The sequence below is a fragment of the Dermacentor andersoni genome, chromosome 2, assembly GCF_023375885.2.
Source record: "Dermacentor andersoni chromosome 2, qqDerAnde1_hic_scaffold, whole genome shotgun sequence".
Lineage (NCBI taxonomy): Eukaryota > Metazoa > Arthropoda > Arachnida > Ixodida > Ixodidae > Dermacentor > Dermacentor andersoni.
The window spans coordinates 195,829,415-195,901,503 of record NC_092815.1 but is presented as its reverse complement, the minus strand read 5'-3'; the positions used below and the strand labels follow the sequence as shown (position 1 = coordinate 195,901,503).

General features: G+C 46.1%; 2 long non-coding RNA genes across 2 annotated transcripts; both read left to right on the top strand.

Annotated features, from left to right (window-relative positions):
• The first annotated feature begins 25,273 nt into the window (after positions 1 to 25,273).
• LOC129387378 (uncharacterized) lies at positions 25,274 to 26,744 on the top strand. Its single transcript, XR_008614627.1, has 2 exons — positions 25,274 to 25,326; positions 25,916 to 26,744. It is a non-coding gene; the product is annotated as an uncharacterized lncRNA (long non-coding RNA).
• A 4,029-nt stretch (positions 26,745 to 30,773) lies between these two features.
• LOC129387379 (uncharacterized) lies at positions 30,774 to 35,511 on the top strand. The gene is made up of 4 exons (XR_008614628.2): positions 30,774 to 31,046; positions 31,896 to 31,994; positions 32,967 to 33,094; positions 35,156 to 35,511. It is a non-coding gene; the product is annotated as an uncharacterized lncRNA (long non-coding RNA).
• Positions 35,512 to 72,089: the final 36,578 nt, after the last annotated feature.

The following is a 72,089-nucleotide window of genomic DNA, read 5'->3' as shown; positions in this document are numbered from 1 at the left end:
TTGGGTGTCACACTAGATGAACATCTTCATTGGAAGCCTAACATAACAGCGCTGTGTAAAAAGCTTAGCAGAGCTTGTCTCATTCTGTACAAATGCCGTTATTACTTCGACACTGCCTCTCTGAGGGCAATTTACTCAACCATCTCACACAGCCATCTATCCTGCTGTATCGCATCTTGTGGCCACACATATGTTTCATTTGTAGACCCTATTACACTTCTTCAGAAAAGCGCATTGCGTGTTATAACGTTTGGTGACTTCAATGCTAAATTAATGCCACTGTTCGAAAGCTCAAGTATTTTGCCTTTCTATTTACTGTGAAATTTTCAGGCAACAATATGTACTCATAATAGCGTAACCACTAGCTGCGCTTCGAGTTCATCGAGTTTTTCATACTCCTGAGGCAATACATGCAGCCTATTTAAGGAAAAATTTCCCTTGCGAACAATTTATAATTTATATGGGCGGAAGAGGTTAAATAACATTGGAGCCCTGCTACAGAACAACTTACTATCACGAGTAAAATAAGTCAAGTTTTGTAAACATTTATTGAAATACCCCTGTCATTTACATAATTACATATTTAGGACATTCATTTCCTTGGGGAATTTGTCTGTTTTTGTCGTTTGTAGTGTAGAGAGAACAAATTAGTTTATGCAACTTTCACGTAGCTTTTAGTAGAAGCAACCAGCTCTTTCTTTATAAATGCATATTTATGCGCATATGATTTATTTACACTTTGCCGTACTGCCTTTGTGATAGTGAACGCCACCTAGCATGGATGTCAACTTGCCTCGAGCTAATGATCCCGATATTTTCTACAATATTACCTCTGTAATCCTACATTTTTGAATAAACTCGAACTTACTGAAGTGGCTTAAGTTGGCAGGGCTGTACGTTTTTGCTGGCGTTGAGGCAGGGGGAGCAGCCAGCGTGTTGCCTGTGTGTATGTTAAATTGAGTTTACAATGAACCTCGGAGATTGGTTGTGTGTCTCGCAAATTTTTTTTAACGAATGTGACCTTACTGCAGCGTTCTCACCAACAGTTTGCTGCGATTTAGTGACAATGAGTACTTACGAAATATAAGAGCATCCTAACAGCGTGCATACAGTTCTGCGGTGGTATGAGCTCTGCTTTTTTTACTTTGACAAGAGTTCAAACAGTTATCTCTAGATACATTGCTCGACAACCTCACTTTTGTACGAGGTTTATGTGTAAGAAAATGGTTTTGCTTAGTAATGACAAGACACCGTACCCTGTGAATCGCACTTGTAGAGTGTTTGTGCGAGTGGCTGCGAACTGCGCAAGCGTCCGAAGCGGTGTAAGAAGCTAGCTTAAAATTTGGTCTGGTCGATATCGCGAAGCCCACATAGTTTCATGCAACAATTACTAAAGAGAACTCCGGGGATGCGATCGTTCAGATACCATTGGAATGATGGAAAGTACATGGAATTGCCTGATCTTCGTACTTGTGTATGCAGACCTTCTTGTGGCCTTGTTTATTACGCTTTATCTGTCTCAATTGTCCTTAATTTCAAAGCGAATTAAGCGGCATGTACTTTTACATCTGCAGAATACTATTCCGAACACGTAGAATCGCTACTAAGGGCAGCGGCTTCAATTCATAAGGGCGTTCTATGGCCCAGGTCGATGCATGCGTCCGTAGCATAATGGTTTCAATATCGAACTTCTGTGCTGGAGATCCAGTGTAATTATTTATAGCACTTTAGGTTAATGAAAGTGACGAATTTACAATGACGCGGAGCCGTTTGAAGCCAGAAGGACGAAGCTTAGGCAAATCCATGCCCTTCATCAAAACTGAGAGCTGGGCAAGTTGATGTGGTTCCATCGCAAGAAGGAACTGCACGAAAAAAGGCCTGGAAAGACGCGCTCGCTCGCAATTCAAAGTTTATTGCCAATGAAACAGAAAATGTATATGTTTCTTTGAAAAGAAACACTTAGTTGCGAGTCAGCGTCCGTGTTTATCGCTTCTTTGCTCGTCGATGCCTTCTTAGCGCAGTTTTTTGTTAAGGGATAAATACATGTACTTCCCATAAGTCTCATGCTGACTGAAGAGCCCCGACAGCCGCTCCCGTAGAGACCAGGGCCAGAGTTTTCTCTAGTAATTATTGTATGAAACTATATGGCGTAGACTATACAAGCATACGGCATGACTATGCGAGGGGGTATTGCGGCGTTAGCCAGTTCTCTATCTCGTATGTAGTTTTTTTCGCGAAAACAAAAATTGAAAAACAATTTTTTTCGGTAGCGTTTGTCCTGTGCTCTGTGACACACTCACTCGTTTTACAAAACCGCGGTCCTCGCAAATCGCCGTCGAATTCTGTTTATACAGTCCCCTTTGGATATTACTGCTTGACAGGAACAAAGGCAATGCCGAAGCACAAAAGGTCTCATGCTGGCTTAGGAACCGCAGTGATCTTCGCGTTGAGCAACGCCATCGACCTCATACAGGAGGCTAACGTATACACAGGCAAGTGATTGTAGGTGAGGTGGAATTGAAATGCGTGAGAACTATGCCGGCGGCTGACGCAAGTGTTTTATAACGATTGGTGCTTAGATGTTTCGCGATGGAATCGGGCTGGCCGTAAACAAGCAATTCTATGCTCTAGTTTCTCCGCCAAGCAATCAGATAGTGAGAATGTTTTCCAATTGCGGCTGGTAATCCACTCATGCTGGTTTTCTTCGTCGAGTGAAAACCGATACAACCAAAATTGTCACAACCCATGCACGCACCGCGGCTGATTATGCCCGTCACATGCTTGCGCAGCCAAGAGAAATTTCCCCACACTGTAGTTAGTGCTGCACCAAAAACCTGCACAGTGGTTCTTGGACAACCTCTTATGAAATGACATTTATTTAGTTAATATTCTTTTTTCAATGCTTCAAAGGCCTCAGTAAATACGTTTTATATGACGGGTGGCGTATTACAAATTTGCTAAATATTGTACAAATCCTCCATCGTTCACTGGAAGTCGGTGGTATTCAAGTGGAGCACAGTGTCAGTGGGAAGTCCTTCCCATTCTTGTGATGTCTGGACAAAAAACTGAAGCAAGGGGCAAAGCGGTTCAAGCAGATGGCGGGTATAGCGTTTCTCCTGATTGGTACGATGTGAATGACGATGGATAGAATTGAACATGCTCTCAGGAATGCGTGTGTTTGTGCTCTCAGGAATGCGCGCGTTTCTGACCTGTTCAACGAATGTGGTCGATCCGTGGCTACTGCGCGTGCGTGACCAACGTAACGTTTTTGTGTTTTTTGCCACATATTCATTACTAGATTGCCGCAACTGCTGCTGCCAGTGTTTTGACCTATCTCAGTTACACCTTGTATCTCTTACGATGCCAACTGTTGCTGAACTAGGTAAGAAAATTCCGCTGCTTGAGGCCTGGTCTGAAGCAAACTCGAAGAAGAAGCTGAAAACTGGTTGAGAAAACGAAACAGAGAATTTCATCAACTAAGCCTGAAATTCGTGCAATGAAGGCCGAAATCAGCAGCCTGATTTCAGGTGTCGAAATGCTGAATTGTCTTGTCGAGAAAGTGAAGTGAGAGAATGAGCGCCTAAGAACTGTTAATGAAACTCTGCAATCACAGAATGAAACCTTAAAAGCAAAAGTGTCGGAACTTGAGAAGTACTCTCGCCTAAACAACCTTGAATTGAAGAACATCCCGTGTACACATGGAGAGGACTGCACGGCAATTATAAAAGCTGTAGGGGCAAAAATTGATTGTACCATCACGGATAGTGACACTGACGTCGTTCATCGAGTTCCAGGGAAGGTTGAGAAGGCTGATGAAAATGTCATTGCCCGCTTCTGCTCACGAGCTAAGAAGCAAGATTTCGTCGCTAAGCGACGAAAAGCTAGACTGAACATTAATGACCTCGGCTTTGGTGGATCGCAAAGTCGCGCAGTTTATGTAAACGACTGTTTATGTAAAAAGGCTGTTCGCTAAAGCGTTGAACTTAAAGAGGGAACATGGATGGACGTATCCGTGGACGGATAATTGCCATATCAAGACAAGAATGTGGGCTGACAGCCGAGCATTCCGCATCTCAAAGGACACAGACCTTTTCCTGTTTATTCAGGCAACCTAGTTGATCTCTGGCAATCAACCATTGCAAGCTAAACTTCATAAGACTTTAACATGGACTAGTCGAGAAAACGTCTTCAACGTTTTTTTTTTTGAAGGCCCAGGTTTGTGGGCTATCCACTTTAATGCATGCTGTCTCAGAAAACATTGTGATGACATTCATGCTTACTTAGCATACCTTCGCCACCAATTTTCCCTCATCTGTGTCTCTGAGACGTGGCTATCACCTGACGATAAAAATGTATGCTGCTTACCACATTACTCACCAGAATACTGTCACCGACAATCAAACAGTCAAGGTGGTGCTGGAATTTTTGTATTATCTCCTATACCATGCAAACGTCGAAATGACCTCTCCGTCCTAGCTGACAACACTGAAACTGTTTGGATTGAAATTGATGACCAACATACACAATCTGATGCTGAAAAAACCATCTTAGCTCGCATATGTCGCTCGCCATCCTCGTTAGTCTCAGAGTTCTTCTCTGCACTATACGAAAGGCGAGACAAGATATCTTGCGAAAAAAAAAACTTTGTTATTATGGGAGATGTAAACATTGAGATTCTGGATGCATCCAATCATAACACGGTTGAATACTCGAATTGCTTTGCAGGCTTTGGTTATGAAGAGTTGCTTAGATTGCGGACAAGATGTATCACAGATGGCTCAAGCCCGCTTATTGACAATGTTTTATCTAACTACATATCATGTGATGAGTGTGGCGTAATACGACTCGACAGTACAGACCACTATTCTATCTTCTGCCGCTTGTCTCATGCCTCACCACGCGCTGGACGTTCTTTCCAAAAGTCCTTGTTTAACAAAGTTCAGTTCATAGATTACATCTCTTCTTTTGACTGGTCGACGAGAAAATCTGAATCAAACGCTGAGCTAGCTTTTGTACGCTTTTCATCTGTAATACAGCAATGTGTCTATGAGGCAACCACTTTTATTAGATGTAACAAGAAGTATCCAGCACCCCATAACCCGTGGCTCACCGATAATTTGCTAGTTTGCATGCGCAAGAAAGAGAATAGGCACAAAAAAAACTAAATGTTGCCCATTTAACTTCAACTTGCAGAAGCGATACGCTTGCTACAAAAATGTCCTAAACAAATTGTTGAAAGATGCCAAAAAGAAGTATTATGAAATTAAAATTAACGAAGCTGAAGGTATCAGTAAACAGTGAAAGCTCATAAATTCTTTTTTGAACAGAAACGTAAAAGACTCACCAATAAGTGAGATTTCAAGCTCTAGTTTACGTATCAAAATCCATCAGGCATCGCAAATCAATTTAATAATTTCTCTACCAATAATAATAAGCCCCTTCCTACCAGTCCTATAACAACACCCCTGAGACAACCACAATCTTCTTTTTTTTTATGTTCCACCATTCAGGTTGAAATATACATTGTCATGCAACAACTAAAGCTAACAAGTGCAGGTTTGGATGAAATACAAGCAGTGCACCTAAAATATGTTGCTGACATCGTTGGTGACCTGTTTTCTTATGTAAATAGCCTTCTATTTTTATGCGGTGTATTTTCATCTAAACTTAAGAAAGCCAAAATAGTCCCTGTATTTAAAGAAAAGGTGAAAGGGGGTTGATTTCTAAGTATCGTCATATTGCTATATTATCCTTGTTCAGCAAAATTATAGAGAAACGTTTTGAAAATCGTCTAAATACCTAACAAAATTTGACATTCCTTGCACCAGGTGGTTTGGCTTTCGTGCAGGTTACTCTACTAATCTTGCGCTTCTTTCGTTCACTGATCGAATTAAGCACCACATTGACGAAGGTAAATATGCCGGAGCAGTATTTATTGACCTCACTCACCAAAGCGTTCGATTCAATTCTTCACAATGTTTTAATTACTAAATTAAACGCAATCGGTGTAGTCAGACCAGCGCTGGCTTTTGTTCACGATTATTGAACAGACAACAGGCTGTTAGCATTTCTAATCACTTTTCCTAATTCAAATTATTTCATAGGGTAGTTGCTCAGGGGTCTATAATAGGCCCATTACTCTTCACTATCTACACAAATGACCTAACTGCCCATCTTTCGCATTGTGAACCTTATCTCTATGCGGACGACACTACGATTCTAACTGCTGACACCTATATTAATAGCCTAACTTCTAAGCTTTATACCGATTTGGGAAATATTATTCGCTGATGTCGTCGTACCTCTTCAGAAATTAACCCTAGTAAGACAGCCTTCATGCTATTTCACTTCACTCAAAAGAAAGTAATAAATATTTCGACCATAGCTATCGATAGTTATCCCATCAAACCTTCTAGTCATTGTCGTTTTTTGGGGGTTCTCCTCGATTCTAACTTAAAGTACATTACCCATATTTCACATCTAAAGCAAGAAGTTGGATATGGTATCCGGATTCTTATAAAATCACGTCCATACTTTAGTCTACCAACCTTGCTTTCGCTTTATCATGCATTCATTCAGTCACTTCACCTGCGGCATTGCGACTTGGGGAAACACATATAGCTCTCATCCTGTTCATTTACAATACGTCCAGAATCAGGCCATCCGCAATATTACTTTCCAGTCACCCCAATGTAATATCTCTGCTCTTTAGCAGAAGTATCGTATTCTCACAATTCATAAACTATTTCGAATAACCATGGCAATCCTTGTCTATAACTCCCTTCACTCAAACATTCCCCAAATAATGTTTAACACTGAACAACTTGCTAATCATAATAAAACTCGATTTGCATCAGCTAAAAGTTCTTATTACCTAAAATCAGAACTAATTTTGGTACATTCACTTCTGCGTTCACAGCGATCTCTTTCTGGAACTGTATTCCAATGGAGATAAAGCTGTCTGCTAGTAACGGCAGCTTTAAAAAGCATTTATTCTCAATTTACTTAGCTTGTGAATGCTGTGATGTAATTTACCATGTTCTCTTTCCTTCATTATGTGTAAATCATTACATCTCTAACATTTCACCATATCTCAGTCCACTTGTTTCCTTGTGTCAGTTCTTGTTAAAACTCTGCCTCTTGGCTACATTTCACTTCCCCTGGTTTGTTTTGTTTTTAATTCAGTACAAGATGTAGTTCTGTACAGCGTTATGCCAAGTTATCAGTTTACTCGTTTTCTTACATTAATACATGTTAACAATTCTACCTCTTTGCTGTATTTGCATTAACCTGAATTGTTTTGTTACTTTTTATTTGCTCAAACCTCAATTTTGCACACTATATTATAATGTTTCAGTTCTTTTGCTGTCGTGTGTAATTATTTGTAGAGCACTTTAAAACTTTGCTGCATTCGCTCTAACCTAACTTTTTTGGTTCTTTCTAATTTGAACAGGAGGTCCCCTGAGCTTTGAGCCATGAGCTTTGGGAACTTCTGTATATCTTGTTACTGTCATTTTATTTTCGTGAGTGAATAAATAAAATCATTCTTCTTCGGGATGCATGGAAAAAATTTCATTGGTTAAGGGAGTGGTAAATGGGATAAAGCAAGGCGGTTTGGTGGGTTATTATTCCAGCACACCAGTGATTCTGGCTACCTGCTCCGCTTAGTCCAAGAGGCCCCTTTGGGCCCCCAGCGCCTGCCGGGCGAGGACAATTTCCCACGACTCCCCACAGTTGGTAAGTAGCACAGGCGAGCTTGCTTCCTGTGGCCTTTTCGGACAGTCCCACGTCACATGCAGTAATAGCGGCCATGCAACTCACCATGGATAAGCGTCTGCATGTAGTGTGGGATTTATGTGATGTGCTCTTCATAAGTGGGAATAAGTGTGTGTTTGCATTCCTTTGTACGCGCGGGCTTGTACCCCAAGTTGCCGATGCCGGGGGGGGGGGGGGGGAGCAAGGTGCCAGTTTGTGCGGCGTTAGTGTGCGAAGATGTCTCGGGCCATAAGTAAAGTATCTTGGCAAGGACTGTGGTTCTCTGCTCGGTTTCGGAGTGCTCTAGCGAGGAGGTGTGCCACCTCATTGCCTGGGATGCCATCAAGGTCATCGCAACACGATGGCTCACGGATGCATCAGTCGTGTTACGGTACGACTTGGGATTGCTTTTTGGGTTCCTGCCATTATCACTGAATAAGTCAGAAATCTGCAGCTGTTATAAAGCGTGCATATTAACGTTATAAGACCGTCCTATTTGGGCAAACTTTGTTTACATAATGCCTCAGGTTGCACTTTGCTCGCATTAAACACAGTTTAGGTGCCTTGACGGGAGGTTTAAGGTCGGCCATGTATGTCTAAAAATATTTTCACTGTTGCTGCGAGTAGCTTTACGTATGGGAAGCGGATAAACGCATCTTCCTGAAAGATAGGTTGGACACGCCAATGCACGGCAAGATAGGAGCTTTCAGTCGATTAAAGATACGTGCCACATGACAATGCAATGATTTGTTTAATATTCAGTTTCGAATACGTTAGTTCTTGTTCACTTTGACTAATATCCTGTGCAAGAATATTGAACACAATATCTACTCCAACCTAATTGCTTGTCTGGAACTGAATAACATTTATCCCAATTGTCAGCATGGTTATAGAAAACATTTCTCGTGCGAAACTGAACTCCTCCTCTTTACTAATGACAAGTTTTCGGCACCTGACCATGTCTCTGCTATTGACTTCACTTTCGTTTACTTCCAGAAAGCTTTGATACCATTTCACGCTTTCTTCTTTTAAATCTAAGCTTGTGAGACGTTGACGCTAATTTCTGGCAATGGAATAAATGATTTTTATCTAACACCGCCCCATATGTAGCTACCAACAGGCATGACTTCTAGCGTACCACGAGGCTCCGTCCTCGAACGCTTGTTATTCCTGATGTGCGATAATGACCTTACCGCCCGCGCTTGCTCAAAATTCTGATCACTCGCCGGTGATTGTGCGGGCGCACAAATATCGCCTTCTGCTTCTTCGAATGATTTTGGTGAATATTTTAGCCACATGTCTGGAAATCTGCCTGGAAACATCTCTAGGCCGAGTAGGCCACGGCCTACTCGGCCTAGTTGGGGGAAATGCCCGAAGTTGAGCTGATGGAAGGAGTCGAGATCCACCCCGACGAAGCGAATCGCACCGGCTGGACCAGGGCAGCGAATAGAAACAAGAAGGCTAGCACGGAGACTCACAATGGCGCGGAAGGTGGCCGCCAGCCGTCCGCCCCACAGAGAGCGATGAAGCAGCTCGTAAACCTCCCAAGGCTACCGAAAATACCTCTGGAGCATATACGCATCATCGTAAGAACCGTCAGACCAAGAGGAGACCTCGACGTTAAGAAAGTCAGTACGATTTGACTAGCCCAAGCTTTGGCCATGCCAATGGCGTTAGCTCCGGATGAAGTGGGTGAAGACATTATCTGCCTCAACGTTGCTCAGAAAATTCTCGTCGTTTCTACGGCGACGCCAGTACTTACGCCACCGTTCATCAGATTAACGAACGGAACCCGAAAGCGCTCGAGATGAGACGCATCAAGACTGCTACGACGGTGGTGGTGCTCTTCGAAAGTATGACAGTGCCCAATGACGTCATCTGTGGCGCGGGTATGCTGCCCTGCACGCTATACAGAAGAAAAGTGGAAGTGTGTTACAACTGTGGAGATTTGAGACATCGAGCCCATGTGTGCCTGAACCCGAGAAGGAAGAAATGCAGGGGATGCGGTCTAGCTTCCACTGCGAAGATCACCAATGCACGCCAAAGTGTGCCATCTGCAGGGGTCCTCACCTCACCGCAAGTGCAAGCAGCGATTCCAGCTGCCCTACACAGTACGACAAAGACTACACCGGCGAAGCCACGCCAAGGAGACACAGGCGGCCCAGCAAGTTCGTTCCCGTGACTTCAGCGTGGCAAGTGCGCCTGGATATGCGCGTTGCATGAGTCCAGCGGCTCGTCAACGCAGCCTCTCTAGAGGGCGTCTCCGGCCTCGCTTAAGGGGCCGCTCCCACTCAAGAGGACCTGCCCCCTCCAAGGGGCACTCCACATCGCGGGCGCGCACCCAGGAAGGACCCTCATGGGTGGACCGAGTCAAGCCGAAGACGGACAACGCGCCAAAAAAGGTAACGCAGGTAACATTGGAAGAGCGCAGAGGAGACCCAAGAGTAACGCAGCTCTTGCAAGAAAACACTAGCCTCAGGACAGAAATCCAAAGATGAAGGCCCATTTCGAAGCCTTTCGGAAAGCAAACCTTCAGCAAAGGCAAGAGTCCTCTTCGGGAGACGGAGAAGCGCAGGCCCGTACGGCTAAACGTAGAACCACGTCCTCGCAGGAGGCTGATGAACAGACTACCCCGATAGAGGCACCAAGGAAATGCTCGCTGGACAGTTTACAAAAACTCGTTGATGAATGCATCAAAGGCAATCGAACCCTGCTCTCTAGAGTCCAAGTTCAAGAAAACGTGCCTACTAAGCGCTCTGAGCCAGTCAGTATGGAAGTCGCTCCAGCGGCAGCTAGAGAGGCTACAGGTAGTGTCCTAGAGGCCCTCTCAACCCAAAATATGAACAATGGTGGGCCACCCTAAATAATCTATCATATGGTAGTGGAACTGCACCAGTTTTCAGAGGCGAAAGGCCCTACTGTAGCGGTTTATTGCGATCGAGGTGAACAGACGACACCTTACCTTAATGCACGACACCAGGGGTGAAACTCGGGATCTTCACGAGCTCTGGCGACACACCAAGATGAAAGCACAAATGGTACGGAGACACAGTTTATCTTTCGACAAGCCCCCACTTTCATTGGTGTATCTAGATTCACTCTGGGTAGCTATCACTCCTTGGGCGTTGCCTTCTGGGTGGTCGACAAACTGGGGCTCACGTGATCATACCGTCGGTGCATGGTCGTGCCTTCTTTCACTTGCTTGTCGTTCCGCCGAGTGCATTACATGCACAAGCAAGTTATAAAACAAATGCATTTAGTGCAATATCATTAGTTCGTTTAGCGTGGTTTAGAAGCATTTTAAAGATTACAAGATGTACACTGAATGTGTATTAGACAAATTTGTAATTTAGTACGCTTCGCATTATACCACGAGGCAACGCTGTGGTGGCGTCATCACATCCATTCACCGGGCGAGCATGGCGGCTAAACATCGAAGAGGCCCAGTGTAAACAAACACGCACAACGAGCTTGCAATGCGCGACGTAGTGATCAGGCTCGACGATGACCACTATTTTTCGGATAGTTCTGTTCCTCCGTGAGCAATCTTTCCGTGCACCCCGTAAGACCGCCAATAGCTTCGGCGATATTACAGACCGCAACTCGCACCTACTGTTCACGGCGCAATGCTGAAAAAACAACTTGTCCGGTGCTGCTTCTGCGAGTGCACCGAGTTCCTCCAATCTGCGTGACTGCGAGCGTCACGAATATTACACAGCGTGTGCAAAAGGAAGACAGCCTATATAGCTATGATGCGACTAGGAGGTGGTGCCGACGATGGATCTCGCTACCAACACAGTGAAGGAGACATCGACAAACTATAGATAAGTATATTTGTACTGCTTCATATTTAGCATAAAAATAGTGCACGTATTAAGTCACTTTCGTAGTAACGAACTGAATGTCCAGCAGTATAAAAAAGGCATTGAGAACCAATGAGTGTTCATGCTTTTACGTGCGCGCGGGCCCGCGAAAATATGGAAAAGATGCAGGTAACCTTAACTAACTTGGAGATATAACATAAATTCACGAGTGACATTAAGCCCGAAGAATCTATGGAAGCGTATCTTTATCCCTGTGAAATATCAATAGCAGGTACTGATATAAAGCAGGGAATCTATACAAAAATATCAAGGGGTGAACAGCACATGGAAGGCATTACCGAATCGTGATCGCCACGTTACCGATATCATTGAAAAAAGTTTAGAATCATTGTATCGTACCGCTTATGCAATGTGGGACATAAACCTGGAGGTTAACAAAGAAACTTGAGAAGTCGAGGACTGTGCAGAAAGCGAAGTAACAAAAATTGTTGGAAATAGCATTAAGGCAGGAAGACAGTGGCTAGTAAACCGTGGCAACTGATATGCTAGTTGAGATTAAGAAAAAGAAATGTAATCAGCAGGCAGGCCATGCGCGTCTTCAATCCCTTGCTGGCAATTGATAACAGGTGATTACATAAGCGTGACAGAGGGGATGTCAAGGAGAGAGAACTGCAGCCGAGGATAGAAAATTGCGTAATGGGACAAAAATAGATGTTTGTAGGCATAGGATGCAATCAGCTCGTATAAGGCGGGATTGTAGGGTGAGGCATAACTTTGCCAGTGAACAAAAATAGCTTTGTGGTGCTGATAGTAGACTTGTGAAGGTGCGGGGACACCTCAGCTGCTGGCACACTAATCAACATGACAATTCGCTCTGAAAAAGACAACCCCAGTTATGAAAAATAAAGCAACGTTTTCCCAACACATTGTTTTATTATGCATACTACACTAAAGGCTTCCGCAGTTAAAGGCACTTAGGACCAATAGTGCAACGAGCATTTTTGTTTGTAAATAATGGTTTATATGCAGTTGATTCATTTCAATAATCCACTTTTTTTGCAGCAAGACATTCTGCTGCTGGAGGCACTCAACTGCCTTGTGTTAGCAAGCGAGTGCAGGCACGTGCTATTGAGAGTGTGACAGACGACCAGAGGGCTACTCTGCAACAGCAGTATCGGTGCCCTCACTGCTCTCCAGTCGAGCCGCCAGAAGACACCTTATAAAGGAGCTTTCAGTTTATTATTTTGTTTATTATTCAGGAACATGAATAAAATTATTGCAGTAAAGATTGTGCTGTGCATATTAGGACACTTGTATCATCCACTTGGTGTCTCTTCAATATACGGAAAAACGTAAGACAACCTGTGGCACTCTTGGACCATGTAAACGAAAAAATACACTAATGCAGCATACACGTCATTGCGCTGTTTGTTCTTTCTATGTGCAAGAATATAGTGCGTGTTGATTAGCCACAAGAGGAACGGTGTGTTTAATTCACAATGAAAAGACAGAAAACAGCAGGAGCTTAATAATTCTAGCACCTATAGACTGTGCATATGACTGCAACACTCCACGATTCAAGCGTGCCATTACATGCATGTCCGCTACCACATATTCTTTAACAATGTCATATATTTGCATGTACTAATTTTCACACAGCTTAAGCGCTTGCATAGCTCCCTTCTGATGTATCCATTTCATAGGCCAAATAATTGTACACTTAGTCCTTCTGTATTGCATGAAAAGCGGCATCCTCTAGTCGGATACAACTTCATAAGACAGGTGAGGCCCCGCCCAGATGACCAAAGCGCAGCTGCCGATTGCCTCCTTATCTAAAGAAATAGTCCCTCTCCAAAGAGCGGGTATTAGTGCGTGCGGCGGTACAACGTCAGTCTAGAGTGCGTGCCCATTGGTGCAGGCATGTGTTCACCTGCATTTAAAGTGCAGATTCCGCAGCCTCCTAAAGATATATCTGGCTATAGAATCACGTAATACCTTGCACCAGTTGCATAGACTTTAGCAACTTGATAGCACACAATGATCAGGAACAGAAATCTATAAAGGCATCCAAGCAACGCTGGCTGGCCACACTTCCATTATGAGGGGCTGTAAACAGTTCTCGCCAAATATTCCCATGACATCCTTGAAAAAGAGGTGGTGTTTGGCACTTTAGAATCAAAAACAGATTACAGTGAATGTTGTGTACCACGTCAAAACAAACTGAGCTTGGTTATCTGCATAGCATGTAATGGAAGCTTGTGTTTCACATAGGCAAGAAACTGCTCTGTCCAGTACAATTTTGAGGCCGGTATGGCACCTATTATGTCAACAGTATCAATATACAAAATACACTTTTCACAGGCCATTGATTTCCCCATTATTTTTGTATGACGGTTCTTTCAATCAATGCTTGTATTACATGAGCAGGTGGATTTGAAACCAAAGCTTTGTTTTCAAACCTTCAGACTTCCATAATTGTGTGGCAAGGCAATGGCATGTTGTCGAATAGCTCAAACTTCCTGGGTCCTGCACCAAAGAAGCACAATGCTCTAGTTGAATTTGGATTGCACAAAAATTAGACGGCACACAAAGAAGGGTAACACACACAGCAGAGAGTTCTGCTGTGTGTATTTCGCTTCTTTGTGTGCCGTCGAATTGTTGTGCAATTCAACTTCAAGCTTCTATACCAATACACCCAGTCTTCAACCTCACCAATGCTCTAGTTATTAGGCCACAGCGGCGCACATCTTTGAAATGTCCCAACACAAATTTGCTCTCCAAAAAATCACAATTGGTAAATTTTGAAGCACAGGTGTATGCACGTGCCATATTATTTACCTAAACTCACAGGAATCAGAGGGACAAGCATTAACCAATCTTACTGCTGCCTTTACCATCACCATGATGACACCAATGGAAAGAGAGTGCCACGTTTCAGTAAAGGGAGTGGCGGAGGGAAAAGTGTGACAGCGAGGCTTACAATAAAAATAGCGGTTACAAGACATGTTTGTTGCCAAATATGCTGCATGTCGCTCATCCTACTTTGGCATTGCGGCAAGCTTTTACTCGTTTGGGCATATCGCGTTTTGCGTAATCATTGCTCTAAAGCTGTACAGAAGGTCTATTTGCTCTGCAATTTTTATTTTTATGATGGCGGGTTAAAGACCCACTTTTCATTGGGTTCTGCACCACATTTCTCCCTATATGTAGTTTTGCCTTGGTGGTTCATGACAACTTCACGCACACCGAGTTCTGCAGAGCATTGGATCTCCATTGTTGTACTGCTTAAGAATTACAGCCTCATTATGAGACAAAAATATATGATTTATCCATCCAGAATAACGCTGCCCCCTCCCCAAAGAAGATACACTGAACCTCTGGCGCATGCATCAACAGTGAACAGAGCAAACAATCTGAAGTATTTTCTTCATGCAAACCAGCACACTAAGATTCTCAATGCATTTTCATTTCGCCACAAATGCATATGCACAACCGGCTTAGCGCAACATCCACACCTCGTTCTGCAACGAATTGTGCAATGCCTCGCTGTTTCATAGTGCGGCCGACAGATGACGCATGACCAAAATTCAGCATCATGCATACTAAGTAACTTCACCAGTGAAGAACCCCAAGTTCTTTATGAGATTAGCATTCATAGGTTACTTCACACAATTTGTGATTTCCATTCATCTATTTATACTTAATTAACCTCTTTCCAAAGAAAGTGAGTCATTTGGAAGGCACCCTGACCGATAAGTAGAACAATCGGCAAAAAGACAGCAACCAGCGAAAAAGGCAGGATCATAGGCTGCTGTATGTGAGATGTCGGTAACACAAAATTTAAGTCGGCTACACAAAAGGGACAAATTTGGCACTATGGCGTGTCTAGACATTGCTTCAATGCTAATCACAGTTACGCTGACATTGAAGGCCCCTAAATTCCTACGTACTTTCCGTCGACACACCCGACTACGTTCGGAGTGTTCCTACTAAGTAGGAAGCATTCTTTTATATATGCCCGCTCAGCCGCACTCTTCGGGAAAGCTAGCCACCGCTTACGCAATGCCGCATTGATAAGCGCGTCAGACACATCTCTGACACAGCGGCTAACAGTAGTTTGATGACATCCAATGTAACGCTCGGCGGCGCCGACGCTTCCCTGAAAACTCCCAGTCCCGTAGAAACGGAGGGCGCAGACGTCTTGCTCTACGACGGTGAGCGAATGAAGTCCGCCACGCTGTCTCCGCAGACTAGAGTCTTCACTTAGCTCGTCACACAGTCAGCGCACTGATGTCTTCGACAGGCGAAAATGACGCTGAAACTCCACGTCGGTCATGTAGGTGAACGGGTCCAGACGGTCATACTGACGCTTGCTGCCGCAGGATGCAATGACACAGGCTGCTGCTGCCGCCGCCATGTTCCCGAGTTGAACTCGGAGGGGTGTACGAGTTCAAGTAGGAGGGTGTTTGCGATGTACGAGTTTAGTACGAGTTCACCTGTCAATCAAAACCAGAGGTCACGCCCCGCGCGAGGCATGTAACTCTTGTGCGCGCACCCACCACAGTTGGGCCACGCCCAACTTATCTTTCGGCAACAGCGACGCGGTGTCGAGCTGAGAGGCATCAACAATCTTGACCGCCGACATAAAACACGCACAACGCAATGTCATCGGTAATGTACTGAGCACCACTATCAAAAACAAAGTGTTGACTGTCGCTGGCTTATGCACACATCTTCTCGTGCTGAGATGACCCCACAACATGGTTTCATTGCCTGTATTGTGGCGACATACCGCACAGTAAATAATTATCGGCACGTCCCTGTAGCTGCTTGCAAGGCGTCGATGCGCCGAGGGTGACGACGATGCTGAGGAGTGCGTATCGCAGCTGTCGTTTGAGATGGCTGCTCTGTCATCGGTGATGTATCAGAGCCACAGCGTCGTAAACACTATCAGCGTCCGAGAAACGCTCGCTCTTCTAGACCCAGTGCAATGGCATTTCGCCATCACAAGCACTGCGCACTCAAGAGTTCCAACACCTTTCTCCATTCAAAGTCTCATTTCATAACTACACACAAGAGTCCTCACCTGCCAAAATGCGATTGCTGCAGTGTCGTTACGATATCCATCTGCGATCGCTGCTGGCTCCAGCAGAGGTAATCCGCAAGCACCTTGGACTGCACAACACACTCAAATACTGCGTACATGCGCTCAGATGCACCTGCACTGCGCAAACGATGGCAAGCGATGAATTGTGTAGCTGGGAAGCACGCAATTCTTCGCAATGTATCGCAGAGGCTTCGCGCACAAAGATAAACTGGTGCATTTTCACTGAACTGCGTCACTACGGACCTTAAGATAACTTACCGCCATATTGCAGCGACAGCCGTTGCTCCCGTACCTATTACTAATGTGTCATTTTTAGTTGATAAAGCAAGGGCCTTAATAGCCTAGTGAAGCGCCTGCGATGAACAGCCGTACCGCGGCGCTGTGTTTTTATTCGCCTAATAGGGAATGAGTGATCATGACCCTCCATGGGTCATGAGTGACTTTTTTGAGAATAGCGCTGCAGCGCCCCTAGGCGACTTCTCCCCGTGTGAACTCCCTTGTGCGTGCGACCATCTTCAATGTATCTGCTTCTAAGCTTTTGCCTCACTGTCGCCACTCGCGGCAAGAAGTGCAAAATTTAATAATTTGCTTGATCTCCGTTTGTCATCAGAACTTTCTAGCATTCAAAACGAAAAAGAGATATTTAAATAGCTAGAAATGTTCGTTATTTTATTTGTTTTATTTTAAAGTATTCGTTTGAGTGAAAGTGTAGTTGCAAGAATGCGCCTACACAATTCGATGGAGCATAGAAAGATAATACCCGAAAGAGGAGGCACGCCCTTGACGCGCCCAGGACAGGCGTGGCAAGCGGCTCACGGCAAGTGCGCAGACAGACAGGGGGACAGTCACGGTATTGCTAAGACGCGATAATCCATTGATAACAATACGTGGCCTGGCGCGTTTCGTTGTGCAGTCTTCTGCGCTTGAAACGTGGAAGCAGCGTGCCACGCAGGGTGCGCTCATGTTGTCATACGCTGCTTTTTGTCTACATATTTTTTTGCCCGCAGCTTTTGCGCGTTCCGCGCTTTCTCCGTTCACTGACTGCCTTCGAGCAAACTCGGGTAAAACTCGGGTGAACGAGAAACTCGGCGCATCCTGCATAGCACCCCAGAACTAAAATTTCGTCATTTCCGGGGTTTCCGAGCTATCTCGGCCACCGAAGAGGGCAAACTCAGCCTGGCGTTGCTGCTTGCGAAGAAATGCTCCTTTCAGGAGCACAAATTGCAATTGGCCAACACGAAGGCGGAGGTAATGCCTATCGTAATCACTAGCAGCAGCTCGCTTCAAAAGAGCGTTTTCATTGTAGATGTTTGCGGTTCGCCGGGAGACCGTCACCAAGCATACTTGTCGATTATAGCCAAGGCGGCGGCCAAAGCAAAAAATGTTCCCCTTGTTGTAGCTGGAGACTTTAACGTGGCGCATCAGGCGTGGGGTTATGGGAGACACTCCCCTGTGCTGTGGGGGGTGCGACGGGGCCATAGAGAGTGCCCTTCAGGAGGCCTTGGATTCTGCCAAGAGATACTTAAATGGGAGAGGACCCTGCCTGTCACCGTGAAAGTCACAACTACTGCTTTATAGAGCAGATCGCAGGGGCAAGAGACCCTGTACCCCTCTCGATCAGATTCCCGTTAACCTATATGCGGAATCTGGTCAGATGATTCCCAGAGTTTTATCAGCCACAATTCTATGTGTTATTATAAATGTAAAGGGAAGCAGCAATCAAACTGGGGTCCGCGTCAAGGCAAAGTCGTAGAACATGCTCGCATTAATCACAATAGTCTCGAACCGCAGAGGCGACCTCAGTGAGAGCGATCTCCTTAGGCTGTATCATGCGTTCCTTATGAGCCACATAAACTACGTAGTATCAGCGCTCTACTGGTCCAGCTCGGATGAGGCCAAAATTGATGCGCTGACGAGGGGCAGGATGAAACGCACACTGGAAATTCCCACTAGCACTAGCACCGAGCAGCTCCTACACTTAGGGGTTCACAATACCCTGAATTAGGTAATCGAAGCACAAATAACGGCCCAAACTGTCTGCCTCTCGTCTTCAAAGGCAGGCGGAAGCACATTAATGTCCGCAGGCCTGGCCTCCTTGACCATCGACGCGAATCACATCATGCTCTCTCAAACCCTGAGGGCGACCATTCAGTTTGGCCCTTTCCCACGGAATGTACAGCCCCAATATAATGCGGCTAGGCGCAAGGCACGAGCCCGCTCAATCATTGACATTACGTACAAAAGCCTGCAATTAACTGCCTATGTAGATGTTGCCCAGTATGGGCGCAAAGAGTCATTTACAGCTGTTGTAATTGATCCTCACGTGAAAATCCTTACTGTAGCTTCAGTAAGATACACCACGGAAGCGGTGGCTGAACAGGCTTCCATCGCATTAGCTATGAATGACCCCTCATGGCCTTACATCTACTCTGCTTCGAGATCAGCCACGCGAGCCTTTCTGTCTGGCCTAATTTCGAAAGAGGCGGCGGCTATAATCAAGCAAAGACCGACTGATGCATCTCACACTATCTCATGGTTCCCGGCGCACATGGGAGCAAATGTACATCCCAGCAAACGCAACCCGAATGAGCTAGTTAGGGACCAAGCGCGAGGCCTAACATGCTGCAATGGTCCCGGTACGCTCAACAGCCAGGATTGTGAGCATAACTCTGACCAATTACTCTCTTTTCATGAAATAATCAAACACTATCAGCTTGGGCGCAGGCAATTTTCCCGCTCCCACAACCAAAGCTAAGCAGACCTCAATGTTCTACATTGAGAACGTTACAAACGGGATCTTTCCCTTCGAGAGGAAAGTTCAGCCGCTTTGCGCCGGATATTGACCCAGACTGCTCTGAGTGCAATGAAGAGTATTGCTCGTTAGCACACATGCTATGGCAATATTCTGCGTTACAAAACGCCTCTTTTTATAAACAAGAGGACTGGGAAGATGCCCTTAAAAGCAGTGATCCCTAGGACCAATTAAGGGATGTCCAAAGGGCCCGCGAACGGGCGGAGGACCATGGTTTTGCGGCCCCAACGTAGGAGCGGCTCGCACCTACGACTTAGTAGTTCCTTGGGACTTAATAAAGTTTCTTGAATGCCTGACTTACTGCGGAATAACTAAGTCGCCTGATTGTACTCATACTCAGTCTGATCGTGACAGTATAACTTTTGGTGTCTCTGATCGATGAAACTGAATGTTAACAAATTCAAAATAATGACGATCTGCGAGAACGGAACTGAACTGACAGTACTATCTATTTTTATTCTATAAAAAATGCCTATGATCCTCTGTCAAATAATTTATTAAGTAAATTGGTGTTGACATCGATAACAATTTGACATGGAATAACAATACTAACCGCATTCTGGGATTTTCCGTCGACCTTATTTAGCGTCTGTTTGCTTAAAACTTCTTGTTTATAAAGCAATATAAAGGTAAGAACTCCAATACTCTTCCTAATTCGGGGACCCTGACTCGCCTGCACTTGTATCCGCACTGGAAGGCATCCAGAACCATTCAGCTCGGTACATTGTTGCCAAATATTTGCGTGCCGCCAGTAATACTGAAAAAAAAAATTATCTTCTCCTCCCTATTCTTTCCGGCAGACGAGAACTAGCCTGCTCATATCTTTTGAGAAGATCTTCCCCAACCCAAAGCTGAATTGCACCTCGTACTCTCCACCTTGCTACGTTTCATCTCATGTCGGCCATCACCTAAAAGTTGAAGTGCCAGTCTGCGAAACCAACATGTGCTTCTATTTGCTCGTGCCGAACACGCCATATGAATGGAATCAGCTTCCCGCCTCGTTAACTAGCAACCTGCACAATACTTTATTCGAAAGTGCCATTTTGGGCATGTTTTGCTTCCACTTCTCTGTGTAAATCCATTATGGATTGGAGAGTATCTGAAATAAATAAATAAATAAATAAATAAATTCTTGGCACATTGTTTTTGGCAAATGGTCCCTTCAATTGGCGTAAACAGCCGCTCCCAGGAATTGCGGAAACAGCATTTACCATATCTAAGCGCAAACGGAATTTTAGTCCCGTTAGTGCTCAAGCAGCCTTCGTAACATATAGCCAGCTGTCGGAAGAAGTTTAAGGAACCTCTATAACTTATTTTTTAATCTCCGTGGCGAAATAGACGAGGCGCCCACTGACTAAACCTGTTGCAATATTTCACATATCTATGGACTGTACTACAACGGCAGCCCCATTTAATTTACGCCTATGATAAATTGATGTCTTCCTATGTTAATACGAGTGCAGAGTGACAACGTTCGCCACTTATTTTTACGCAATGGTGAGCGCTTGCTATCCGTTCTTGTGGCCGCTGAGAGCAATGGGCGCATTTCTGGAGCACGCCATTCTGGCACAATAGGCGGCGCATAGCGCAGTGTTGCCGTCACACGACCTCTGACTGTCGCGTCGATGACGATGAGGAGAAGAATAGATGACGAGTACGTAAACCCACATCTCCCTTTTCTCAGTCGAAGTGTTACTCTTCATTCTGGAGCGCATCTCGGCATTGTGGGCCTTGGGCGTTCTCGCTTTCCACGCGGAAGAATGTAAATTGAAGAAACACAAAAAGAAAACGGAGTAACGAAATGACAAGAAGTTCCGGAGGGCGAAGGTAACGGTAGGGAGGCCTGCGAGGCGACGGAAGCAAGAATGAAAAATCAAAGCTCTCACCCCGTCGGAAAGCGGGGAAAAGAATGGCAACGGGGCGAAAAGAAAGTAAAGCGCACCGCTCTCTTCTGGAAGTGGGACGACGTCGACAAACGGACGCGGCGCGCCTGAAGAAGCCTGCAGCGTATAAAAGCGTCGGCCAGAGGCGCACACACGCACACACACATCGTACCGCATTGCGCGACGTTGAGGCACGCCGGAAGAGAGTAACCGCCAACGACCACGCTGCAGAAATGTCCGCCGCAACACAGTCCAGCCACGCCGCCGCCGCCGCCGCGTTTTTTGCCAAGGTGAGCCGAGTTCCTGCGTGCATGCGAAAGCGGGTGCCTTACGATCCCGTGAAACGAACATGTGGCGCGTAGTTCTCCTTCGGTGCGACGACGAGTGAGCGACACTGTTAATGAGACGAAACCTCTAAAAGCGATGTAACGAGACTTGTCAAGCTGCATGCGGCAGCGGTCTCATTACGTGCGCCTACAGGGCGTGTTGAACGATGACAGTCGGCGATAATATGGCACCGCGAGCACTACAAACGATAATGCCTGACTAGTAGGAGGATGATTAAGCCGGCAGGGCCACGTTTGTATGCGTGCTCTGAATGAGCATGCAGTCTGAAAAAAATGTTCCGGAATAGCTACTCCTTATGAAGTACATGGTGCTTACGGATCAACCGCTGTAGGTGTTTCTCACCTCTTTAGGCAGGTTAAAGTAGTGGCAGTGAACATTCCATCTTTGAGCATGCGCTGGCTGCTCGCTGGGTATCTTGCCGACGGACCTGGAAAATTTACGCTGATTGATCACGCAGTTAACTTATTATGCCATTGCTGGGATGGCATGACAGTTTATTGTTAATGTTATCTTAAGTTACGTACGATAATTTAGCTAATTTAGTAAAGTCTGCAATCAAATTTCATGCATGCGTGGTATTACAGGCAAATAAATCAACTCCAACGGCGTGCCAAGAGTCTATGTAAAACACGAGGTAATCAGATCCGAGACTCGCTACTTAGCTCTCCCAAGGCAGGACTAAAAAAAGCACATGACCCTAACTACTTCTTGTACAACAGCCCTTTAAAAACATACATGAATGAAAACCAGTCCAAGTTTTGGCACACAAATCGCACCACTCATCCGGGGCATCGTCTTTGATCGCAAACGGCCAGCTATGCTGGGAGCACTCAGTCGTCTCCCAAGATCTTAAGAACTGCTTCGGGGCCGTATTTCATGCTGATGATGGCACTGATCCCGATCGCTGCAGTTTTATCTCCCTTCGCGTTCTTCCTTGTGTACAGGTGGCGCTTGCTGCTGTTCAAAACATTCTCCTCAACATTGACGCGACTAAGAACGCCAAAACCATACGGTGTTCCCGCATGTTTCTAAAGCGACACGTATTATGATGATCTCGCTGCCTGCTTAATCTATCGAAAATACTTGAGTTATCAAAAATTCCTCTCATGTGGAAGGTAGCAAATGTTGTTCCAATGTACAAGAGTGGCAACGGGCTTCTGAACACGAAATTTAAACTGATTACCTCATTATGGATTGTTGCAGCCTCTTGAAACACGCTATATCTAGGCACGTCATCCAGTACCTAAGTGACAACAAAATATTATCGCGGCAGCAGCATGGCTTAGGGCAGGTTATCGAACGAATATTCAATTAATTGGATTATCGCATGACGTCACTTCTACTCTGAATTTTCATGGCAATATTTGCCAATTATACAAAAGCATTTGATACGGTCTGCCACAGCTGGCTCGTTTTTCAACTCAAGGTAACAATTAGGAACAATTCTCTGGTCTCTTGGATCCCGGACAGACTACCCACATCTACGGCCTCCGTATGTTGCACTGAAATCATTTAAACCAAGCTTAGTTCCGGTGACTTCGGGCAAGCAGACCTCAAGAATCTCTTTCATACCTGCCCTTATTTGTTATCTACATTAGTGATGCTGTAAATGTAAATAATGACACTGGGCTAAAACTACAACTATACGCTAACGATTGCGTCCTTATTCGAACATCGATGGTTATCTGAATTGTATTTCTAGGCTCTACAAATTGGAGTAAAGCTAGGCAAATGCCAATGAATTTCCAAACGACAATCGTTATGAATTCGCATAACGAAACGAGTCCCTTTATATTTAAGTATGCCTATGATAAACATAGCCTCAATAATACGTGTTACGGATTTCAAATAACTAGGAGTGGCTTTCACTTCCAGCTTAAAGGGGCAAAGGCATGTTTACTCGGTATACTTTCAAGCGCTTCGTAAGGTTACCTACCTAAAACGCACTCCAAACCACACGACTTAGGAAAGGAAATAAACTACCTAGAAAACATTAGTAAGGAAAACTCTAAAGCATCTTTACTGGTTAGTTCAGCTCACCATTCCTGCGACGTAAAAAAACCCGAGAAAAATCTAGAAGAAAGCAATTGCATTCATCTTCAGCAATATAATCGCCACTCACCGCCACTGCACGCTTGTATTTTTTATATCCATTGGATGTTCGGCGCTGATCAAAAGAAGTTGTCCTGCCGAAAACGGTTGTTCACGTGTCCTCTTTCGTATAGGCGGCAAGTTCATTCATTGATACTTCAGCTTGCATAACACGTTAAACAGACCCACTAAAAATTTTGGCATTAGTGTCATATGGTGATTGTTTCAAGTAATCATTTTTTCCGAAACCGTAGAAGCGTGGAAGAAACTAGTTCGTTCGGTTAGATATAAGCCATCCAAAGCTCCCATACAAGAGGCTGTACAACAAACAGGCTAGTTTTCTACTTCATAAGTTACTGCTCGTGCTCGTACACGACCCTGAATTGCTCTTTTAGCTATTATTATTTGTATTCTACATTATATGCCTTCAAAAAGTCACATGTACGTGCTGTGTGAAGTTGCTTTTTATTTTCTTGTTTTTATATTTGTGTTTACTCGTGCTACGTCTCTTTTCCGAGATAACAGTATCTGTAAATATAAAGTAAAAATAAGCACCTAAATACTGGTTACTTCTGTGGAGTACGCGCTTCCCATGAAGAGAACAACTTACCTGCATCGGCTAAAATATATTAGCACGCACTTTGCAGAGTTCTCTGATGAGAATACGCCGATTGAGTGTTATTCCTCAAGAGTTAGTAAAAAATACCCATCTAGTTCATAACTCAATCCCACATCATATGATTTGTGTTCTAGCATATGTTTTTTTTAACCAGGGAACACTTCCCATATGGAAACTACAGGAGCAGAAATAGTTTATTCTTCTTGTGAGCAGAGCTACATCAAGATTTCCAATAAATAAGCAAAAAAGACCAATGTTTTGCTCGAATTTACGCTCACTTTCAGTTAAAGGCAGAAAAGTTGAAGCAATGGTTTTATGCAGCAGGATTAAATAACTGGGCTTGTGATTTCAGGGCCGCGTAATGCAGCCTACTAAATCTATTCGATCAGCTGAATGCTTGGACTACCAGCTTCCAATATTATGATATCGACGGATGTTAGATTATAGCAAACTTCCTTTTTTTATTTACTAATACTGTTGAGAAGCTTACATGTTCAAAGGTCCCAAAACAAGACACACACACTCTTTCCGCTTTTTTTTTCTCTTATGTCTACCAATACATTCCCTAGAGAAGTTCGCATAATTCTGAAACACTGAAAAATGAATTGACAATGAAATCTGTTGTTCAAGTAACAATATGATGAATCCTTTATATCCTAATGCATCCTGATACGGCGTCAATGATACACCTTAAGTAATGAAGAAAATCGCAGTGGGATTATCAGGCCTCTCATTATATACCCTTTATTAAATTCTATATGACCGCCGTTTTTTGAGCCCAGGTACCACATGTTTGGAATTTGACATGCGCGTAACTGGTTTTTCCTTTCTTGCAGCTGCTACTGTTCTGTCTCATCGTCTGTGCCTGCGCTCAAGATCCGGTTGACGTAAGTACCACTCCAGGCTGGGTCACACGTTGTATAGCCATTGCTCCGGACCCATGCTGCCTCTTCACGCTTTAGTTTAGCAGGAAGCAACAACCTAACAAGCTTCTCCATATGATACTTACATTCTTCATCAGCGATTTGTTAGTAACATACTGTGATACTTTGATAAATGAAATATTCTAAGAGGTATTTTGCAGATTCAGTGAGCGCCCCGGAAATATGTGAGGGCGCATTTTACGATCGGCTTCTACCTTCAATAAGGTAGCATTTAAAAAAAAAAACATGCATATTGCTTTTTCCACTGTATAAAAACACATACAAATCACAATGTCATACACGTCTCAAGCCAATTGTATTAGAGCTGAACGGATTCTAGTGAGATTTCTTTGCGTCATGCTTAACCAATTTCTCAGCGGATGCTTGTTGCCGATTAATTCAGCTTTCTTCCTTTTAGTTATTGCATATGTAATATTTCACTGATTATTTGCTTCCAGTTTGACGCGGGTCAGCTATGTCGCGTTCATTTCTCTTGTATTGCAATAAACAGCTTTTTCATTTACTGTTACACGTGTGTGCGGCCAAATTGCAGCCTCCACAGCCGTACACTTTTGGCTTCGAGAATGTGGACGAGTACGGCACGCAGCTCTACCACAAAGAGTCGGGTGATGCCAGCAACGCCAAGAAAGGCTCGTACGGCTACAAGGACGCCGGAGGCCTGTTCAGACGCGTCGAATACGTGGCTGACCTGAACGGCTACCGCGCCACCGTGGACACCAACGAACCGGGAACTGCACCCGGCCAAACGGGCGACGCCGTCTTCAACGCCAACCCGATTGTCGTCCCCTTCGCGAAGTCGGCGTCCGCACCTGTGCCAGCATTTGCGCCAAAGCCAGTCGGAGCCGGCGGAATCCAGTTACCGTGGTCGATCTGAGAACGCTGTGAACTTTGCTTAGAGAAATATCGTATAGCAACAAATTTCTTGCCAAAAGAGAGCGATTACCTTTGGCTAGCGTAGTCCCGCCGGTGAATGTGTTAGGGCGAACGGCTCAAGTGTTTATGAGAATGAATTGTCGGGTTGAAGGCATTTTAGTTGCAAGTCACATGCTTATGCGGCGCGCTTGCTCTTCGCTTATGTCTAAGCTGCTTTGTCCAAGTGCATTTGTCAAGTTCAAATCCTTTCTAGTTCAGTATGCTCCACTGCAGACGCTGCATTAGCCTTTTGTTTGTTTGTATTTTTTTAGATAAATCTGCTCTCTGTATTCCAGAGGAAAGCTCTGCGTTGACTTGCTTGCAAATCTGGTGTTTGGATCTCGCGGCTCTTGCGGTGCCATTTGCTTTGTTAAGACCGTGTGTGTTATGTTGCTGTGCAGTTGTCCTTGTGAATGTTATCATTATGCAAATAAACAGCATAAAATATACAGTTTTGAAGCTTTGTTAGAGAGGGTCATGCGTTGTGGTTATCGGAAATAACGTCGAAACATCGGTGGGCCTCATGTTCACCTTCCGCAGACAGGTGAACTTTGGCACTTTCTGCCCAAGAGGATTTATTACACTAACTTCAAGGTAAACCTTCCTGCTGTAATTGAGTTTATACGGGGTGTCTAAATTGCGCTGTACACATTATCTTATACTACGTTGTGGGCATAGGAAACTTACGATTCCTTTTCTGAACAATTCAGACGCGACGGGGACATGCTGTGACTAAATTAGCACAAACTTCAAATAATAACAAGCTATAAATCAGAGTTAACAATTTTTTTACGCAACCGAGCTGAGCGACAACTACACTTTCATACTGATGAGCTTGGAACATCTATGGATTGAGGCCTGGCAGCACTACAACGACACAAAACAACTCCACTTTAAACGGTAAAGGCGCTATCATCTTTTGCACGTCGTCCCGTTGCGTACTGGAGCAGTTGCGCATTCTGCTTTTCACAAATGGCGCGTTCTGCTTTTCTGGGCCCTGTACTTAGCCTGGAGCAATGCGCTGATCACATATTTTAAGATATCGTGTATCGACAGCTGTGATTAGGTTTTTATTCCACACATTTCTATATCTTGTTTTAGCTTTGTTCTGACAATGTATCCACCATTGAATAGGAGCGCGTATATTCGATCCCGAAGGTAATGCACTCTGTAAACTTGACTGAACTTGAAAAGGGCGCAGTAACACAGAGCGTCTCAAAGATTAAGCAAGTTTTCCGCTCAGGACGCGGGAAACTGGCGCGCTTTCATACCAGGCAAGTAAATTGTTATTATTTAGGTTGTCGCGTGCGCCATCGGTCTCCAAGCGCTAAGGTCGCACACTGAATAGGTCTCGTGAGGTTTTTATTCGCTCGTTCCCCGCGAATCTGAGCTAACAGGCCGAAGCATGAGGTGTTGCACTGCGCGACGCTGGTTCAAATCCTTCCCTCAGGCGTGCAATATATTACTGCAATTGCACCAACCGAGGTATCTCACCCTAAGGCATGTAATATTACTGATGCACCAAACCAGGCAAGACAGTGACCTGCTTAGCTAGTTGTCTACCGCAGTATGCGTAGGTACATGCAAGTAACTTCACATTAAAAAAATGAAACAGCCGCACACGCAGACACGCACGACGGTGGAGGACGTAGAGGCTGCCCAGACAGACGAGGGTGTCACAAAACCTCGAGAGTCATCCTAGAAATGCTTCTTAATAAAAGGACGAGCGTAGTGACATCCATGGTGGCAGCACAAGGACTATACTTACAATGCACGTGTTACTGAATACGCAATACATCACGAGGTGCAGTGGTGGCGTAAAGGTATAGCATCCGCCTCGCGTGCAAGGGGACTGTGGTTTCAATACCGGTGCCGCGCAATTTTCCACTGGATGAAAAAAAAAACGCGTGTTTATAAAATTGCACAAACAGGCCTGGAGTGCGGCGTGATCCCGGTGACCAGAACCGGTAACGCACTTCCTCAACTGAGCAGGATTGGCCACCCTGGTGCAGTACTTGGCCACAATTTCCTATATGAATACAACAATGAAACCCCGGCCCTCAGTCCCCATCAGCTGCGAAGCAACTAACCACGGCGGCGGTCAGACCTGTGACGCAGCAGTGGTGCTAAGAATCCCTGGATCCGGACAGGCCGCCATTGGAACCTGAACCTGGCAACGTTTAACGCTAGAACGTTATCTAGTAAGGCGAGTACACACTAAACATTTTTACGCCCTTATGGGTGTTAAGAGGGGTGCTTTCTGCATTTACACCCCTGTCCACACCCTTTTAGCACCCTTTTCGGTCAAAACACCATATCACAAGGGTGTACACTACACATAAGGTGCGACTTTGCTAGAAGAAGGGTGTTAAATCGACGACTGAAGGGTGTTGAACGCATTGATGCATAAATCTAAGTAACGTGTACACGTCCACCCATTGAGCAATGTGTGTAGGTTTTGCATTTTTAATGATAAAGCATTTTATGGCCTTTCAGGTAGGAAAGATGGCGTTCTCCGCAACAACAATCCATACGGGATCCTGCTCATGTCAATCTTGTCATTTCCCTTGAAAGCATTCAGAAAGCATTCAGAACCGCGCCGCCCTTTTATTCTCTCAAATTATTCACGTCATTTTAGCGTCACGTCCATGAAAAGAACACTAGGTCAACCTGACCTTTGGTTACGTCGTAGGTACCTTCGTCTGTGTATTTTTCATAGAATATGGTACTTTAACCCTTCTCTTAAAGAAAATATTTCACCACACCAAGTTGTATCTCGTCTCGCATCGACCATCAACAGAAAATTGATGTGCCATTCTTCCTTTTTGCCAAGAACAGCCACTGAATGGAACCGCCTTCCCGCCTCCACAGTCTCAATTTGTGACACCACTAATTCAACATCGCTGTTCAAAGTGTCTTACAGTTTAATTTTCTATTCTTGCCCTGCACTGCAAATATTGTATACTTTCACCCCTTCTTTCGGTTGTGTCTACTAGGCCTTGAAAGTATATTATACATACTTTCAAGGCCTAGTAGACACAACAGAAAGAAGGGGTGAAATTGCGGCATTATTGCATAATTTACCCATAATTGCTCATAATTAACGTTGTTCTATTTACTACTATCTGTATCACTACTAACGTCATACAAGACGCTGATGACGTCACATTTTATTGCTTTATTATACAAAGCAATAAAATGTGACGTCATCAGCGTCTTGTATGACGTCAGTAGTGACACAGAAGGTAGTAAATAGAACAACGTTAATTATGAGCAATTATAGGTAAATAATGTGAATTAGGGTGGAATAAATTCGGTTAAGGTTCGTACAAACTGTAGCAAGGTGGATTATGGCAGATGAAGGTAGAATTGTGAAGACACGTGACAATGTATGACGTATCACGGTCACGTGATAATTGCAAGTGTACATCCATGAAGTGATTAAGTTTTCGCATTCCTAAGTGACTGTCGATCTTTTTCTAGGATTCTGATGTTACTGGCATGACGGCCACTCCAAAATGTATCATCAAGAAAATGTACGCACTTTCACTTACAATTTAATTATCACTATATTTTGTGCTCACAATTATATTATCATACAATTAAACACTTCTAAGACTAACTGCAGTAGCAGAATGAAAACGCGCGAGCAACTTGCACAATTCTGCACGAATATTTCGGTGCCCTTAAAAGCCCAACAAGAAGTGGCGAAATTAAAGAAGCTGTCTGGATACATTGCTGAACAAACAGGGACGTGCTATTTTTATTAGACGAGCCTCTGATGTACAATGGCATCAACGTACAATTTGCTTGGTGAAGCCATAACGAAGAGATTTATAGCGGCGAGATCACGGTGGAAGTTCTCAAATCCGAATCTCCACGTACCTTGCCTAAGTTATTCAGAGTTTTACTAAGCTACTGGTCTGCCTTCTAAGCGCATCCTCGGACACAGTTTGTAAGGCTCAGCCTATATATTAGGGGCTGGTGTCGTCAAAGCTGTAATTGCTCATCCACAGCATACGCTCTTACAAACGCATTCTTCAGTCGCCACATGAATGCTTACGCGTCGCTGTCGCACGACCAAGATGTGAGGGTCTTTATCGAGCCAGGATATCGCTGTAACTACGCTGTGACCTCGCAAGGTTGCTTCGTTTGGACGCAGCGAATAATATAATCGCACCAGCAGAAGAGCGCCGATCGTCTCGCTCACGGTCCCGATTTGTGTACTGTACCCTCAGTCATGCAGCGCAGACTGCGCCCACCCCCCCCCCAAAAAAAATATGCTCGGCACGAACCGTAGTAACAACTACCCGCCTCACCGCTCTTGTTGGAGACAACAACGAAGCAGCAGCTAACAGGCGGCCATTCGAGCAAGCAAACTGCCAGAATAAACATTCAATTTGCGCGCCCGCCCCCTGCCCAATGAAAAGCGACCAGAAGTGACGGCACGACGCTGTACAGTCACTTTGATGCGCGGCACGATGGGAAGGCGGAAGCTACGCCATTATTGCATTCTTTAGCTACGTGAAATGCGTTCGCGTCTCGCGCTGTGCGACATAATTTTAAACGTGTGATTAGTTTTGTGCGCGGTGTAGAAAAAGGTGTGGCCCGTGCTTTGTGTATTACTCGTGCTCCACTTCAAAGCAAAGCGTTCGTACGCACTGGAAGATGGATCCACGGACGCTGAGACGAGCAGTTGCAACGTGCCCTGTGTCGGCGGTCGGTAGTACTGCCATAATGGAAATTTTCAGGCAAGTGCCCATTTATTTGGTATTTCTTTGGTTTGTTGCGTGTTTTTGTTCGCTCTAGAAGTATCTTACTGTGATCTCGTAGCATAATTCCCTAATGTAACAGCAAGAGCAGCTGCACTCCTAGTAGGGCAAGTTAACTACCTCGATCGCGCCCCGTCTTACATCGGGCGTGATGCGCCTGCATAGTTACGCTTTTCTCAGCGCTTGAACGTTCATAGATGTGCTTCTTTTGTGCGTTCAGCGCGGCTTCTTGTAATACGGTCGCTCGCACTTAAGTTAAATGTGGTCGACCACTTTTGCGTCGCGTAGAAAAAGGACGACTGACTTTGCCACCTTTCGAAAGAACTGGCGCGGTATTGGTTCTCCCTGATGCGGTCGCGTGCTGCTGTTGCTGCTTGCCGGGCGCCTTTAACATGTTTTCGGCTCGCTTTGTCTGTGCGTGTGTGCGCGCTCGCGCTCGGCTCGATTCGTGTGTGTGCGTGCGCTCAGCTCAGCTCGCTTTGTGTGTGTGTGTGTGTGTGTGTGTGTGTGTGTGCATGCATGCGTGCGTCTTGCGCGCGCATACATGCCGGTTTGTATGGGCCGGCGTGCTTGCGTGTGTCTAGTGCGTACGTGTTTTGTGAGCGTGTTTCTGTGTGGGTCACTGTGTGTGCGTGCACGTGTTAGCGTGTCTGCCTGCATGTATGTGTGATTGTTTGTGTTTATCAATGTGCGCGTACGTGCCTTTGTGTCTGCGCTTTGAGAGTGCGTATATTTGTGTGCGCGCGAGTGCGTTTTGTGTGCGTGCGTATGTATTGCATAAGGCCGGTAGAGTTTTACTCGCAATAAAACTCTTCCAATTTGGTGCAGCGAGTGTTGCCGCCTGAAAGCCGAGTTTGGTTTCAAGCCAACCTGGACAACTGCTGTATGAGGCGCTGTTTCTCAGGAGGATCAGTGGGAAGGCGTCAGGTATACGCTTCCTCCTTTTTCCCGCCTCTGCCCTGATGGATCGATATCCTTGATTGTTATTCTAAAAGAAACGTTACATCCAGAGCACAAATAAATGATTAAGAAATCTGGTAGTGTGTTTCGCCATTACACTAATTCTGATCTTAAAGACGTGAATTTCCCATTAGCCCACATTTCAGTTGATGCATACAACCGCTGAAATTGTGAACAGCAGTTTATTCGAGACCCCCCGTCCTACGTATATAGCAATTGTCTTCAGGAGCTTTAATGAATTTTGAAAATTTGAAGTGTTGTTGTTGCGCTTTAGAGGTATCATATGCAAGCTTTAGGTCTCTCCGGGTAGTTTGCATGCTCTTCGAGAGCTGTCGCCTATAGCCCTATTGAAATTCGTAACTACAGTTTGGAGCACTAGGGAAGCTAGAAGGCTTGTCCTGGATCTCGAGAAAGTGTTTAAGCTGGAAGTGTAGGTTGAGGAGTTTAGGGTTGGTCACACGAAGGCTTTTTATGCCTTAGCAGTAGGAGTGTCAAAGGATAAAAAATGCAGTGTGTCAAGCGTGGGAAGCTGCTTATGTGGTAGAGGCTTGTGCGTGTGTGCGCGCGTGCATGCATGCGTGCGTGTGAATTCGCTCCTCACAAGGGAGTGTGTGTGTGTAAGTGAGCTACTTCTTTGCTGGTGCTATTTGCCAAAAATTGGCAAGAAAACACAATAATCAATATAACTTGAAATAATAAGCTATGCAAAGCATGCTGGCACAGTAGCGACAGCAGCATATGAGCATACAAACATGCAGCTGTGTGACAATCTTAATGCATGACTGCAACATCTGGAAGGAAGCTTGCTTCTTTTTTAGTAAGCAGCGCAAAGTCCATATTTTTTGCTTTTCTCGTGCAAACCAAAACGAGGCTCATTACCAGTGATCTTGTCTTTCATTCTAATAGCATTTGTTTATCTTAGAGTGTTTTTTCTCACAGGTCATGCAGATGATAGCATCAATTTCACGATGCCCAGCCTTGGTGCCCTCCATTAAGAGCAAGCCACTTGCGTTTGCCTTCAGGCAGATTGTTGATGTCTTCTAGGAAGCAGTTGGGAAGACTACATTGTAAGTAGATATAGGTGTGTAGTTTAATATAGTAAGTCAAGTTATAATTTAATACTCTGAGGCTCTTTGGCGGCCTAAGCTTGATATCATATGCAGTTGTGTGTGTTTTTAAATATTGCCGATTGTAGTGCATACTGCAGGTATGACTGTTGATCCAAAGCATACACTTGCATTTTCTTGATGGCCTTTCATAATGAGGATTTTCTTTGTGCAAGAATATTCACAGATGGGGGCATTCCAGCATGATAGTCTTTATTGTGCATTCAGTGCTAATTTCGTATGACCTTCCTGCTACCAATGTTTTTGCAGGAAAGGAATATTTCCTTACTATATGCAATGAGCTAGTTATTTGCTCCTTGCATTACTTGTCTACCTTTAATTTAATCCCGTATAATTCTCAAAACCTTAATATTTGAGCTGTTTTTCTTTCAAATACAATATTAACATGCGCCGGATTGCAATCTAGACTGCAAGGGATTTGAAGAAATTACAAGAAACTAGGACCTCTCATGGGTGTTAAAAAACATTTCCGCAGGCATTGCACCTATTTCTTGTACTGAGCTAGCTGCTCATGAAAATTGCAAGCATATGTCATTTCATACAGTTTTGCAGGATATAGCAGGCCTATCATTGTCACTAAGCACAACCTTTCCTCATTTGCATCATGAAAATCTGCCTCATGCTTAATTTGGGACAAGTCTTGAAAAATGAATGCTTCATAATTTTAAAACTACACAAAGTATTGGTTGGGGCTTGGCAGTTTTCAGACTTGACCATGTTGAACCTAGCCATTACAAGACGAGAAAAAAAACATGCACAGGAGGACTCATTCAATCAAATGCAATGCTGTGGTCATTTTCCATGTGGCAAAATGTACATTTAGGCGGGGGAGGGCGGGTAGCCAATTTACAACCATTGCGACTCATGCGGGTAGTGGCAACACAGGATGAGAAATGGTTGTGGCTCTGAGGTTCATTGATTATGTGAACACTTATATACAATCCCTCCCCACCCCCCAAGTGAAGGGTAACCGTGCAATATATTTTGGGCGGTAAAGATGATTTTTTTAGGAGACAAGAAATTTGAGGCTCTAGTTGAGATGCTACACAAAGGAGGACCATGTATGTATTCACAGAACAGCATAAACTGCCTAGGAGGGGTATCACAGTTTAGAGCATGAAGTAGAAAGTGGGAGCATGACGAAGGATCATAAGTTTATTTAAACTTATGATCTTTGAGAATACTACTTGTCACCATTTGCCAAGCTAACCTATTGAAAGAAACGGGCCTGCTCTAAAAAAATAGTTAACACATGCTAAATTTTCAAGGAAAGTATGCCGAAATGTCAATTCTTACTAAATTAGTAAATAAGAAATACACAATAAATTTTAGGATACAGAAAGGGTCTAATAAACTGCATTGGGGAGTTGGAGATTGTTGGGCTGGATGCATGTATTGCAGGGCAAATGATAATGCCAGTGGGGGTCCCTCATTTTCATTTTGTGTGCACTCTCTGTAAAATTACTCTTTGTCTCCTAGTGTAATAATGTTGTGTAAAAACAGCCATTTTTAATGTCTTGTGCATGTCAGTCTTAATATGCGATATCCCGTAAGGTTCTCAGCTGCAGTACTTATAAAGTGTAATGCAGAGATATATTCCACATTTCATGTCAATTTTATATTAAGGTCACATACACACTCTTGGACAAATTTCTGTTGAGAGATGTCATTGGTAGTGTCCTTAAATTTTATTCACTCTTATTTTCTATGGTGAAAAGGCTACTGTAAATTTATTTGCTTTTGCTGCTGTATGTGCCTTGTATTCACAGTGACATAGTGGTTTAGTGTTCACAGTAAATGCAATTCCTAAATTTGCAAAATAGAAATTTCTCCTACCTTTCACCTGTCTTGCCCAGTTGCCTGAGCTGTTCATTGTTCCCAGTCACATTAATTAAGTTTGTTACTTTCAGGAGCTTGTTGCCTTATCAGATTTTCCACAGTGCACATGTGTAATTGCACAGACTGAACTCTCATGATTCTCTTCTTATTTTGCTAATGCAGGATGCAAGATTCCAGCAATGCCATGCGCTGCATTTATTGGTCAAGATGCTCAGAGAATGGAGTCCCTGCACCTCGTGGTGAAACGTGAACATTTTCTTTCTTTTGGAAAGCTAAACGTCATTTGCTGTATCAATTGCATTCTTGCAGCTCAGATGTGTACTATATTTTTTCTAATTTTGAATCAATTAATATTCACTGTTCAGTATAAAAATGACGTACAGTGTGAAGGACAAGGACTGCGAGAGATGACATACACTGCGCTGACTTCCAACAATATTTTATTGCGTTGCCACATCGTGTGTTTATACGCAAAAAGGGCCATGCGCAGAAAATGAAAGGCAGTCACAAGGGGTGTTCTAACAGCAAGTCATTGTACTAAGAACATGGTCACTAAAAAAAAATCACAATTTCTATCTGTGGACATACAAGACTTCACTAGGGGTCAGCGTGATAGAGGGGGCACTAACGCACACACTACCCATTGTTCTGGTGAAATAAGCTCCAATAATGTACCGGGTGAGCTGTGTTTCGCTAGAACTTGCGTATCTTCAAAGAGGGGCATGCAGCGGCAGTCCCGGCAATGAATGCCCAAGTGGCCTTGAACAGTGTTATGGACGTTATAGTGCACTCTTAAACGATCATTTAGGCACCTGCCTGTCCGTACAACATATTTACTGCCTCAAAACGGGAATATGGTAAACCACATTCGTTACACATATCGCAAAACGTTTTCTGTGCCCGACAGAGCAAGAACTCTGACACGATTTAGGCGCGTTTACACGCTTACAGAGCTTTGCCAGCTTTTCCGGGGCTGAGAAAAGGACTGGGATTCCTGGAGGTTACCAAATCTTTTTTAGCCTATTGGAGACATCATGCACATACGGTAGCACTGCGAACCAGTCTTTCAACCGGCTGGTTCCTTGACTGAGTGTGCTCATCACGTTTTGTGCCCTTCAGAAGCTGTTCCGCTATGGCTGAAATTAAGGCCAAAGGGTAGCCAACCCAAGAAAGGCGATCAACCTGTGCAGCAAGACTATCTTGCATTTCATGTGAGCAAGATTTATTGAGGCTGTTAACGAGGCAAATCTTTACAATACCTCGTTTAACAAGCTTTGAATGTGCAGAGTTAAAGGGCAAGAGTGACTTCTTACTTCTCGGTTCAAAGCACTAGCCCACCTGTTTATTTGTAAGGCACTGCCTGAGATCAAGAAAGCGCAAAGAATCATCAGTGGGGACCTCATTTCTTAGTTCTAGAGGCTGCAGCTCTTAAAGATCTCCAAGTCTCCCAAGCAGCAGGCTCAAAAGCATGATCAGTGCAATCAATAAATACCAGGTAGTCGTCCACAAACTTGCACACTTTGACAACGAGAGACGCATCTAGGGTACCTTGAATATTTCAATCATGATTAGCTAGATAAATATCACTCAGTGGCGGCGCCAGGCATGATCCTGCACAATATACAAATAAATGCTATTTGTATAAGATCATGCCTGGCGCCGCCACTATGCTATATTTATCTCGCTCATCATGATTGCAATATGAAGGTCACCTAGATGCGTCTCCTGTCAAAGTGTGCAGGTTTGTGAATGACCACGTGGTATTCATTGATTGCACTGATCATGCTTTCGAGCCTGTTGCTTCGGGAGTCTTGGAGATGTTTAAGAAAGCCTCTACAACTAACGCATGAGGTCCCCATTGATGATTCCTCGCGCTTTGTAGATCTCAGGCTGGTGCTTCGATCTGAGAAGTAAGAAGTCACTCTTGCCCTTTAACTCTGCACGCTCAAAGTTCGTTAAAAAAGGTATTAAAAGTTTTCCCTTGTTAGCAGCCTCAATAAATCTTGTTCACACAAGATGCAACATAGTCTTGCTGCACAGGTTGATCACCTTTCTAGGGTTGACTACCCTTTGGCCTTAATTTCAGCCATAGTGGAACAAACAGCTTCTGAGGGGCACAAACCGTGATGAGCCCGCTCAGTCAAGGAACCAACCGGTTGAAAGACATAGGTTCGCAGTGCCACCGGTGGGTATGTGCATGATGTCTCCGATAGGCTAAAAAAGATTCGGCAACCTCCAGGAATCACAGGCCTTGTCTCAACCCCAGAAAAGCTGGCAAAGCTCTGTAAGTGTGTAAACGCGCCCAAATCACGTCAGAGTTCTTGCTCTGTCAGGCACAGAAAACGTTTTGCGATATGTGCAACGAATTTGGTTTACCATATTCTCCTATATTGAGGCAGTAAATATGTTGGACGGACAGGCAGGTGCCTAAATGATCGTTTAAGAGAGCACTATAACGTCCATAACACTGTTCAAAGCCACTTGGGCATCCATTGCCCCAGAACTGTGACTGCGAGCCCCTCTTAGAATATACGGAAGTTCTAGTGAGACACAGCTAACAGGTCATCCGGGAAACTATAGAAGCAAATTTCACCAGAAAACTGGGTAGTGTGTGCGTTAGTATCTTGTATCTCAAAAGATAGAAATTGTAATGTTTTTTTTTTCAGGTGACCACGTCCTTAGTACAATGACTTGCTGTTAGACGCCCCTTGTGACTCATTTTCTGCGCATGCCCGCTCTTGTATACATACACACAAGGTGGCAACGCAATAAAATATTATTGGAAGTCAGCGCAGTCTATGTCGTCTCTCGCAGTCCTTGTAATTCACGCTGTACGTAATTTTTTCGCATTAATTGCCAACTATCCCAAGAAAGCACCTTTTTCAGTATATTTATAATGTTTGATACGACCATTTGCTGGCAAATGTTAACAGTGTGATATTTAACTTGAACTTTTACATGACTGCCTGTGCCTGTGTTCTTTTAGTAACCAGAGTATGGCTAATTTATTAAACCATATTTGCTAATTTGTATACTCACATGTTACAGCAAGCCCTAATCTTGTATTACTGCATCTAAGTGCAAATAATTTAGAAATTTACTATGTATTTTAAAACACTGTCCACCTTTTGTGTTCAGCAAAATTGTTTAATCAACAGTGGTTTGCTTTTATCAGGCCTTTTACTGCACCTTGCACCCACACAATAGTAAATGTGGAATACTCACTGTTGATTTATGGTAAGAAAAGAACCTATTTTCAAACTGCATATTGTATATGTACCAGTGCCTTCGGGTTACAAGACAGAAATTTATAGAAACTGGAATTGTAGTTAGAAAATCTCCTACACAGCACTTTTAGCACAGAGAACTCTCGTTTCACAAAAGAGGACGAACTATGTAGGCACTAAAAAATTCGACATGTTTTTCGTGCTCAAGTAATCTTGTTGGAAAGAGAAAATTAGCAATAACACTGCTGGCTTAAACCTCACTTAAAGCTTGTCTATGCTTGGAAAGTATTGTTTCAGTCCGAAAAATGTTGGCCAGTTATGCTTACATCGACTTTCCAAACTTTTCGTAATGCTTTGCGATTACATTAGTGTACAAAGTAACAGGTGTCTTGTGCATTTGCTCTGCATTTCAATTACTCCCCTAATTCACCTTTGCAATGTCCCTTTTTTTTTTCAAGGCATCAAAACTTGAATTTTCGTTCATTGAGCCTTATACTGAAAATTTATTCCTGTATGTGGCCCAAAACACTGCGAGGTCAACTCAGGCTCTTTCAGTGCTGCTATACATAGTTTCTTCTCTAATAACAGATTTGATCAATACTTATATTTTAGATACCTTTGTGGGAAATGTACATGTTCTTGTACTTACCGATGTGTTTGGTGATTGTGCATGTTTATATTTCATGTGATTTATGTATATATTGTACTCTGTATTGCAGCATGCAATAAATATATTTACATTTTTCTTAAAAATGCCATATATCGTACCAGTCTGTGTTGCATTTTATGTGGATCTGGAAATCGTGATAACCGTTGGTGTTGATATACATGCTCAAAAGTGACATTTGCTAGGTTGTATATGTGCAGCGAAGACAGGTTTTGCAATATACACCGTGAATTACTAATATGTAATGTGATCCACACGTATACGTGCGTGTGTGCCCATCGAAGCTTCAAGGCCGGCTGTTCGACGGTGTGTTTGGTAGCCGAACTTTAACCTTCTGGCACATGCAAGAGTTACGCGTGGATCGCTGTACATAGTAGTAATTGAAGGCGTGTACTGCCGAACCTGCCTTCCATACACACTAGCAATAAAAGGGTGTACACCCTTCCAACACCTACATAGATGGGTGTTAATATGGACTTGCACCCCTACACCCTAAATTTATTTTGCTGGACACCCTTCCTCTAGGGTGCTATAACTGCACCCCAACTGTAGGGTGTAGACAACAGCACCCTTAGGGTGTTCGTCTGGCGACAAACTGATTTACACCCTTAAGGGTGTTAAAATGTTTAGTGTGTATAGCAGTGCTGCTAGAAGAATTAGAGGGCAGTAAATCGGATATGAGAGGGCTCAGCGAAGTTAGGAGGACAAATGAAGCATATATAGTGCTAAAAAACGGGCACGTCTTGTGCTACCGAGGCTTAGCGGAGAGACGAGAACAGGAGTCGGATTCCTGATTAATAGGAATATAGCTGGGGACATACAGCAATTCTATAGCATTGACGAGAGGGTGGCAAGTCTTGTTGTGAAACTTCAAACGAGGTACAAATTGAAGGTCGTACAAGTCTACGCCCCTACATCCAGTCATGATGACCAGGAAGTCAAAAGCTTCTATGAAGACGTGGAATCGGCGATGGGTAAAGTCAAAACAAAATGCACTATACTGATGGGCGACTTCAATGCCAGGGTAGGCAAGAAGCAGGCTGGAGACGAGTCAGTGGGGGAATATGGCATAGGCACTAGGAATAGCAGGGGAGAGTTATTAATAGACTTTGCAGAACAGAATAATATGAGGATAATGAATGCCTTCTTCCGCAAGCGGGATAGCCGAAAGTGGACGTGGAGGATCCCGAATGACGAGACTAGAAATGAAATGGATTTTATACTCTGCGCTAACCCTGGCATCATGTAAGATGTGGACGTGCTCGGCAAGGTGCGCTACAGTGAATATAGGATGGTAAGAACTTGAATTAGCCTAGACTTGAGGAGGGACAGCCTACATAAGGAAGTACATAAGCGTAAGCGTATGTACTTCCTTACATAAGCGTAAGACAGCTTACATAAGGAAGTATATTATGAATTGAATTGAACATGCTCTCAGGAACGGAGGGAGCCTAAAAGCAGTGAAGAAGAAACTAGGAATTAAAAGAATCAGATATATGCGTTAAGGGATCAAAGCTGGCAATATCATTACTAATATGGATGAGATAGCTCATGTGGCTGAGGAGTTCTATAGAGATTTATACAGTACCAGTGGCACCCACGACGATAATGGAAGAGAGAATAGTCCAGATGAACTTGTAATCCCACAAGTAAGGCCGGAAGAAGTAAAGAAAGCCTTAGGAGCTATGCAAAGGGGGAAGGCAGCTTGGGAGGATCAGGTAACAGCAGATTTGTTGAAGGATGGTGGGCAGATTGTTCTAGAAAAACTGGATACGCAATGCCTCATGACTTCGAGCGTACCGGAATTTTAGAAGAACGCTAACATATCATTACCCATAAGAAAGGGGATGCCAAAGACTTGAAAAGGTATAGACCGATCAGCTTACTGTGCGTGGCCTACAAAGTATTTACTAAGGTAATCGCAAATAGAATAACGAACACCTTCAACATCTGTCAACCAAAGGAGCAGGCAGGATTCCGTAAAGGGTACTCAACAATAGACCATATTCACACTATCAATCAGGTGATAGAGAAATGTGCGGAATATAACCAACCCTTATATATATCTTTGATTGATTACGAGAAAGCGTTTGATTGAGTCGAAACCTCAGCAGCCATGAAAGCATTACGGAATCAGGGTGTAGATGAGCCTTATGTAAATATACTGAAAGATATCTATAGCGGCTCCACAGCCACCGTAGTCATCCATAAAGAAACCAACAAAATCCCAATAAAGAAAGTCGTCAGGTAGGGAGATGCGATCTCTCCAATGATATTCACCGCGTGTGTACAAGAAATATTCAGAGACCTGGATTGGAAGGAATTGGGGATAAGAGTTGATGGAGCCTACCTTAGTACCTTGAAATGCGCTGATGATATTGCCTTGCTTAGTAACTAAGGAGACCGATTGCAATGCATGCTCACTGACCTGGATAGGAAAAGCAGAAGGGTGGGTCTAAAGATTAGTCTGCAGAAAACTAAAGTAATGTTAACAGTCTTGGAATAGAACAGCAGTTTACGATAGGTAGCGAGGCACTGGAAGTGGTAAGGGAATACATCTACTTAGGGCAGGTAGTGACCACAAATCCAGATCATGAGACTGAAATATTCAGAAGAAAAAAAAAAGGGCTGGGTGGCCTTTGGAAGGCATTCTCAGATCATGAACAGCAGGTGGCCATTATCCCTCAAGTGAAACGTGTACAACAGCTGTGTCTTACCAGTACTCACGTACGGGGCAGAAACCTGGAGGCTTACGAAAAGGGTTCTACTAAAAGTTGTGACGACGCAACGAGCTATGGAAAGAAGAATGATGGGTGTGACTTTAAGAGATAAAAAAAGAGCAGATTGGGTGAGGGAACAAACGCGAGTTAATGACATCTTATTTGAAGTCAAGAAAAAGAGATGGGCATGGGTAGGACATGTAATGAGGAAGGAAGATAACCGATGGTCATTAAGGGTTACGGACTGGATTCCAAGGCAAGGGAAGCGTAGCAGGGGGCGGCAGAATTTTAGGTGGGCGAATGAGATGAAAAAGTTTGCAGGGACGATATGGCCACAATTAGTACATGACCGGGCTAGTTGGAGAAGTATGGGAGCGGCCTTTGCCATGCAGTGGGCGTAACTAGGTTGATGATGGTGATGAAGATGGCGCAACGCACTGTACTCTAAGGTGAAATTTTACCACTGAATGAGCACCATCCTGCTTTCCTTTTTTTGCGAGTGCTATATTATGAAGGCTTCAGGCCTATTTAAACCGTCCCTGTCGCCATGAGGTTCAGTGTAAAGTCCACATTGGGATAACACTGTCGCAGTGTGCGCTACGCTTTATGTGCCAGTGACAGCGTGCGAGGACAGCCGACTAATACGGCTCAATCTTGTCCGTGCGAAAAGGAGGAAAGTGCGGAGCAACCGCACCGTCTTCCGTCGCGCGCGAGGCATCGAACGTAGCGAGGCACCGCACCTTGGAGCCGGCTTTCTACTCCGGCAGCAATTGCGTATGCGGTGGCTTCGCGCGGTCGCGCGGCCATATCTTTAGTGCGGTCTGCGTTGGGGGCAGAGTCTAAGTGCGCCGACCGCTCGCAGCTTTGTGCTTGCTTTGTGTTCTAGTCGCTCAGTTTGCTTTCAAGCGATAGCCAGCACGAAGGTGGCTTCACTGCTGCTCCTGCACTTGCTAGCGTCAACGACTTCCTTAGCGAGCGTCCGCGGTCATCGAGTGTGATGTGTTCATGTTTGCTGTGCGCCCTGACACCATACTCGTTAATTTAGTTAGCAAAGGAACGTTTGCAAATTGATACGGAAGAACAAAGTACTGCCCTTACTCCGTTTGGTAGTCTGCTAATTTGCTATCTCAATCGATGCTTGGTTTTGCCTGCAAAACTACCACTTTTTATTAACATTGGCGTTTGTTAAGATTGGGTTGGCGCCTTTGTGAGGGTACCGGCTACTCCTTTCACTCAGCAAAGAAAACAAATATGCACTAAAAGAGTGAATATTGCCATAAAATATAGCACTCAGTAGAATACCACATCTATGAGAACGATATTAGCGGCGAGAAGGTGAAGTGGTGCCCTTTCTCGAGGCACGTCAGGAGCAGGGCGCTGCTGGCTCCGGCTAACTCGGCTGCCGTGTGCGCTCGTTTCCTTCGTGCATGCTTCGGGTATTGGCGGCTCGAACTGTACTTACTGAAGGATATTATGGGTTACTTCTGCTGCCATGGCTCAACGGCAGTTTCTTCTTCAAAACCGCGCGAGTCATGAAAGTCTGCGACTTTCATGATATCGCAAGCTATGTAGCACTGAAGGCGTCGACGTGGTCTAAATGCATATATGCGCCGTGTCTGTACGTAAATTTTGCTTAAAAAGAACATCCGCAAGTTTAACACGCGAAGTTATGCATGATGTTCTTCTAAACACTAAACGTTCTCTTAGTATTAACCTACGACAGATATCGCGTTTTATATGGAAGCGAAACATTGATATTTGGGGCCAACACTAAAATTTGTGTTTGAAAAACACTGCCCAGCGAAGCTTTCATCATAATTTTTATTACTAAGGTGAGTTGTTTCAGCCAAATGTGGCAAGTGTATTAAGGCCTAAAAAGAAGAGTTAGGCGCGCATTTCGTGTTAAAAGGTTTGCTACTACTTTCACCGTTCTCTAAAACAAGCACCCAGAAACGCATTGGCTGTTACCACGACTGTGCATCATGTATATTATTTACAGAGTGTTTCAGCTAACTTTAGCCAGAGGCTTAAAGGTATGCCAATGCACTCTAAGAGGACACGGTCAAATGCATGTTGCTCTCTTTTGTATGTAGTGTGCCAAGCTATCTTCTGTAGATTGCTTAATTAGATAATTTGTCAAGTTTAATTCACCAACTTCTGAAGCAACGAAATGAGACAAAAAAAAAATGAGTTGGAAAGTTCTAGAGCGCTTCGCAAAGCGTCCCATTAGACAGTTCCTAACTCTCTATCTATTAAGTATTAGTGTTCTTCAGCTTGCTGCGGTTGCCCGCACAATACAAAAATGCACCAGGTGACATAAATTTTGCGCGCCGTGATTGCGGCGTTCCAAAACTGTCCGCATACAAACGAACATGGCATTTAACAGGGCGTGCTGTCGCCTACAAGGCAAGAGGGCAGTGACGAAGGCGCTGGCTATGCGATTTACGCCAGTGGTGTGCTTCCCACGCGGCGGTTCACTATAGCGATATGCAGACGCAGCGGAAGCCCACCCGGCTAAATACTCTGTTCGTTTGCGCGCGGAACAATTGGGATCAGTTCAATCACGACGCGCAAGCGGGCATGTCACGTTGTGTTTGATTATTATTTTGCAGGAATCCGCAATAAGCTGAAAAACGCTAATACTTAGTAGATAGAAAGGCAGAAACCGCCCTGGAACTTCCTAATTGTAATTTTTTTCCCAGTTTCGTTGCTTAAGAAGTGGGTAAATTAATGTTGACTGGTTATCTAATTAAACAAAGTGCGAAAATATCGTGACACACTACATACGAAAGTCAGCAACATGCATTTGGTCGCGTCGTCTTGGAGTTTATCGGCATATTTTCAAGCTCTGGCTAAAGTTAGCTGAAACACCCCGTATATTACAGAATAGTTGCTTGCTGGGCACCCTGTATATTGCCACGCACTAGTTACGCTAGAAGTCGAGGAAGAAGAAGTGTGCGTGGTAGCTGCGGCAAAAACGAACCGCAAATAGCCGTTCGCTTAGAACTGACTGACTGGCTTTTCCTCTCGTGACAAACTGGTGGAGGTTCTGGGTACGCATCCATCGTATGCCTACGGGTCCTGAACCAGAAGCTACCGACGCCAGTACCTCGGGGACGGCAGAAATCTATCGAAGCAGCCATCGCCTCCAAGGTCCTCCACCGCAATACAGTCCCCTGGCAAGCTCCGTGAGGAAGATGTCAACAACTACCGCAAACCAAACCGAGGGGATCCCAAATGCTGCCGTACCATGCATTCTCAACGCGCCTCGCACGCCTAACCCGTTCCATGGCGACGCCTTTGAGGACGTTGAAGACTGGTTGGACCATTTCGACCGGGTCGCCGCCTTTAACGACTGGGACGATCGCCGTAAGTTGAAGAACGTCTACTTTTCCCTTTTAGACGCGGCGAGAGTATGGTACGAGAACCACGAAGCCTCATTTACCAGCTGGCAGGAGTTTTACCGACTGCTTTGCGAAGCCTTCTTCACTCCCGAAAGGACAGAAAGAGCCGAACAGGCACTGTCTTCGAGGTTCCACATGCCAAACGAAACCGTCGCCATGTTCGTCGAAGACATGACACGATTGTTCCGTCGGGCCGATCCACTAATGCCAGAAGATAAGAAGGTGCGTCTGTTAATGCGAGGCGTAAAGGAACAGCTTTTCGCGGGCCTCGTGCGCAATCCTCCTACAACAGTCTCTCCGTTCGTGCGGCAACAGTCATGGAACGTATGCTTCGGCAGCGGCTCTCGCAGTGTGAACGCCAGAGCACCATGACTGCTGCGTGCTCTCTCGTACCTGCAAATGATGACAGGGAGTCCCTTACCGAGCTAATACGACAAATTGTTCGAGAAGAACTGCAGAAGTCCTATGCATCGGCTACGGCACCTCCCAGTGCCGCGGTTCTTACGGATGTCATTCGGGAAGAAATCGGCAAAGTGGTTTGTCCCTCGCCACCAACACGAACCGAATCTCCCACGTTCTCGTACGCGGATGCTCTTCGGGCTTGCGCGCCGTCGACGGGCCGTTTTTCGCAGCCGCCTGCTGGGATTTCTCGACGCTCCCCAAGTCCGATCCACCGCACGAATCCGCAAGCACCCTTCCATCCTGGTCCGCGCAGATCTACAGTATGGCGCGCCCCCGACAACAGTCCGTTGTGGTACCACTACGGGGAGGCTGGTCACATGTATCGCGACTGCCAGTACCGACGGATTGGTCTGCGGGGATACCATCCGGACGCCCGTTGCCCGCGCTATGGCGAACGCCCGCACGAAATCGAGCAATACTTAGAAAGTAACCGGCTTCCTCCTGCCCAACAGCGAAGACAGTCATGGTCACCTTTACCTCGTCGGTACGCGTCACCAAACCGTGCTAGACCCGCCTTTGATTCCGCTGGAGTCAACGGTGGAAGCCCGCGCCGGGGAAACTGAAAACGGCGACCTTGGGGGGTGAGGCCGCTGTCATGCGAACCGTCAAATATCCTCCGCCGACGCCATCCCCTCGCGACGTACCGCTGACGCCTTCATTCGAAACTGCAAAAAGAACTTCTGCTGCTATTACTGCTTCAGTCGACGGTTATCCGGTAACTGCACTTGTAGATACGGGAGCTGACTACTCGGTTATGAGTGCCTCACTGGCTACTCGGCTACGCAAGGTGCTGACAGCGTGGGACAGCCCACATCTGATTACGGCCGGAGGACACCTCGTGTCACCCATTGGACGATGCACCGCCAGACTTGCAATTTCTACTTCGACTTTCGTAGCGTCTTTCCTTGTGCTGCCCAAGTGTTCTCGGCTAGTTATACTGGGCATGGATTTTCTCCAGGAATATGGGGCGATCATTAACCGTCGTGACTTGTTCGTGACTTTTTCTAACTATGTTTCTTCGGATTCGAGTGTGGAGGATGAACATCACCGCGCGGCTTTACGCGTGGTCGATGACTGCGTGACGTTACCGCCTCGAAGTAGCATCTTCGTCCTCGTTGAATGCCCCCAAGACCAACTAGGAATAGGCATCGCCGAAGGTAACCTCACCATATTGCTGGATCGCGAAGTGGGCGTCGCACGAGGTCTCGTAGAGCTCCAACATAGGCAAACCACGATTCTAGTTATCAACTTCAGTGGCGAATACAAGCACTTTGCGAGGCATGCCACCATAGCCTACTTTGAAACGGTGGCCGAGTGCAACGCCTGTGCTTCGGTAACGACAATCTCGATTCCGGAACCCAGCGATGTGGACTTGACCAGTCACATCAACGTCAACCCACAGCTAGACCAAAACGAGAAGGAGAGGCTCTTCACTCTGCTATCGTCATTTAGCGACTGTTTCCCCACCACGTCGAAGGTCAAACAGACTCCTTTAATCAAACACAGAATCATCACTGTACCGACCGTCCAACCTGTTCGCCAACACGCTTATCGCGTGTCGCAGAGAGAACAGGATGCTATTCGTCATCAAGTAAAACAAATGCTTGACGATGATGTCATTCAACCATCGACAACTCCATGGGCTTCACCTGTTGTATTAGTTAAAAAGAAAGACGGTTCACTACGATTCTATGTCGATTATCGCAAACTGAACAAGGTCACGAAAAAAGACGTTTACCTACTTCCTCGAATTGACGACTCCTTGGATCGCCTGCGACATGCCCGTAACTTTTCTTCAATGGATCTGTGTAGTGGGTAATGGCAAATTGAAGTTGACGAACGGGACCAGGAAAAAACGGCGCTTATAACACCCGACGGTCTCTATCAATTTAAGGTCCTCCCTTTTGGATTGTGTTCCGCTCCGGCCACATTTCAACGCATGATGGACACAGTTTTATCTGACCTCAAGTGGAACTCATGTTTAGTCTACTTAGACGATGTAGTTGTTTTTTCCACCATGTTTGAACAACACATCCAGCGGCTTGAAGCGGTTCTACAAGCTATCCGCACCGCCGGCCTCTCCCTGAAGCCCGAAAAATGTCACTTTGGCTACGAGGAGCTCAAATTTCTAGGTCATATTGTCAGCAGCACCGGTGTGCGCCCTGACCCTGACAAAGCCATGGCAGTTGCTCTGTTTCCGATACCGAAGACAAAACACGATGTCCGCCGATTTTCAGGGCTTTGCGCGTATTACCGCCGTTTTGTACCCAATTTTTGTGAAATTGCCGAACCTTTGCAACGACTCATCAAGAACGACGTCACATTTATTTGGGGCCCGGCAGAATCCGACGCCTTCCACGAGCTTCAGCGACGTCTACAGACACCACCGATCCTTGGTCACTCTGACTGACTGGCTTTTCCTCTCGTGACAATATACTTCACGAATACTATAATAGCAATCACACGAAAGAAAATGTTGTGGTTAAGATCGAGAACCAATCAACTGCAAGCGAGGAAATCTGTCATAGTGGCCCTCACTAGTCTTTATCGACAATATCACACCCCTCCTGCAACGGAAGCAACTGACTGTTGTTATGGCGAGGCACGCATTGTTCGGGAAACCCAGCAGTTAACTATAACTATGAATTGAAACCATGAAGTAGCTCTTTACAGCGCCAAATACAATGCCATTACATTATGGGGTTGTACGTGCCAAAACCACTTTCTGATTATAAGGCACGCCGTCGTGGAGGACTCCGCAAATTTCGACCACCTGGGGTTATTTAACGTGCACCTAAATATAAGTACACGGGTGCTTTCGCATTTCGCACCCATCGAAATGCGGCCGCCGTGCACGGGATCCGATCCCGCGACGTCGTGCTCAGCCGCCCGACACCATAGCCACTAAGCAACCACGGCGGGTCCAATTACAATGCCTATAGCATACTCGAGGCTCTAGAGCGCTGCTTAGGCTGCCTTGAAATTCAAACACATTCTGCCTGGCCATGTCTCGATCCTTCATTGTTTATTTATACAAATGGCTTCGTCCGTACATGAAAGAGAACCTCGCATACCCGCCTCATAAAGAAGACACCGCAAGCCTGTCATGAATTCACTTGACGTTTGACCTCCGCTGGGGAACAATGATATTTTCAATATATCCCAAACTATACATGAATGAAGCTACCGTTTCTCGCTCGCTGGAGCGAAAATATTGCTCATCTCCAAGTCTTGTTCATCTCCCACCTTACCTAGCTGAATCGACACAGACGTTTGCCCTGAGATAATCAAGTTCTTTTTTCCCCAGCACAACAGAAGGAGCACTGACGCAGTAATCGTTTTCACAAAGATACAAAAGGATTAAAAATTTCCCGGTTTTTCTGATTGCTAAACTTGCGCAACACACATGTTCGTTCGAAAAACGCCTTGCATGCTGGCTTGTGCGAGCATTTGCGAATGTGGTCGGCTATATGACCAGCTCCACTTAGTGAAGTAGCATTCCTAGGATGCTCTACCAGGCGTTCATTCAGACAGCGCGCGGTTGTATTTGAGTGATGGGAAAAAAAGGTTTTATCACCGTTTTTCACCTTCTCACTTTTATTTTTATTCCTTTCACTTTTTCTTTTCGCTTCTACGCCTCTGATGGTTGTCACCTGTACCAAAAAAAAAAACATTTTTGGGTGGTCCGGTGCACTAACAGCGCCCCCCCCCCCCCCTCTCTCCCACCTCCTTCCCTCCCCCTGTGTACGTAAAGCCCTGTTTTCCGTGAATAAAATTTAGTTGAAGTCCGGCGTTCGTGTTGTCCTTCTCTCCTTGTACATGTTCAACTGTGCGCTGGAACGATATTACATAATGCCAGTCACAACCAACTAGCCCAGCTGTCCATACTTTGAGAGCAAACGTGCCGGCTGCCGTCGCGCGATACCCCGTGGGGCGGTGGGAGAGAGGGAAGAGGTGGGCGGATGTTATGCTTCGGCAGCAACTGCGCATTTCTCTACCGGGCACTAGGGGAACTGACGATCGCGGCCCAACCTCGGGCGCAATATATGGAAGAAAGCGGGGAGGCAGCGCAGAAGTGACGGGGGCATCTTCGACTCCGCCAACAAGTGCGTTGTCGCACGCGCCGTTTCTTGAAATTCATCTGCAGACGACTCATAACTTTGTGCGCGCTGTGTTCTCGCCGCTCTTACGTTGAACTGATAGATCGCACAAAGGCCGCTTCACTCTCTGCTGCTGCTGCGCTTGCTCACAGCAGCGTTTTCACAGCGAGTGTCCGCGCTCATCGAGTGTGATGTGTTCGTGTTGGCTTCTGCGCGCTGAGTTCATGCTTATTAATTCAGTTAGCGAACGTTTCCAACTTTACACTGCCGGTAAATCTATCTTCGTATAGCTGTGTAGTAACTTGCTATCGCAATGTTTCGCCTGCAACGCGAAGCATCCATTGCGATAGTAAATAAGGTGTCGAAGAGTTACACAGGCAACAACATCCTTAGTGTCGGTGTATGGCCTCATCATTCACGTTTGCGTAAAGGTGCTTTTTTATTAACTGCGCAGCCTCATCAAAAGCATTATTATTTCTAAATTGCAGCTTGCCGCTCGCTATTGCAGGTATACAACAAAAAACAACCGGCAGCAGCGTTCACTGTTTTGTCCCCGTCATTTGCGTAAACAGCCAAATGCAGTATGGTGCGCGCCTGAGCTCCTTCGATCACATTTTATAAAACTTTTGCAGAATAAAAATTGATGCAGCTTTTCGGCGTTATGGTTACCGTGATATAGAGAGCGTGTAACGTGTACGAGAAACAGCCGTATTAATTGCGCGAGCACATGCTTATTGCGCGAGCTCTGCCACATGGTGAGGCACAGCAAGGAGACTGAAGAAGAGGAGAACGAGGTTCATCTCGGCATCGCGCGCCGCCGCTTACGTTTCGTAAAGTGCACACGCCTCGATCTTCATTCAGCGTGTATACTACAGCAGGGTATACGCGACAATTTGGTGGAGCTTGCTGGGTTCACTCAACTTATGCAGGAGACCCCACTGGGCAGCAAGAACCTCGCCCCACAATTGGAGTTGACTCCAGTTCACCGCACAAGCCGACGAATCCGAGGCCTCGCCCCAGAATTTGGAAACCTCCAGGAAAAAGTGATGACTACGACCACTGCGACTTCTACGGAAAGGGTGACACCGACTTACCTAACGATGCTGAACGCCCCAGTGCCGACGGCTTTTCATGGCGACACATTTAAAGATGTAGAAGACTGGCTGGCGCAGTTCGAGCGCATGGCTACGTTTAACGAGTGGGACAACAACGCCAAACTCATGAACGTCTACTTCAGCCTCCAGGATGGTACTCGCACGTGGTTTATGAATCGCGAAAGTGTCCTGTGATCCTGGCCTGAGTTCCAGCGCAAGCTACTGGAGACTTACTCCAGCCCTGATGACAGGGAAAAATGGAGCGAGCCCTTCAGTCACGGGTTCAAAAGCCCAACGAGAGCGTCACAATGTACGTGAAGTACACGGCGCGTCTCTTTCAGCGTGCCGATCCGAGCATGTCGGAAGAGAAGAAGGTGCGTCATCTGATGAGAGGCGTAAAGGAAGAGCTCTTTGGCGGTCTTGTTCGGAATACTCCCAAGGCTGTTGCGGAGTTCCTCACGAAAGCCACCGCGATGGAGAAGACTTTTCAGCAAGGGCCGAACATGCACAACCGACAAATAAATGCCGCCTGCACTCCGGATACGCCGGTAGGTTTCGGGTGCGACGTCCCCTTGCTTTACGAGCTGATTCGCTCAGTGGTTCGCGACGAGCTGCAGAAGCAACACGGTACGTCGCCACCTCCAGTCAGCTCCCTCGCCAGCGTCGTACGCAACGAAGTACAGCAGGCAATGCAGGCATCTCTTTCCAGCAGTGAAGCACCACCTCTGCCAAGCGAGTCCCGGCACAAGACTTACGGACAAACATTACTGAGCCTCGCCCAAGCTTTCGCACCTAGTTATGTTGCGTTGCCAGTCGCGTTGCAATCGGCGCAAGCCGCTCCGACAACTCCGCTACCGTACATCGACGGCCGCGGAACATCCGCGAGGAAAACAGAGGTTTGGCGAGCATCCGATCAACGACCGCTGTGCTACCACTGCGGCGAAGCTGGTCATGTGTATCGCGAGGGCCCCTACCGACGACTCGGACTACGGGGTTTTTCTATCAATTCGCCTCGACCTAGGTTCGACCAAAGGCCTCCGGACATCGCAGAATTCCTCGAACAGCAGCGCAGGCCCGGCACATCGCAGCGGCAGTCACGCTTACCCTAACCGCGGCCATGTTTCCCTGCTCATGATACCACTTCGAGGACGACGCAAGGGAGATCGCATAAGTCCACGCCAGGAAAACTGACGTCAGCGACCTTCCGAGGCGGGGCCGCTGATACTCGGCGCGCTGAAGACCTCGTATCGTGCCGACCGCAGAACAACAAAAGCACGATGGCGCCAGAACCAGTTCCCGCGAACAAGATTTCACGGGACCAACCGGTGTTGATCGACTGCAGAAAAATGAGTGCACTTTAGATACAGGCGCCGATTACTCTATTCTTAGTGGCAAACTGGCGAGCGTTCTGAAAAAAAGTTACGTTGCCCTGGAACAGCGCACCAGTTCCTACGACAGGTGGCCACTCGTCACACCGCTTGGCTTATGCACGGCGAGAGTAGAAATTCGCGGTGCTGCTTTTCTCGCCACTTGTCTGGTTCTACGCGAGTGTTCCCGCGATTTAATTCTTGGGATGGACTTTCTCCGGGAGTATGGCGCCATTATTGACCTCCGCGAACCTTGCATCACTTTCTCGACGCAAAGGGCAACAACACACCGGCTCCGTTGGACAAAGATCCGCACTTCGCGTTTCGAACGACAGCATCACGATACCGCCGCGTGCGAGTGTTATGGTTCTGGTCAAGTCCGACGAGCTACAAGACGGTGAAGCCATTGTAGAAGACTACATTTCTATGTTGCTGACCCAAGGTATTTGTGTAGCGCGAAGCCTTGTGGAACTTCGTGATAGCCAGACAGCGGTCCTCGTTACCAACTTTACCTTTGAGCATCGGCACATTTTTCGTGGCACTGCCGTCGCCTACGCCGAACCATCACCGGACATCGTCGAGTGTTTTGCTTCTGAAATGGACACAGACGACGGTTCGCTCAGAGACATCGAGGTAAACTCCGAGCTTACGGATGACCAACAGAGCGCACTGCAGGCACTCTTGAACGAATTCCGCGCTTGCTTCGCTCGGTCTACTAAGGTGGGCCAAACGCCAATCACGAAGCACCGAATAACGCCATCCGCCGACGCACGCCCCATGAAACAATAGCCTTATCGTGTCTCGCCGAAAGAACGTGAGACAATTCAAGCCCACGTCATGGAGATGCTAGATGATGGTGTCTTTCAGCCTTCCCACAGTGCGTCGTCCTCCCCGGTCGTTCTGGTTAAGAAAAGACACGGAACGCATCGTTTCTGTGTTGATTATCGACGCCTCAACGATGTTACCAAGAAGGACGTCTTCCCATTACCACGTATCGATGACTCTTTAACAGGTGGCGGCGAGCTAAGTATTTTTCGTCTCTCGATCTAAAGAGCGGTTACTGGCAAATTGAGGTAGATGAACGAGAACGCGAAAAAACTGCTTTCTTCACTCCAGATGGCCTTTATGAATTTAGAGTACTTCCTTTAGGTCTCTGTTCGGCACCAGCAACTTTCCAGCGAATGATGGACAACGTTCGCGCTTGTCTGAAGTGGCAAAGCTGCCTGGTCTACCTCGACGACGTAGTTGTTTTTTCGGCGACATTTCGTGACCGCCTTAAACGACTGCGGCAAGCTCTCGAAGTCATCTGATCGGCTAACCTCACCTTTAAACCTCAGACCAGTCATTTCGGCTACAAGGAGCTGATGTTTCTAGGAAATGAGGTCAGCGCAGAAGGCGTTAGCCCCGATCCCACGAATAGTGCCGCTGTAGCCACGTCTCCAACACCAACCGGCAAGAAAGGTGTCCGACGCTTCCTGGGCTTTGCGCATATTACAAGCGTTTCATCAAAAATTTTTCGAAGATGGCGGAGCCGCTGACTGGGCTCACGAGGGACGATGTATTGTTCATCTGGGCCTCAGAGCAGGAGTCTGCTTTCAACGAGCTTCGACAGCATCTGGTGTCAGCACCAGTTTTGGCCCACTTTCACGAGGACGCGGACACGGAAGTTCATAGAGACGCCAGTAACGTTGGTCTTGGTGCTGTGCTTGTACAACGGCAGCAAGATATCGAAAGAGTGATCGCCTACGCCACTCGCACACTATCGCGTGCAGACACCAACTACACCACCACGGACAAAGAGTGTCTCGGCGTCGTATGGGCACTAGCCTAATTTCGACGATACATCTAAGGCCGCCCATTCAAATCTGTTACCGATCATCACTCGGTGTGCTGGCTTGCAAATCTGCGGGACTCTTCTGGACAACTGGCACGGTGGAGTCTACGTTTTCAGGAGCACGACGTGACCGTCGTCTACAAGTCGGGCCGCGTACACGAAGACGCTGATGCACTCTCGCGCGCCCCTATCGACACTACCGAGCAAGACATTGAGGACGATGGTGCTTTCCTTGGGGCCGTAAGCGTTATTGATTTGTCCACTCGGCAGCGCGAAGACGACGCCTATATTCGAACATCTGGAAGGACGAAATCCATCAATACCCCGGCATATTGCTCGAGGATTGTCATCTTTTTGTTTATGACATGGCGTCTTATATAACAACTCCGCTGCCACCACCAAGACCTACCTTTTGGTCCTTCCAGCAGACATCCGTGCCGAAGTTTTGTGCGCCTGTCATGAAGAGCCTCCGTCTGGCCGTTTTGATTTTCGGCGAACGCTTGGTAGAGTGCGCAAATCCTATTACTGGCCGAAACTTGCCGAGTGTGTTATGCGGTAAGTCCAAGCCTGCCGTGAATGCCAGCGCCGAAAGTCGCCAGCTGTGAAGCCTGCGGGATTGGTGAATCCGATTGACCCACCTGACAAACCCTTCGACCAGGTTGGCGTGGATCTTCTCGGCGTGTTCACATTGTCTACTTTTGGCAACAGGTGGATAATTGTCGCCACAGACTATTTAACGTGGTATGCTGACACAAAGGCGCTGCCTCTAGGCAGAGCTTCTCAGGTTGCCCAGTTTTTCTAAAAGGGCATCGTCCTACGGCATGGCGCCCTATCGCACGTCATCACAGACCGGGGCAACGCCTTTACAGCACAGCTCATTGAAAACGTTTTTAAACTCATCTGCACGACCCATCGAAGGACAATTGCCTATCATCCGCAGACAAACGGTTGACCGAACGACTGAACAAAGCGATGACTGACAGGCTGTCTATATACGTAGACGTACAGTATAAGACGTGAGACGAGATACTCCCTTACGTAACGTTTGCCTATAACACTGCTACGCAAGAAACAACACGCTTCCCGCCATTTTACCTCGCTTACGGCCGCGAAGTTGTTAGAAGCAATGCTGCCGTGCGACAACATAGATCCTCTCGACCTCGCCTAAGATGCCGAACTTTTCGCGCAACGCGCGGGAGAAGCGCGTGAGCTTGCCCGAGTGCACATAAAGAAACAACAGAGCATCGACGCGCTCCGTTACAATCTCCGCCATCGACAAGTCGAGTTGCAACCTGGTGACCAAGTTTTGGTCTGGACTCCGGTGCGCCGAAATGGACTATTTGAGGTGTGTCGCTACTTCGGACCTTACAGAGTGTTGCAGCGAATTAGTGACACGAATTACGAAGTCCTTCCTGACGGAAGCCAGCATCCCCGACATCGACAACCGCAATCTGAGATTGTGCACGTTGTGTGGTTGAAACCGTTCTATAGCCCCTAATATTCGACGTTTTCAGCCGCTTAGGTTAGTTTTTGTTGTTGCTCGTCCCTCAGTGCCTTGGGACTATATCGTACATCACAATGATTGTGACTATAGACTATGTGTTTGTCCTAGGCCAGATTATGTATGTCTTCCTTCTTTTTTGTTTTTTGAAGAGGGGGTAATGCCACATGGTGTGGCACAGTAAGGGGACTGAAGAGGGAAACGAGGTTCGTCTCGGCATCGCGCATCGATGCTTACGCTTCGTGAAGTGCAAACACCTGGTTCTTCATTAAGCGTGTAAACGGCAGCAGGGTATACGCGACAATATATAAAGAATAAATCGATAAATTCCTCACTCGACTTCGCAGGTACGTATCTCACGAGGAGTTTAGATGAAAGAAGATGCATTTATTCCATACCATTAGCTCTCACGCCTGATGAAGGCGATGAGTGAAACAATTAACAACGTATTACGTCATGCCAGAAGAGATGGTACGAGACGGAAAGCGATAAAGAAGTATGCACATCCCACACACTGTGGGAATAAGTGAAAGCTAGGCCTTCATGAGCCAGCAAGGCAAAATGGAGTCATTACGACGAAAGACAGGCTGCACATTTCAGTCGCGAACGTGTCCCTTTGCTCTAATACCTAAGCCACAATGTTGGATCTTGCAGAGCAAGGGGAACATTTATTCAGAAGTAAAATGGACTGACCTTCCGGGAATGCGCTGCGGGTCACAATACCATGAAAGATCCGCAGCGATTTTCGGCGACGAACACCTTCCGTAATTTCTAACTTCATTGTCAAGTATCAGGGTTCTTATATACTTTACGTGCTATAGTGAGAACGCACGTGCAATTGTTTTTTATAACTGTCAATATCTGATGTGGCTAACAGGCCAAGCGTCTGAAAGCGCTAAATTGAACGAGAAGAATTGATATGTGTGTTTCATTGCATATCTTTACGCAAGCGTTCGCGTCTTAATGATCAAAGCGTGGGGCTTCTATGCGGTAGAAACTGTGTTACAAAAAAAAAAGAACATAGGTCGTGCAGTCTGTTATTGCGATAGCAATTATGCATTATGCCGGGGCGCGTACTGGGTTCACGCCATTGCCGTTGGCACCGGCATCATTGTTGTCGCGTTGTACTGCTATCGGCGGCGTATGTACCACTCGCATGCCTAGAGTTGATCCCCAGGGACGAGGAATGCATTTTGCTGAAAAAGGGATACAGCTTCGGGGACGCTCAGTCGGCTCTGTAGTGGAGCTGCGCCAGCGTTGTGCCTTCTGCTGCTGGCACTAACACTCCTGCTGAGCCATTGTGTGCATGCGCTGGTATGACCGGGACTGACAGTTAACGTCGACTTAACGTTGTGTGACATTTCGCTTAATGCTGCGTAACGCTAATGATTTCCCTTCGGTCTAATTTGTGAGCCGTCAAGGCGTGACGCTAGATACACCATGGGTGGCGGTCCTGCTCACGCCAGCGTTCAGAGGCACCCGGTAGCGACCAGGTGGCTGTTCATTCTGCGAAACAGCAGTTGCCTTGCGTGCTGTGTGGCGCCAGCATGTTGCCTCCACGTATGGTTAGAAAGCCAACCGAAAAATGCCAAGCGAACAATACACTTTGCTATTGCTGCTAATATTCTTTTCCTTCTTGATTTTGTTGTACGCGACGGCAACTTCTACTCGGTTTCAATGGGAACATGTGGAATGCGTTCGCAACAACTCAATAGCCGTTAGAAACGAAGACCAAGATTGGGGAAGAGCCTAAGGGGATTGTGTCTGTATTCTTCCCTGTTGTCCAAGCTTCAGGGCAAGCTTCTAGAGCTTCAATATACAAATAGTTGCAGCAGAAAACACTGACATGGACAGCGGGGAAGAACGCAGAGAGCCAGAGGATTGTGCGTTTTGTCTTCTTCGTTTTTCTCTGTGTCAGTGCGTTCTGATGAGAACATTATCTTCAGAACAAACACATCCCGAACTGCACCACGAGGACAAGATATAGAATAAAAGATATTTATTTATTGTAATCAGACACCATCCTGAATAACACTTGCACAAAGTGCGCACTTGTGGCTACAGTGATTCTCTTCAAAACCAGTTGACCAAAAGTTCACAAGCGTACAGCTCAAATTACCTCAACCCAGCGTAGTCAACAATGAACAAGCATGTCTTGACTGGACGTCCGCACTGGACACTACGCCACGTAGCCGCATGTGCCTCTGTGTGAATTGTTGCATTCGGCGCCCACAGGTGGGAGCCGCGCTGGAGGAGCATTACCTGTGTGACTTGACAATCCATAATTTTATGATTAAAGTGACAGAAACAGAAATTCGTTAACTTGTAGCTGTGTGCATGCAAAAAAAAAATGACCTTTCTCGAACACATGTTCTCGCACTCTTAAGATAGTGCTCTTAAACGGCAGAGAACAAATGAGATTTTAAATTGTATTTATTACTTCAGAAAGGCAACGAACTTAAGCAACCTAATCAGGTTCCTAAAGGCTATTTAACGGCCCTGTAGGAAGCAATCGGCTACACTATAGAAAATAAACATGAATTGACAAGTGGAAGAATTCCCGTGATCGGGTACCGGGCATTGTTGCGAAATGTAAGTAGATTACAAGAGATAATGAAAGTATGCGTAACGTGCACGAACTTCCATATCTGTAGCTGAGTTTTCGAGTTTGGTGGCGAGCATTTTAAGCATTTTCCGCTAACAAATCTTTATGTTTCACCTAGCCAGCCAGTGGGCGTCTAGACGGCGCCGTGACGCTATATGAGTTCGACAGCGTGCGTCGGAAGACACATCCAGTGTTCGTATTTACCCTACAGCTTGGCCACCACGTCAATAGAAGTAGAACATTTTCGCGGCATTAAAGAAAAGATCTGTGTGCACATTAAGACGGCGCAACATGTTAAAAGCTGAGCTTTGCAGGGGGTACGCAGACGGTTATTGTACTGGCTGAGCTCCCGGTCTTTCGTTTTCTCTTGCGTCTCTTCTTTTTCCTTGGATACAAGGGTATCTTAGACGAAGCAAATGCGCTGAAGTTCCTGTCTTTAGTGTTATGTGTGCCACTGTAGTTAATACAAGCACCTGTTTTCAAGAAACATGTAAATTTTAGTTGTATAATAGGCGACTCCCTGTGCACAACACTGGATCCTAAGTTTGTGCGTTCGCGTGTTTCGAAACTTTGCTATCTGTACATCGTCAAAATACGCAATAAGTAGTGGTAGATGCACGCTGCACACGACTATATCCAAGCTTGCGAGAATAATGCAATTTGTGCTGGAAAGCGCGAAGTAAAATGAGAGTAACGATATGAATTTCTCCTGTTGGTGTGTATCTAGCGATACACCGCTGAAAACTGCGCTGGTTGCAAAGTGAGATGTTGCCAATCTGAAGACTTTCTTCGTTGTATTGAGTGAAAAATCCTTGCATAGATAATTACTTTCCAAACAGCATTTAGTTTCAGACGTCAGATATCTTGTGCACATTTTTCGCACCGGGAATAATACAAAAAGAGGTGGAAAATCACTACAAACGTTCCATAAAAGCAAACAGTGTTTTGGGCATTGTCTTTTCGTGCTCCTCGACCTTATATACTCATGACATTCTGACAAGACTACCAAATACATGTTCTCTTTAAGCCAGCTACGATTGTGAAAGTCATGCCTATATATTGCGGGATATCTTTGCTATCTATATTTAGCAGTATTATCCGCACAGCATTAGATTAGGAAAAATAACGACATTGTGTAAATACTAGCAACGACTACGCGCAAAAATCACACTTGTGCTCTTCATTATCAGAAGCGTCGAAATACCAACCTGTCAAGTTTTCTTGGGAGCTGAAGAAGTTATGAAGCAACTCATCCTCCACTGCCGACCTTTTTTTCATGCATGCAACTTTTGAACAAGAATAATCATGATTAAGAGCACACTGGTTCTGTTTAAAACAATATGGGCTAACCGAAGTCATGTTCAGATCATATGGAACGAAAGAACGGAGACCACACACTTCACTTTCCAACTCACTTAGTGCCTCGCGGGTCCGAAGTAACGCTGGTTCAATTTTGTTGATCACACTTACAGCCGCATTCGCCTGCTCCCTCCAATAGTCTCTATCCGCGACAATGTCTTCAAGCTTTAGTTCCAGTTTAGCCGAACGGATCTCATTCATGCTTCTTCCCCAGTGGTCACATTCCTCGTGAATAGGAGAACGGTAAACTCTGACGTTTCGTAAAGGAGGTTGAGGAGAGTTGCTAATCACTCCATTACGGACGCCTGTCACGGCTTCCGTAGTCGTGAAGGAAGCAACATATTTGTCCGTTGAAGGCGAGTGCTTCTTATTAGCAGCAGTTAACTTCATAGATCGTCTGGCACCCCGAAGCTTGATAAGACGGTTTACAACGTTCTGGAAAAACGGCACACTGGCGGAGTTCTGGACTACTGGTTGCTGCTTGGCCTGTGTGGGCTGCTGGCATAAACACGCCGCTGTAAAGAAGTCGCAGGAGCCACAGCAGATGATTTCTGTATTTCTGTCGGCGTTGTCTTCCTTGCCTGCGTCCGAGCTCACATCCGGAGGTGAGATAGCAAACGTCGCTTTCTTCCACAGCATCATGCACCGCCTGTTTCTTCGATGAAGCACTTTCGAAGAGAAGAACACAGCACTTAAAGCCACCACTTCACTCAGTATATTCGGGCACGGCACTTTTGTAGACAATGCCAACGACTTGCTGGGATTAAGCCCTTCAACACAGTAAATGCTGCCGCAAGTGTTCACTAAGGGATTCACCCGAAGCAACCTGCCTCGTTTTCACTGAATCTGAGACGTCGCGTCTGGCCAGGTCTAGGCATTCGCAGTAGGCGAGAGAATATGCTGCGACGAGAAGGCAAAGGTTTGACAAACTGGTTTGCATCGTTTATAATACTCTAGTTCGTGCGACTAAGCGGTTGCGCTAATCCAAAGAACGTAACCCCAGGCGTTGCGGTTTGATTTAGCAGTGCCTTTCTCGCAAAACTAGGATCACGCAACGCACTTCCAAGGGGAAGTATACAGACAAAAAAATAAATAAGCCAAGCGTGCTTGACACAAAACGTGAAACGTGGAAGCGAAAGCAGCGACACAACGACACAGTGTCTTCACAAACAAAATGCCGCCGTCTATCATCCCAAAGAACAAAACTGTTGCGACAGCTTCCTAGTTCTGGGACGACGTGTCAAAACGAGAGGAAAGGAGCAGGAGAGGACGGCCGTTGCGGAAGGTAATGTCGCAGAGACTATAAAACACTTAGCGTGTCCGCTGAGCAGTCACACCGCTCTAAACTGCTTGTCTCCCCTGAAACACAAGTACACAAGTCTTAGAAGGTAGTAAAACTGCTTTGTCGTGTAGGCGTAACCCAAGGAAAAATGTTTGCCAAGGTAAGTATGTTTTCTTCCGGAAAATCGATCTGTCGCACAAGTGTAGGTTATATTCAAAGCTACATACTGATTCGTTGGGCGCGTGTCTTAGCGAATGGTGTTGATAATACAGTCTCAGTTCCGAACTGACGCAATTAAAACCTCCTGGCCAATTTGAAACATTCAATCAGGAATTTCTCTTCTGCTGCGGATGAAAACCGTACGCAAAATAAAATAAAATTTATCCGTGGCTTCAAACACGTTTGGAATGCAGCAAGGCTATGTTTACGATAGTAAAGGTGTAACTCATACGCCGCACCTAGGGGAACACACCGGAAAGACTGGAATGACGAGGTGGAGATACGGTGGCCTTTACTTTCCCATAATGCTTGTCATTACTATACCTACATTTTCGTAGACACCTATTTTGACGAATCTAAAGTATGCTACATATAATAATGTCATTGTTTCTCACTTCTTCAGATCATGGTCGCTACCCTCCTCCCCGTCGTCCTCTCTGAGGGTCCATTTGGACCACAGGGTCGCTTCTTCGGCGGATTTCGCGGACCTCTCGTTGGAGCAGCCGCCACCCCAGGCATCTCCTCGGTCGAGCCAGTCTACGTACGTATTCAGCTGACAGGCATCATTTTCTATAGCTGTGTTTCACTTTTGTGTGAATGCACGAGCTGGTACTTGGTTCCGTTGTCCATCAGTAATATTGAAAAAGTCAACAGGCAGTCAAAGATTAAATGATGAAGTAGCAGAGGCTATAATGCCCGTTGGAGATAATATTTATATACGTAAGTGTAGATAAACTATACCTACCCACTAAGAAATGTTTCGCTCTCTACGAATACACAATACTATTGAGTGGCATAAACTAAGTGGGCTTACTTAAAAGACACAATAGGCTCCCTTAACGAAAAATAAAGAAAAAAAAATATATCGTTTTTTGTCAGAGCTGCAATGCCGCAAGGGATATTCTTCTTCTTGAAGCACAGTGAATAATTTATTACGCCACCCATACGGGGTGACAGAACGGTAATTAAAAAATTAGTGCCGGTTATTACAGGAGTACTTCTTGCTCTGCTAGTTGTTGCTAGTAGAGGAGAGCCTATTACCACCACAAAGAAGGAGACACAGGAAGCAAAAGGATTTTTTCGTTGTCGAGATCAGACAACCATAAAAGTATGGATTTCATAGGATGTGCGCTTCGGGCGCTAACCTTGATTTTTCTGAACTACAGCCCCCGCAGCCATACAGCTTCGGCTACGATAACGTGGACGAGTTCGGCACGCAGTCCTACCACAAGGAACAGAGTGACGCCAACAACGTTAAGACCGGTACGTATGGCTACCGCGACGCCAGCGGCATCTACCGGCGAGTGTCGTACGTGGCTGACGCCAATGGCTTCCGCGCCACCGTCAATACCAACGAGCCGGGAACGGCCCCTGGCTACAGCGCTGACGCAGTCTTCAATGCCAAACCGGTCCGCGTTCCTGCTGTGGCAAAGTCAGCGTCAGCTCCGGTCCCTACATATGCTGCACCATTTGCCTTCGGCCAGGCTCCCTGGTCCGGCTAAAGGATGACGAGCAGACTTAAAGAGCAACTACGGCGATGTCTCGATGTCCACTCATGTTAATAAAATTTTGAATGTATGTTCTATTTTGCATTCTGATTATTTGTGCCAAACTACATGGCTGCAAGCCGTCTAATTTTCCAGAAAATTAAATTGGTTGGCTTCCGGACTAATGCCGTTCTACTAGATAGCCTGTGTTTACGACGTCAGAGTATACACCCCACTGTCACTCAAATCGTCGCTTAAATCGCGGCTGTCTAGTTAAGAAACTAGTAAAAGCTCACTGTGTCGCCAGGAGACATCATCAGCTTCGCTTCTGTGGTGTTAGCGCCACGTGCACTGCGTGTTTAGTACGCGTTCTGTGTGTTTACATTATGGTAGAGTAGGACCTGACGCCAGTCACTCATCGTGACGTCACACAAAGCAGCTACCCATTTCGGTTTCTTCTTTATTGGTTATTTAGAATTATTTTGGAAGTTCTAAGAGAACTGAACCACCCTGCAGGTGACAGGACCGTCAATGCATTTTGAAAATGGCCATATCCTAACTTGGTTAAAAACTCCGCAATTGCCTTCAACTGCAGTTAACGTACACTTTATCACTGCCTCTTCCTAAATAGAGCTGCCTTTTCAGACCACCAGGAGTTTTTGGAGAATTATTTTCGTTCACAATGGAACTAGAAAGATGTGGTCAGATTAACTAGTTGGGTTTGTTGGTGGAACATAGTGGAAGGCTACAGCGCGAGAACCGACGGAGACAAAGGAGGCACACAAAGTACAGAGACATAGCGCTGACTTTCAACAAAAATGTTTATTTTGCTGGTGGACAGCTACTGTTAAAGCGAACACTTGGAAACCTGCTCGTACCGCTATCGCAACCACACCTTTGAATCAAGGTAGGTCAGCTCTTTTCCACACAAGGCTATCTAGGGACAACTCACAAAGTTACTTCCCGCAAGTGAAATTGCGACAGCCTCGATAATTTCTCTAGTAAAGCTTGATTTTCTCCTACATATATTCTTGCATTTGTCGAAGATAGGTTTGCACCCACAGTCGCGACAGTCCCACGCTTAGATGACCTTAAATAGTGTTGCTGACATTGTTGTGGCGTTCGCTAAGCCGATCGTTAATGTATCGGCCGGTTTGCCCTATGTAGACTTCACAGCATAAGATAGGTATATCATATACGACACGTTGGGCACATTGTGTGAAGTGCCGTCTGTTATTTGTTTTACACTGGCCCTTTTCGTGGAAAATAGCGCAAGTCTGCTTGCTCAGTAACACCAGTTTTGGAGGCGCGGAAGAAACAACATCAACATTTGCACTGCGGCCAACCTTCTTAATGTTGTGCGAGGTTCCATAAAACTATAGAATAAATGCCTTCCTTACGCTGTCAATACTTTTTTCTATGAACTGTGTCCTTGCGCGTCCAGCTTTTTTAACTTTTTTAAGTAAGCCTTCCGCGACATTAACCTGCAAACATAAAGTATATCCAACTGCGCTGAGGCGGGTACCTGCCACCGAAAGCTTTCTTCCGCCTTGTGCAGGCAGGGTTTTTTCAAGGCATTTGAAAGGCGAGAGACAACAATACTTTTCACGAGTCTAGAGTGTACAGACCTAAATGGAAGTAAACGCTTGTTCGCCCTTAGATAAAACACCCAGCACACAAATCTGCGTTAAAACCTAAAGGCGCAGGTCTAAAAACCGAATGTTATTGTCTTCAGAAAGCTCATGCGCCAAAGCTAGGGAACCTAAATCATATATAAAAGCATCAAGCGCACTTTTGACTGCTACAGTGAATTCACCGTTATTTGTATCGTCAAAAAGAACTAGAAATCTTCGACGCATATAAAGTTATGAACAACTTTAAACCATGCAATTGTGTGTAATAATTCCTATCACATTTGACAAAAACTAAGTCACTCAGTACAGGCGCTATCGAGGAACTAACGCAGACACCGTTCTCTGCAGGTAAGTTCCCGTGTCCCAGGTAGCGTAGGTAAACGTCAAGTACACGTTCAACAATTTTAGAAAGCCACTGGCACTGATACCAGCGTCATCTTGAAAGTCAACAACGCCATATTTGTCAATTGCCTCTTCTGCGCAAGACAAAAGCCCATTGCAGGGCAGTGAATAAAAGTGATCGTTTATGTCGACTGAAAAGCCTTTGGCACAGAGATTCTTACGGTTTGACATATAACGCGCAACGTTGTCCTGACTAAGCACTAAAAGAGGGTAGTCTATTTTTAATCTATTAAGGTTTACTTTTAATAAATCCGCTACAACGTGTTGCCATGAACCTTTTTCGGAAACAATGAGGTGAAGAGGGCAATCAATCTTGTGCGTCTGTGAGGACTAAAACAATTGTAGAATATCCTTGCTGGCACTATCCATCTTCCTTAGAACACTACTCAGTTTCACTCTAGTAAGAAGCTTCTTTGCATTATTGCTGACTTTTCGTAGCGACACCAAATTTTTTTTGTTAAACATGGACAGAGTGGTCTCGGAACCTTTCCTACGTAGTAGATCATGCGGTAGAACAGCGAACCCACCTTCCTTGTCTGCTGGACCTACACACAGCTTGTGACCCTTAAGGTAATCCAACGTCCTCTGCAGTGGCAGTTTGCTCCTTGGATCAACGTTACGGTTGAACACGTCAACACCACGCGAGACACAGCCGTTATTTCACTTTCCGGTGCACGATTCGCGACTTCTCTGACACTTCGAAAAAAAAAAAAGAAGATCCCCCATGCGCACAGAAACCTGCTGGTGCCGCTATCGCACCTTGACATCTGAATCAGGAGACGAGGGCCATTTTTGTTAGGTTCCACGGCGAATTTCGGCCCGAGCTATAAAACTTTACGCACATACTCTGGAAGATTCACGTTGTGAGAGTTGTGCACGCTGTTCCTTGTGACGAGTCCCTTGGGAGGACAGAGGCTCCGGAGCAGAGTCAGTACACGTTACCAGCAGAATTCCGTCATATGTGCCAGGATTCGAAGGAAGTCTCTCCTTCTGTTCATTGCGTTTGGGCTGTAGCCGCCAAGTTTATTTAGCGTACAAGCAGTCCTGGAAGATACGGGCTTGTCTTCTCCATTCAGCTCTCAGTATTTTGGTAATCCGTTTTCAATGGCCCGCGGAAGGGCTAAGATGACCCAAAAGAAATGTGATTTCAGGCAGAAGGATGTTGAAGCGATGACAATAGGAAGCGGCGCGTGACCGACACTCGGCCAAAGAAACGATCGCGACAAGGAAGGAAGGATCCGTGCTGCTACAAGCAAAAGCGCCCGATGGAATTAAATTGAAGTTGAGCGAAGTAACTATTTGGACTTGTTAGTTGAGCATAGTGGAAGGTTACAGCACGAGAACCGAGGGAAACAAATGAGGCACTTAACGTACACAGACACAGCGCTGACTTTCAACAAAAATGTTTATTTTGCCGGTGCGCAGCTAGTCTTAAAGCGAACATTTGACAAAAAAAAAAACAAGATTCCACGTGCGCACATAAACCTGCTCGTACCGCTATCGCGCCCTGACATTTCAATCAAGGTAGGTCAGCTCTTTTTCGCACGAGGCTATCGAGGAACAACCGACACAGTTACGTGTGCTGGAGGTTTGATCGAAAGCCCAACAAACCTTTACTTCCATTTGGGTCTGCACACTCTGAACTCGCGAAGAGAAGTATTGTTGTCTCTTGCCTTTCAGATGCCTTGAAGAAATCCTGTATCCACAAGGCGGAATAAATCTTTCGGACGCAGGTATCCCGCCTGAGCGCAGCTTGATATTCCTTATATTTGAAGGTTAGTGTCGCGGATGGCTTACTTAAGTCAGAAAAGCTGGTCGCGCAAGGACACAGTTCACAGAAGAACAAAGGAGTGACAACGTAAAGAAGGCAGTTATTCCGTATTTTCTAGGAATCTCGCACAACGTTAAGGAGGTTAAGAAGGTTGCGTTTCTGTAACGCATACACCCCTATTTGTTCTCTATTTCACAGCTCCTCAATCTCTGCCCACTTTTCCTTTCCTCTGTCATCCTGAATGTTTATGTAGCCTAAAACATGGCGAATTTTCTGTCTTTTTTTTCCTTTTTTTTGTTATTGACGGCAATGCTATTTAGAGGTTCCCCTAGGGGACCTTCTTCATCTCTACCTACTCTGGCCTCATGAGCACCATAGGCCCTTGAAGAAAGCAACAGCGCGACCAGCAAGTCACCAGCCATGTTCTCGTCCAAGCTTATAATTGAAGTGCATCCCGTCTCCTTGAAAACCACCATACCTACTCATTTCCCTGTTTACTTCGACTACCTCGAAACCTCGTGTTTCGACTACCTCAAAATGTCGTGTACCCTCTTCGCCAACCAAGCCCTGGGCTAGTCATGTCCCTTTCCTGTTTAGGACGTCATGTAGCCAACCTGGTACTATGACAAGATTGCGCACTTGGACACTTTACGTGAGCATTGCTATTGCTCGCTGCATGACAGAACACAGTGTCCGCCCTGGAAATGTCCCTACCGCCACTTTCTATCGCCGGTCGCCCTCTCCAGAATTGCTTCTGACCACGATAATTCTGTAGGCCGCCTTTCACCTGCTCTCGGCTCACGACCATTGGGGCAACGTAGCAAACAAGAGTGCACTATCGGCTCTGGGCACATCAGCTGGTCCTTGAAATTTGGCCCTGCGTGAAACGCAACTCTTACAAATAGGCCGGTGAGATAGCTTAAAACGTTAGGATTTGAAATTAAATTAGTTGGAACGACGTTGAAATCATGTACACTGTGATAAGCTGAAAAATTTAAATGTACTAAAGCTCTGGAAATGTAGCATCGGAAGGAGGAAAATTTTCAGTGGAGAGAAAAATAGCAAAGACGATCATGGCCTTAACAGGGAAGTTATTATTTGAAATGCTCATTTTTGTTCTCTCTGTCTCTCTCTCTTTCTCTCTATAAATATATAGGTATATATATATATATATATATATATATATATATATATATATATATATATATATATATATATATATATATATTGCGATGAGGTTTATTGTCGTTCACAACGGTGTGGAACGCTAGACAAATCAAAGCACTGCAAGGGCTGTCCGTAGCACGGGGCTCGCTCGCGATCACGGCACGGCCCTTCGTCTTCGTCTTCAGACGGCACATACGCAGGGGCGCGTCTGCTTCATTACAATGCCCCGAAAGCGAAGCGTAGCCATCCTGGCGACTCAGGGCGCGGAAAAGATGAGCGGGTCGTAATACGGTTTCATGCGGTTGACATGTACTGTATCGCGCCCACGACGACGCAGGTCTGGTGACACGGTGAGCGGCTCGACGATGTAGTTTACCGGTGAAGTGGCCTCGATGATACGGTACGGACCGTGATAACGGGCCAGGAGTTTGGAAGAAAGGCCAGGAATGTGGGCTGGTATCCAAAGCCACACAAGCGAACCAGGAGCAAAGTTGTGCGGTGGTTGATGATCACGGTCATGTCTTGTCTTTTGACGTTCTTGAGTTTCACTAGTCAGGGTACGTGCCAGCTGACGGCAACCTTCAGCATATTTGGCGACTTTGGAAAGTGGAGTATACTCTGTAGCGTCAGGTTGGTACGGCAGTATGGTGTCCAAAGGGCATGAAGGCTCACGGCCACACACAAGGAAAAAGGGGGAAAAGCCGGTGGTCGCTTGCGACGGGGTGTTGTACGCGAACGTAACAAAGGGAAGTACGGTGTCCCAGTTAGAGTGGTCGGATGAAATATACATCCGCAACATGTCGCCAAGTGTGGGATTGAACCGCTCGGTCAGACCGTTGGTCTGGGGATGGTACGCGGTCGATTTGCGATGAATTATCCTGCAATCAGCGAGAAGGGCTTGGATACCCTCCGACAGGAAGACACGGCCCCCATCACTCAGTAATTCTCGGGGAGCACCGTGGCGAAGAAAAAAATTGCGAAGAATGAAAAAACCAACGTCACGGGCGGTCGCTGCTGGCAGAGCTGCAGTCTCAGCGTAGCGAGTAAGGTGATCTACGCCGACACTAATCCACCGACTTCCACGCCCGCTGCATGGAAACGGGCCGTAGAGGTCGATGCCGACGCGGTCGAACGGACGAGACGGGCATGGTAGCGGCTGCAACGGTCCTGTGAAACGCTGGGTAGGTGTCTTGGCTTTTTCGCATGTAGTGCAAGATTGAATGAACTTTTGTACAAAGTTGTACATGCCTCTCCAATAATAGCGCTGACGCAACCTTGTGTAAGTTTTGAGGACGCCGGCATGGGCGCTTAGGGGATCAGAGTGAAAAGACGTGCAGACGTCAGAGCGCATATGACGACGTATAGCGAGGAGCCATTTGCGTCCGTCGGGCATGTAGTTGCGACGATATAGAATGTTGTCCCGCACTGGAAAGTGGGTTGCTTGGCGACGCAGTGCTCGTGTCGGAGGGACGTCAGACGGAGCGGCAAGGTAGTCAAGTAACTTTGCAAGGGTTGGGTCCTTGCGCTGCTCTGTGAGCATGTCAGTGATGGTAAACGGTGACAGGTTGGACGAGGAAGCTGACAAAGACGCCAAATCAGGCGTCAGTGGAGAGCGAGAGAGCGCATCAGCGTCGGAGTGCTTGCGACCGGAGCGGTACATGACGCGGATGTCGTACTCTTGCAAGCGAAGCGCCCAACGTCCCAAGCGTCCAGTCGGGTCTTTCAAGGAAGAAAGCCAACAAAGGGCACGGTTTTCAGTAATAACGGCGAAAGAACGGCCGTAAAGGTATGGGCGAAACTTGCTTAGTGCCCAGATGATCGCTAGGCACTCCTTTTCTGTGACGGAGTAATTTAATTCTGCTTTCTTTAGAGTACAGCTCGCATAAGCGACGACGTATTCATCATAGCTAGCTTTCCGTTGCGCTAAGACCGCGCCAAGGCCAACTCCGCTGGCGTCAGTATGGACTTCCGTGGGAGCATCAGGGTCGTAGTGGCGAAGAATCGGTGGTGAGGTCAACAAGTGGCGTAACTGCCGAAACGCTGCATCACATTCAGGTGACCACGCTGCTATGCCGTTACTGGCGGAAAGTAAACTTGTCAAAGGTGCCATGATGGATGCGAAATTGCGTACGAAGCGACGAAAATAGGAACATAACCCAATAAATCTTCTGAGGGTTTTGATAGACGTGGGCGTTGGAAAGTCGGCAACGGCGCGGAGCTTGTCTGGGTCCGGGTGGACGCCGTCTTTTGAGATAACGTGACCCAATATGGTTAGATTTCTTGCAGCAAAACAGCACTTCTTGAGGTTAAGCCGTAGGCCGGCAGATGCGAGACAGGTCAGAATGTCATGCAGGCGAGCGAGGTGTGTCGGAAAATCGGTTGAGAAAACGACGATGTCGTCTAGGTAATATAAACAGGCCTTCCATTTGTGGCCGCGAAGGATGGTGTCGATCATACGCTCAAAAGTAGCAGGCGCGTTGCACAACCCGAAGGGCATGACGTTAAACTCGTAGAGGCCATCAGGTGCAACGAATGCGGTTTTCGGACGGTCAGGCTCGGCCATTAGAACTTGCCAGTACCCGGAGCGCAGATCCAAGGAACTGAAGTATTCTGCGCCTTGTAAACAATCGAGAGCGTCATCGATTCGAGGCAGTGGATAAACGTCTTTTCTCGTTATCTTGTTTCCTCCACCTCCACCTCCACCAAATGCGATGAGGTTTATTGTCGTTCACATCGGTGTGGAACGCTAGATAAATCAAAGCACTGCAAGGGCTGTCCGTAGCACGGGGCTCGCTCGCGATCACGGCACGGCCCTTCGTCTTCCTCTTCACACGGCACACATACGCAGGGGCACGTCTGCTTCATTGCAATATATATATATATATATATATATATATATATATATATATATATATATACATATATATATGTATGTATGTATGTATATATATATATAGGAAGGAACAGTGCCAACTAAGACGAACACGAGAGGGAGAACGACAGAGGACAAGCACCTGTGGCCCTTGTCCTGTGGGGTCCTCCCTCTCGTGACCGTCTTAGTTGCCGCTGTTGCTTCCTAATTCATATTATGTAAAATTGAGCCAAAGTGAATGTTGTCTAGAATATATATATACATATATATATATATATATATATTGTCACGTAGTCGTGATGTCAAAGAACACAGTAGCAATACTGTGGAACACAAAACTAACTTTTATTGGGCGAACCTGTGCCCACAAAAGAGGCTACACTTATAGCACAACGATAGCGGCGAACACGGTCGGCGATCGTCGAAATCTGATCAGCGGGTCAAGCGCGTCGGCTTTTATAGAGCAGTTATCGAATGTTCCAGACTAAATGCTGGGACCCGCATGCCTTCTACAAAGATCTACACCATTCGTGTCAAGCGATGAAATCAGATAACACAAGGCTCGGCGAGAACCGACAGCGGATAGAAGCATCGATAACTTTCCAGAAACTTCGGATACATGCATGCGCGTCCCACGCTGTGCGATAACATTTGTTAGGCGGCAAAACGTGTCGCCCGATAAAGACAAGTACACGTGTCAATACCCCCCTCTTAAAAAGCATCGACCCGATGCTGCAAAAAAACGAAAGTAATAAATAAGCACTCGTAGCAAAGAAAAAAAAAACAAAATAAGGAAAGTTCGTTAGCGTCCGTAAAACGGTTTAAGACGCACCACGTGGACCACTTCAGGTCGTGCGCGACGTCGCTGTGAATGCGAAATGCCGTCTGGCACGACCTCATAGTCCAGTGCGCCAATACGTCGGATGACCTTGTAGGGTCCGAAATAGCGTCGCAGTAGTTTCTCACTGAGTCCTCGTCGGCGTATCGGGGTCCATACCCAAACACGGTCGCCAGGCTGGTACTCGACGAAGCGTCGTCGGAGGTTGTAGTGTCGGCTGTCGGTCCTCTGCTGGCTCTTGATTCGCAGGCGGGCGAGCTGTCGGGCTTCTTCGGCGCGCTGGAGATAGCTAGCGACGTCAACATTCTCTTCGTCAGTTACGTGCGGCAGCATGGCGTCAAGCGTCGTCGTCGGGTTCCTGCCGTAAACCAGCTTAAACGGCGTGATCTGTGTTGTTTCTTGCACCGCCGTGTTGTACGCAAAGGTTACGTACGGCAGGACCGCGTCCCACGTCTTGTGTTCGACGTCGACATACATTGCTAGCATGTCGGCGAGGGTCTTATTCAGCCGCTCCGTAAGACCATTCGTCTGTGGGTGGTAGGCAGTTGTCCTCCTGTGCCTTGTCTGACTGTATTGCAGAATGGCCTGGGTGAGCTCCGCTGTGAAGGCCGTTCCTCTGTCGGTGATGAGGACTTCTGGGGCGCCATGTCGCAGCAGGATATTTTCGACAAAGAATTTCGCTACTTCGGCGGCGCTACCTTTCGGCAGTGCTTTAGTTTCAGCGAAGCGGGTGAGGTAGTCCGTCGCCACGACGATCCACTTATTTCCGGTTGTTGACGTCGGAAAGGGTCCCAACAGGTCCATACCGATCTGCTGGAATGGGCGGCAAGGAGGCTCGATTGGCTGTAGTAATCCGGCTGGTCTTGTCGGCGGTGTCTTGCGTCGCTGACAGTCTCGGCATGTTCTGACATAACGGGCGACGCCGGCGGTCAGGCGCGGCCAATAATACCTTTCCTGTATCCTCGACAGCGTCCGGGAGAATCCAAGGTGCCCAGCGGTGGGATCGTCGTGTAGGGCGTGCAATACTTCTGGACGCAGTCCTGACGGGACAACAAGAAGGTAGTTGGCGCGCACTGGTGAGAAG